The 72,089-nt window shown below is 37.5% G+C and overlaps 1 non-coding gene across 1 annotated transcript; it reads right to left on the minus strand.

Moving 5' to 3' along the window:
- Positions 1-23,922: 23,922 nt before the first annotated feature.
- LOC136389828 (small nucleolar RNA SNORA28) lies at positions 23,923-24,046 on the minus strand. The gene has a single exon (XR_010748393.1). It is a non-coding gene; the product is annotated as a small nucleolar RNA SNORA28 (small nucleolar RNA).
- Positions 24,047-72,089: the final 48,043 nt, after the last annotated feature.

The following is a 72,089-nucleotide window of genomic DNA, read 5'->3' on the forward strand; positions in this document are numbered from 1 at the left end:
TTATCTACTTGGAAATATTTTATGTTGTTTTATTTTGTTAATTTTCAAAATTTTATATACTCTAGCTTTCTTTTATTTCTCACTTATTTATTATCCCCATATTTATTTTCATTCTTTTCTTTTCATTTTTTCCTTTCCTGATCTTATTCCAAATACTGAGTGGAGCAAAAGCAGGCTTACAGTTGTGAGTATGCAAAACAGAGTTTATTTCTGTATTATTATTTATTGGTTTTTGTATTATTTTCCATACGAATAACTGTAAACCTACTTTTGCCTCACCCTTTGTAATAGAAGGCAACAGATATTTGTGATGTAGACAGAACATTAGCATTATATATTATGCAGAGTCTAGTAACTTTCAAGATATTTGTATTGTATTATGTCATCATGTACACTAAATATTTGTGAAGTTTTCTTCCATTAATAATCGAATTTGAATACTTTACTAGGATGAATATAAGTTAAGCTGCTGTAACAAAGAGATTTCAAAACACTGTGTTCAAATACGAAGAAAAGACTTTTCTCTGCCATATAACATTCTAAATTGAGAAGTCTTGCCATCTTTACTACCAGACTTCCACTGTGGCTTCTGGGATTGTGTTTCCCCATGAACAAGCGAAAGATACCTGTTAAGCCTAATTCGGAGGGACCCAAAACATGGAAGACACGAACAAGGTCCATCGATTACACATCAAAGCTTTATTGTCTAGCTTGGCCAACAGAAATCTGAAGGAGAGTGTGCTGGCCCTTTGTTCTACTTAGTTTTTATAGTTTTGTAAGTGGGAAGTACAGAAGCAAAAATTGTAATTAGAGCCTCTTACCACTATTGGTTATAGTCATATGTCCTTTAACATGATAGGTCCATGTGCAATTTGCAAGCCATACATCCTTTTGGGGAAAACAAAATTTACAAGCCAACACAATGGTAGAAAGATGTCTCTTTATATATTAAAAGGCATTCCTATATTATCTAGTGTTCATCTGCTATCTCTCTGTACAGAGTCACACGTGTTAACCACACGTATTTACATAGGAGAGGTAGTTTCAGTGGGGACAAATGTCCACAAATGGCTCATTGCTATGAGAAAAGGTTTATTTTGGCTTTTCTCTTCCTGTACCTGGCTAGCCATTCACCCTTTCCTGTGTGGTGGAATGTCTGGGGATCCATGTTTTCCTCCGCTTTGCATTTACAACACAATGCCAAGGGCCATCCTGGCTATGCCAATCACACAGTACAGAGACTATTCTCACAATTTCTCTGCACACCTTAACCCAAATTAATAAAATGTTCTCCAAGCCTCTTAAAATATTAATATTAATTCTGTAGCCTTTGGTACTTTATAACACCTGCAGGTGAAATGGCTCAGTGGCTCCTCAGTACCCAGAGAGACACCACTGTCTCTAAAGTAATGCTCAGTGTTATTCACAAAGCTTGTTCCTGGCACAGTGTCAGCCTAATGTCCACACAAAGCCACATTTACTTCCAAATAAAGTTAGGAAATGTAGTCACTCATAGGGTTAATGTACATGCAGCAAAAAATTCAGGGAATTTTTTTGCAAAGAGGAAAATAAAGAGAATGTGTATTAAGCGACATTGAACAGTCCCTATCCACTAAAGAATGATCATTCTTGTTCTTTAGAGTTAAATGAAATGACTGCTTGTTTGCTTCTAACACTGAATTACTCAGTGTAGTACTATTTAATATATATGAAGAATGTTAATAAATTATATTTTTTTCTGAAACTGGTTCTATGATGAGAAAAGGGAATTAAGGCTCATTTTTTAAAATTTGTTCCTCTCTTTTTTTTATTGCTATACTCTACAATCTTAAATATAAGCAGTATGATATTCTGAAATAGTATTGAAGTATAAATTTTGAACTCTTTAATAATAAACTAGCATTGACTCAAAGGCAGCCTTAAAATTATTAAGACACTTGTTTTGAGCTTAATTTTTTAACATCGACCTAGAGACGTTACAAGCCTTATCATCACAATTTCATTTGGAAGAATGTACTGTTAAAATATGGTTTTGTTAATGTTATGAAAGGTATTAGTAAATATGTTTGATTAATAATAACTGGCAAACAAAAATAAAAGGTAAGATATATACATATAAAACCACCAAAATTTTAAGTTTCTAAAGAATATTATTAGATCTTTATTTTTATTCATAATTATTTTTCATCTACATGATATACTTTCCCCAAAGTGATCATATTTCAAATGTCAGTGTTTTGAATATTTTGCAATATAGATTTATTAGTACAATGGCTCACTTTCCATTTTTTTCATTTAGATTATTTAAATCTCTAATATTAGATTTACAAAAGAAACTATAGAGATGCATAAAATGTTTATTCCTATTCAGTCATAACAGATGGTGACAGTTGTAAAACAAATAGGTTTTTCCATGATGAATAAAAAACACATTGTTTAAAATTTTTACTCAGTAAAACTTTTTTGACATTCTGAAACATCAGACATGACTCATATATAATTACCAAAAAAATCCTGAAAAATTTTAAAACTAGTTCCTTTTAAAGTTTTTAAAGTTGTCTTTCATGTCTATATTGCCCCAAATCACCAACCCATGCCATGACTATAATTAATATCAATGTACCTAAAAGTTATTTTTATGAGGAAAACATTTGAAAATATGTAACATTAGTAAAGTGTATGGTGTGTCTTATGGAACTCACCTCAATAATAAATAAAGTTAAAAATAAGGCATTTTTTCTAATTATTTTATTTTTTAAAACAGAAAAATGAAAAGAAAATGATAGTGGTCTTATTATTGGAGGTGCTGGAAGGATTTAAATTTTTTTATTTATTTTTAATACAAACAGAGCATCCCTTATGATACCTCATAATTTCCAAACTGAAAATGGGTAATTTCAAATTCTCAGGCATTTTATTATTTAGTTTGTTTTTTTTAAAGTGGACCAAACCAAAATCTAATAAGTTTAGTAGTGCCCATTGTACTGAGAAAAAGATGATTTAATCATAATCTTGAAACCTCGACGAAAGGAGAATTGTAATTCAGAAGTTACCATCTGTTATGACACTAACTGGTCAATTCAGGAATAATATAATATTAGTTTGAAACTAGGGAAAGTTATTCATTGACTTTATAACACCATTCATATGCCACTTAAAATCATGGCTACTGATTTTATTTAGGAAAATCCTGATCTAAATTTATGTATGGAAATTTAATAATTGCAACTCAAAAATCACACACTTAAAAATACAAAACTTTAAACCTCAAATGGTGCATGTTGTATTTTCTACTTGCCTAACAGACTTTGCAATCTTATTAACTAATTCAGAGATACACAGTAGTACAAGGGGAGGAACTGGTTACTTTTATAACATAATCAGTAAGTATATTTACTAATAGGAGATGGTATAAACAAGAGGGAGGGGAGAGAGGAATATGAAATATAATTATTCCCGGAGGAAAAGTGAAAAACAACTATTATAAGGCAAGGTTTATAACTTTGTTTCATCTATTCATCCTGCAACCACATGCTGAGTTGATATTTATCCCCCATCAGGAACAAAACCAAGTGCAGCACTGAGTTACAGAGTTAGACCAGATTCTTCATCAAAAAACGTGCTGTTGACCCAGGCAGGTGCTATGGTTACAGCTGGGGAGCAGAGATTGCCTCTAACGTGAGGGAGAGAGCCGCACTGGCAGACCACCATGTTTCCCTCCTGTTGGACAGAGTAGCGAACCGAAGAGAATGGAAAGGAAAACACTAAAAACCTGGAACTTGTAGGTCTTGGCGACCGATTGGGTCTAGGATTGGAGGAAAGAAATAGGTCAGTATGATTTTAAATGTTCCTTTTTACAACTGAAGAGATGTTGTTAAATGTTAAGATTGGATAGTGTCCTGTTAAATATGAATCAGAAATGGAAGAAGAGCTTGGTTGTCTCTTGCCCTGGCCTCTGCCTGCCTGTCTTATATTGTACATCATGTTTTCGTGTCATTCTTCACGTCCAGTCTCCCTTTGATACTGATGCTGAATTTAACCTCTTCAACGACAATATCAATCATGCTGCAGTTTAGCTAACAGACCCATTAACCTATCCAGAAGGCCTAAACTATGCTGATTTCCAAGACCCTCACTTACCTGGTCTCATGCTATATATTTTTTATTTTTATTTTTTGCTTTGCTTTCTAATAGATTTTCAACTTAGTTCTTCTGATTAAATTGAAAACAAAATCTCTCATAGCAAAACCCCTCTGGTAAGAGGTGAGCAAGGAAGCAAAGGATAATGGAAAGCTATTGGTCTCCTCATCATATATCTGGTGACCGGCAGTACAGGTACCACAGGCAGACAGTGGATTGAAGAAATGGAGTGCCCGTTAAAAGAAGAGATATATATGCATGTAACACAGGCGAACTGTAATCAGGGAAGGCAGAGTGCATGTCCTTGGTTTGCCTGGAAAGCCCCCATGCAGTCAAGTCTACTCTCTTCCTACACTCATTGTATTTCTCCGTGGATAAGATGCTCCCATGTTTAAGATGCAGATTAATTTTGGGGCCCGAAATTTGAAAAAAGTAATGTATTACATAAAGTTATTGAACTCAAGTGTTATTTATCATAAAATTCATACAACTCCTTATCCGCGCGAAAAAGCGGGATATGCAAGTAAAAAACTGACAACCACTGTACAAGACGCATCCAGTTTTTAGACCCCCAATTTTTTGACAAAAGGTGCATCTAAGACATGGGAGAACATGGTATTTGTGACTAACACATTTCATTAAGTCTGATGTGCTCCACTATTTCTTCCATTTTAAAACTTGGAGTTTATTCTATACTGAGCAAGAAATGTTTAATAAAGGTCATGTCTGAAACTATTGATAACATTATACTGAGAAAAATAAGTAAATCAGAAAAAACTAAGAACTATATGATTCCATACATAGATGGGACATAAAAATGAGACTCAGAGACATAGACAAGAGTGTGGGGGTTATGGGGTGGGGGGGGGGGAGGAGAAGGAGGGGGTTAGGGGAGGGGAGGGGCACAAAGAAAACCAGTTAGAAGGTGACAGAAGACAATTGGACTTTGGGTGATGGGAATGCAGCATAATCAAATGTCAAAATAACCTAGAGATGTTTTCTCTGAACATATGTACCCTGATTTATCAATGTCACCCCATTAAAATTAATTTTAAAAAAAGTTTTGTATTAAAGAAATTTTTAAATATATATCTACATCTATTGATCAATTTATTAATCTATCCATTGAGAGAAAACATTTTTCTTCTGCCCTTATCAAGTTCATGGGCAGTCTTGCTTTGGCTAGAGCTCTGGCCAGTTCTTGCCACGTCTGGTTTAATTTGAATCTCATCAATCATATTAATTTATCTTTAATATTTCAGTATGTTTCTATAAATATATAATAAACACTCATTCTGAAACATAATATTGCTATTTTTATACTCAAATGATTAGGAATAATTATATTGTCATAATATAGCCAGTTAGTGTTCAAATTCCCCAAAGATCTCAAATTTCTTTTATCGTACATTTGTTAGAATTCAGATGCAATTACATTACAATTGGTTTAAATGAAATTTCTCTTATACTTCCCAGGTCCTCTTTTCCAAAAATTTTTTTTTCTTTAGAAGTTTATTGGAGAAAGAGACCAGGCTATTTTTCCTGTCAATTTCCTAGAGTACGTAATTTGCTAAAAGGATGCCTTTGGAATTGGTTAACTTTTATGCTATGTCTTATATATTCTATAACTTAGTAGTTGGATACACAAGCTTAATCAGATTGTGATTTTGAGTTTGGTAATAAAACATTGTTAGGCAGCACTGTTCATTTCATCCTAAGGGAAAACCAGTGAGTTCTAGAAAGTAGAATGAAGCCACCACAAGTTGGTTTCCCTCTTATAAATTATGAGATTGCCCTGGATCTGTTTATTTGTGCCTTATTCAAAATGTGGAACTTCTATTTTGTTTTATTGAAAACTGATTGAAATACAGTAAATTATGTTAATTTGCTAGAAAATTGTGAAACATAAGTCATCAGAAAACTGTTCATTCTTTAGTTCATCTATTTGCTTTTTAAGTTAATTTCTTCATTAGCTATCAAAAATATCTTTAGAATGTTAGACATATTTAAAAATCTTTCTGATTTTTATTGTAATACTTTCAAATTCTATGAGAGGACTGTAGAAGTCTGTATAATCTAGGGCAGTATTTTTCAATCAGTGCTGCGGCACACTAGTGTGCCATGGGACATGGTCAGGTGTGCCGTGGGGAAATTAAACATGGGTCCCCAAAACTATGGCCCTTGGGCCGTATTTATCCGGCCTGCCGTCAGCTGCCTCCATCCGAACATAAACATTCCCCTCACAATCACTCCAGCTATCAGCGACAGGAAGAGTGGAGGCACAGGGAACGCTCACTGACCAATCACCTTCTAGGATTCATCCCGACCACTAGCGATGAACCAATAGTAGGCCGCCTCTCATCCACACCCAGGAAGGTCCCCACTAGGGCTGCTGTACACTTGTCATTGTGTGGCGGCGAGTAGTTGAAGCTGCTGCTGCTACTCCTCCTCATGGTCCTGATTTCTAATCCTGGTCAGGACTGGAGGTAAATGTTGCCACAACTAGATGATGCCTCAGCCTCAGCTGGTTATGTCTATCCTGATGGTGTATATAGATATTTGACCTTTTTCTTTTTAAAAGAGGCCCCCACAGAGGGTGATATACAATGCATCACAATGTTATCTATATTGCATATGGCCTCCTGAAGGGTCATCTTCTTAAAGAGCTCAAATCTCTATATATACCATCAAAACAGACAGACCCAAGGCCCCTGCACCCAGCTGACCATGGGATTTGAACCCACAACCTCAGGGAGAACTCTAGTATTTATCAGAATCCTTACCTAAAAAGCAAACTTCTCAATTTGACAGTAGAGATGCTTTGAGGACTTATGATGTTACACAAGTACCCAACATCTTTTAAAATTGATTTTTTCCAGTCTCTATATACAGAGAGTATTTGCCAAATTGATTTGAACCCACAACCTTGATGAAAGCTCCAGAGTCTATTAGAGGGACCATATATATGAGGATACATGGGACTGTATATGAGGGGATGTTACGTGGGACTGTATTTATAAGGGGATGGTACGGGGGACTGTATATATGAGGGGGTTATCCTTTTTTATTTAATTTTTTTTAATAAATGTAGTTTATTTAAAGAACCTCTGGGCCCTGGCTGGTTGGCTCAGTGGTAGAGCGTCGGCCTGGCGTGCAGAAGTCCTGCTTTCGATTCCCGGCCAGGGCACACAGGAGAAGCGCCCATCTGCTTCTCCACCCCTCCCCCTCTCCTTCCTCTCTGTCTCTCACTTCCCCTCCCGCAGCCGAGGCTCCATTGGAGCAAAGGTGGCCCGGGCGCTCGGGATGGCTCCTTGGCCTCTGCCCCAGGCGCTAGAGTGGCTCTGGTCGCAACAGAGCGACGCCCCAGAGGGGCAGAGCATCGCCCCCTGGTGGGCATACCGGGTGGATCCCAGTCGGGCGCATGTGGGAGTCTGTCTGCTTGTCTCTCCCCATTTCTAGCTTCAGAAAAATACAAAAAAATAAAAAAATAAAAAAATAAAGGACCTCTGCCAGGCATATTTCACTCTTGGGACAGTTTGGGATCTCAGCAAGACGAGCAAGTGACAGCGATGGAGAAGTTTTTGAGAAGGGAAAATGCAAATGCAGAACAGGGCCCTGGACAAAATTCTGACCCAGATGAAGGCCCTAGTATGAGTGCTCGACAAAGGAAAAAAGACAAGACGGTGAGCTCGAGGCAATACAGCAAAAGCTATCTTTCATTTGGATTTACTTTCACCAGGGATGAGACAGCACCGACTCTGCTGTGCTTGGTGTGTGTTGAGAAGCTTAATAGCGCCATGGTGCCAAGCAAGCTTAAATGCCATCTCCAAACGAAACACCCTTCCGTTCAAAACAAGCCGATGGACTATTTTGTACACTTACGTACAAACAATGAGAAACGGACTTTTCTGAGAAAAACCACAAAGGTAAATGAGAGAGCCCTCAAAGCTAGCTACCTTGTTGCTGAACTCGTAGCTAAATCAAAAAAGTCCCACACTGTGGCAGAAACATTAATACTGTCAGCTTGTAAAGCCATTGTAAATGAGATGCTTGGCCCTACCGCGGCCAAAGAGATAGCTAAAGTGCCTCTCTCAGATAACACAATTGCCAGACGTATTGATGACATGTCTGTGAACATTGAAACTGTTGTTTTGGAAAAGGTGCGCATCAGTAAGAAATTTGCCTTGCAACTTGATGAGTGGACGGATATTAGTGGACATTGTCAGCTCTTGGCCAACGTGCGTTTTGTGGATGGAGAAGCCATTAGAGAAAACTTCCTATTTTGCAAGACACTGCCAGAAAAATCAACAGGAGAGGAAATATTTCAGGTCACGCCGGAATATCTTGATAAAAGTGGGCTTACATGGGAAAACTGCACAGGTGTCTGCACTGATGGAGCCCCATCCATGGTCAGGTGCATCAAAGGCTTCGTAAGTAGGGTCAAAGAAAGAAACCCAGATGTTATTGTTATGCACTGTTTTTTGCACCATGAGGCCCTCATTGCAAAGACCTTACCAGCAGATCTAGCTCCTGTGTTGGATGACGTTGTGAGCATAGTGAACTTTGTGAAGACGCGACCTTTGAGATGTCGCTTATTTGCGTCTTTGTGTAAAGAAATGGGAGCGGAACATAAAATCTTATTGCTCCACACGGAGGTCCGGTGGCTGTCGAGTGGCAAAGTGCTGGCCCGTGTGTATGAGTTGCGAGACAAACTAGAGATCTGATTACTCAAAGCTGCTTGCAAGTGATGAGTGGTGCGCAAAGCTGGCATACCTGGCTGATGTATTTCATTATCTGAATTAACTGAACACATGAATGCAAGGCCGAAATGAAAACCTGCTTACAAGCACTGATAAAATGAATGGATTCCGTTTAAAGGTGCAGTTCTGGCAACAACATGTGCAGCGTTGCAACCTTGAGATGTTCCCGCTGACCGAGAAACAGCATGATGGCAACACTGCTGCAATGTGCGAGGTGATTGGCAGACATTTGAAAACTCTTGAGAAGACGTTGTCATTTTATTTCTCTTCAGCCTTCACAGAATGCCTTGACTTGGTTAGGGACCCATACAGCTCAGTATCCATTGCTGGAAAGGACATGACTTTAAAGGAGCAAGAGGAACTCATTGAACTGAAATAAGATCGTGGTTTGAAGCTAAAGTTTGCTGATCTTCCTTTGGACAGTTTTTGGTTATCTGTTGCCAAGGAGTTCCCCATTCTGGCCAACAAAGCTATTTTGACATTGCTCCCGTTTTCAACCACATATCTATGTGAGCTGAGCTTCTCAAGCTTGACTGCAATAAAAACTAAAAACAGAGAGAGACTGAGAACTGTTGAGGAAGGGCTTCATGTGTGTCTTTCTACCATTCCTGCCAGGATATCCCTTTTGTGTTCATCGAAACAGGCCCAGGTTTCACACTAAGTGAGTATAAATACATTTAGAAACTATATTATTAACTATATGTATAATATGTACTGTGCTAGAGTGTCATTTTGTGTTATTTTGGTAGGTGGTGTGCCCCAGGATTTTGTAAATGTAAAAAATGTGCCGCACTTCAAAAGAGGTTGAAACTCACTGTGTTAGAGCATATTGACAATGAAGGAAATAACAATGGGGAAATGAGAGCCTGAGAGAAAAGCAGTCGGGAAGGATGTGATGTGAAGCACTGAACACGCCTCATACATTGTTCATTAATAACAGCCTCACAGCCAAAACTGTGTGTTTTCAACCACTGAATATCCAATATTTCAAATACGTGAAGTCTATGTATCATTTGCTTATATATGTAACTAAAGGCATCTCTGGTAGAGTAAATTGCATAGGGGTACAATGCCACTGATCATTCACAGATGTGAGAAGATTCTTGTTTACCGTCACAGTACCCTATAAACTGTACAACTGTTGGCCATCAGAGGTGGCAGTAATCAAAACTTTGTCCTTGATGAGATTTTTGCTAGCTTCTCAGGCCAACTGGACCACACTCTAACTTGCTCCTGCCTGATCCAATAAATTTTACTTTAAAATGCTGGTGCATTATGATAAAAATGAACTTTCTATTTAATGACGTGTTCTTAAACTCATTATTTTATTTAATTCATGAATATTTTGACTTAAAAGTAGGAGCATTATACACAATAACTTGGAGAATTTGGATCAGTCTCTACCGAAAATTCCAGATTGTGTTGGTTGGCTTTCTTAGCCCTTTAAATAGTAGCAAAGGAGTATTTCAGTAAGACATTTCCTTTCATAGAGTGCAGTGGATAATTCCAAGTAAAATATTTGATCAAAAGTCTCTGCTAGGAAGATCAATCCTTTTACTAGACATTACCACCTACAGCCATATGCAACAAGTTAGTCTTTGCCAAAAGGATGTTTACAGTAACTGTGGCATAAGTTACATGTACTATTCTGAAACAATGGGGTTGTTTAAAAGCATAAATCAGTGAAACAAATCAAACAAAGTGTTTTGGAGATATGTAGACATAGTATAGACATAGCCAAAGAATGAGGTCAATATGTGGTTACATTGCCTTCATGATAAAATATTTAATGTTGCTCTATACAATCTACTTCAAAGGACTATAAACGTATGCTTTATGCTAGTTATTAAAACAAACAGTAAATTAGGTTCTAGTTGTTTCTTATCTCCTAATCTAATTTCCAAAACAAGTTTGAATTTCTTCATTTCCATGGCTTAAAAGGAACTTATCTCTGGGGAGCTGTAGCTTGAAATGTCTGAAAGAAAAGTCTGTGTGGATATGAAACAAAATAAGATGAAAAAAAAAGTACTATGCTGATGTCTGTTTTCTGAATAAAATCTTCAGGTATCGACATGCTGCTAACAAAAAGTAAATACAACTAAATCCTCAAAGTCATCCTTTAGAAAGAAAAAAAACTCAAATTATTTAGAAAGTGCAAAGTGAAGCTGTTTTGGTCTAAGTTAAGAGGTCTGAGCCAGAGAACACTGTTTCAGAAGAAATTGTTTCTATTAACATAGAGAATACTTTGTTTTCTTTAGATTATTTTCCATTAAATAAGCAAAAATATACAAAAAACAGTTTGCAGCATTTCTCCTTGTTAGATTCCAGAGTCACAGATAAGAAAATAGTTTCCACAGCTCTTTTACAATTATCTTTTTGTAGAGGAAAATGACAAATGCACATTTTTATTTGCAGAATTTCCAACTTACGTTTGAAAAGTTAGTTTTAAAAATCTACTTCTCACAGACATATAAACATTTGTTTCTTTTGTATGTTCTTGGTAATAGTTGGATATTTTTCAAAAAACAGCAGTCAATGAACATCATCATTTTCAATAATGAAATATTTAATGATTTAAATTTAAATGTTAATATTATAGTTGATTTTTTTTACTAGACTAATAAGAAATATAAGGTTTTTATCCTAATGTTGTAATTGATGGTATGTATATTCCTGGTAAAGAAAACAAGTTTAACTATATGCAAGTTTTATAAAGAACCTTTCTTAAAGAATGGCAAGTGCCACACAAATTTGAGATTCTACTATATTAAGTGTATGATTATATCATTACATGAAGAATAAGGTCTCATTAAAAAACAATTCTGCACTTTCTGTATTTTTTCTATAGTCATTAAAGTTTTAGGTAGTAGGGTATTGCATATTCAGCACTCAGAGGACATGTGCTTGGGGAAGATTCAGCAAGAGTCCAGAGGAAGTGACCTGAGTTGGTATCATGAGCCAGGACATGATGAAGAATGTTTTGTCAATTATCTCTGCTTTGAAACAACTGCTCAGGTCAGAAATATGAATCCTGAGATTAATACAGTAATTCATGTGGATTGTAGGATATGTGTGCTTATACATTAGCATATGTTACTGTTTGCTTTTATTTAATAAATGTTACATGCCCTATAGAACATAATGGAAATGTAGAAAAATAAACAAACACAAATATCATTCTGCTTCATCTGGTAACATATTTCTTTCCAAAATTATTTCTATTTATCATTTTAAATATTTCTTTTTAAATGTTAGTACAAAGTTATTACAATTTGATTTCCAGGTTTTATTTTCATTCTTTGTTTTGGAATTGTTTCGGTTTACAGAACAGTTCCAAAGGTAGTAGACAGTATCTGTCCCACAGACCCTGTACTAAGCTTCCTCTTGTTAGCATCTTAACTAACCATTTGCTACATTTGTTAAGACTAAGAGATCACCAATGATGCATTACTAGTAACTGAAATACAAACTACTCAGATTTCACTAGTTCTTTCACTCGTATCTTCTTACTGTTCCTGGATACAGCATAGGAGACAACATTTAATTGAACCAGAAAAAGTAAAACAAAATAAATTTAGCGTTCTTCTTTTATTAAAACCTAACATTATATTGTATTGCTTTTGTATATGTTATGTTTAAATGAGGACAAATATGTCTGCTAAGAGGAAAGGGTGCTAATTGTAGGGCCAAAAGGGACTCTTAGGAAGACAGTGGTTGCTATAGACATCTATAATAAACTCAGTGAAAAAGCTGACCTCTATTAAGAACTGAGTTGAACATTCAAAAAGGAATTGTTTCTGTCCAATCTAAGAGGACATGGAAAAGCTGTCAGCCTCAAGGGAAGGATAAGAGAGGTCCAGGAATGTTAACACACTATAGGAACATTGCAAATTAAGCTGAAGAGGAGAAAGAGCAACCTTGTACCCATTTGGGGATGAACAGAATGAAGAAGGAAAAAAGACTAAGAAAGAAACGGATGTTTTCTATTCAGGAGTTTAGTTTATGTATACTCCAAGATTCTCATCCATAAACACTTAGAAATGAGACGAGGAAGTAAGTTGCACTACGGTAACAAAATTAATTCAATGCACCTCTAAGTGCAATCCTATTTCAAACCCCACATCATGGATCCTAAACCTCTTTTCTCAAGTTTATGTTTCATAGAAAACTACCTCTTTTCATCAAAGTTTTCCACTTTGGTGAGATTAAGACAGTTCAAGATGGAAAACCCAGAGAGAAAACGATCTATTTCTCCTCCTAATCAAAGGGATAAACATAAACTGTAACTGCCCAGCAGAATTACTGTTCGACTTGACATTTGAAACACGTTAGAATAAAATCAGTCAAGATGATTGTGTTTGTGTGTTTGTTTGTTTGACCACATTTTTGTAGCATTCATCACAGACAAAAAAGTACACAAACCATAAATGTGCAGCTAAATGAATTATCACAGAGTAAGCACCACTGTAACCAAAAACAGGGCAAGAAACAGAATATCAGCCATGTTCCCTAAGGTTCATGTGTGCCATTTCCCCATCAATAATCTCATTTCTCCCCAAAGTAAATTGCTATCTTGACTTCTATACAATAATTTGCTTGTTTTGGAATTAATATACTTGGAATCATTCAAAAATATATAAATATATACTTCTGTGCCTTGTTTCTTTTTTTTCAGTATTATGATTATGATAGACAATGATGCTGTTGCACTAGCCAAAATAAAGTTATCTGCATTACTCTACAGGATTAATGTTTCGCCAGTATCCCTCTACTTCTTCTTCCATTCTTCTAGTCTGACTATCTGGACAATCTCCATTTTCAACTATTAAAGCAATACTGCTATCTCTATCCCACATGTGGTTTGGTTATACTTGTGTATGAATTTCTCTTAGTTTATACTTACTGGTGGGATTTTTTTTCTTTTCTTTTTTAACACTCTAACTACCTTCAGCTTATTAGAAAATGCCAAACACTTTTCAGGAGAGAATGTACCCATTTATTCTCTCACAAGCAATGTATAAAAATTCTTGCCACTGGTACTGTGAATCCTTATAATTTTCTTTCCCTGTGGTAGTGCACCCATGTTATTAAGCTTTTACCATGCCTTTTCAGAATGAGTGATGACATTGAGCAAATTTATGTATGTTTCGTGACCAACTGTATATGATTTTGGTAAAATGCTGTAAGTAAGTTATTGAAATATCTTCCAACACATTCAGGCTCTCTCTTCAATTTTTTTTTTTAGCAATTTCTTTTGATGCAGTACATTTTATCAAACTTTTCCTTTAAGTTAGGTTTTTCTGTGTTGTCTTTATGAAAACTGTCCTAAATCCAAGGTCATGAATGCATTCTCTTACATTAATATCTAGAAACTTTTTAATTTTGCTGTTTATATTTAAATACACAAGACCACTTAGAACTTATGTGTTCCTGTGTGTGTGATATTGTTTTCCCCCCTTTTGGTTCTGCTTATGCATATCCAAACACTTGATCATCATTTATTAATGGCAACTTTTCCCTTGGTGCTCTGAAGTAACGTTTTTGTGGTAAATCAATTGTACATATGAGTGATTTGTTGAAATATTTGAATATTCTGTGGCAGTACTACAGTGTCCTAATTTAATGCAGTTTCATAATATTTTGTGTTATCTATCACACCAAGTTTTTTCCTTCATCATTTTTCTTTTGTGGTGTTCATAATTATTACACCTATGCATGTTCACAAAAATTGACTATGTTCTGTCAGTTACCAAAAAAGAGACGTGCTGGTATTTTGATGGGATTATATTGAATCTATGAATCAACTATGGAATGGGAATAATATTGACCTTTCATACCCTTTTATATGCATAGTGTCCCTTGTTATTTCAATTGTTTTAAAATATATTTCTTAATAATATGTTATGGTATTTTGTATAAATTTATTAGATTTAATAACAGTTGTTTTATTATTAAGAACATTTTAGGTGATCTGATTGATGTAAGAACATGTGTTTTATGATAGTCTCATTATTGGGAAGACTCAAAAGAGTAAAGAAATACGAATGAGACCAAGTTACATGGGTGTGAAGAAAATTAATTCAATATTAAGCCAAAGATTTTTCATAAAATGGTTAGAAACCAATTTAGAGCATATAATTTAGTCAAAATTTCATTTGTTAACAGCAAAGGATGAAAAAAGAATGGTTTCTAAAGAACCACTTAGCAAATAGTAAACTAGATCAAGAAAATAAGCAGCAATTTTTGGAACCAAGACCACATTACAAGGACAAGTTATCACTGAAACGTTCCTTCCATAAAGTCCTCGGGGCTCTCCACTCCCTGTCACTCTGCCTTTCCTCATTTTGAAGTAGAATGAATTGCAAGCTTGGGACACTAGGGAGCATCTGAAATCGCCTCTCCTTTGTACCTGGTCTTGTTGACTTACATACTTCTAGTTCTTTCCATTTGGTTGATGATTTCTCATTTAACTCATAATGTCTATTTATAATTTATGTAATTAGGGATTTCCATTCTGGTTAAAATTATTCAGAAAACACTGATATTTTGTAGGTCATATAAAAATAAATTAAATATAGAAAGACTATGGAAAATATGAAGAATGAAAAAATGTAGACTCTACCACTGAAATTGCTCATTTAGCAGAGTTAGACAGCACTAAATAATTTAAGAATTATTAATAACAAGAACAAATGCTCCTTAATCATTAGTATTGAGCATTTAATGCGCCTAGTCCTCAGAAATTTCATATAAGTCTGAGATTAAAAACTAAGGACCATTATTTTTTTTTAAGTTCTTTTGAAAATCCCTTTTGGAATTTATAAGATCAGACTTTACAGTAGCACTGGTAGTTACTTGCAGTTAATAAATTATTACAAACACATAGTCCATAAGTTTTAGACAAAGCTGCCAACTTCTCTAGATACTAGAGAAGTCTATCAATTACTGCACTGCCTTCTCTGAGGCCTAGATGTTACAATCTCTAACATTAAAGTTAATTCCAAAGGTTATATGTGCTTTAGACAACAAACATTTTTTTTTTTTTTTGTATTTTTCTGAAGCTGGAAACGGGGAGAGACAGACAGACTCCAGCATGCGCCCAACCGGAATCCACCCGGCACGCCCACCAGGGGGCGACGCTCTCCCACCAGGGCGCTCTTTTGCGACCAGAGCCACACAAGCGCCTGGGGCAGAGGCCAAGGAGCCATCCTCAGTGTCCAGGCCATCTTTGCTCCAATGGAGCCTCGCTGTGGGAGGGAAAGAGAGAGACAGAGAGGAAGGAGAGGGGGAGGGGTGGAGAAGCAGATGGGCACTTCTCCTGTGTGCCCTGGCCGGGAATCGAACCCGGGACTTCTGCACGCCAGGCCGACGCTCTACCACTGAGCCAACCGGCCAGGGCCAACAAACATTAATTTTAATAAATGCAAAATAAATAGTAGATAACTGTGATGTTGAAATTCATGAGGAATGGAATATATTAATCTTGAAATGTTTTTAAACAAATAATTAACAGATACTCAATTTATAATAGGCATCTTATTAAATTGTCATATATATCATATATATATATATTTCTAAACTGTAATAAGAGAAAAGAAATGACCTGTATGAGTAGCAATTACAAACATTTGAAAAACGTGAGCTTAGTACATTAAAGAGTGTACAGATATGTGCTCTAGAGTTGGACACCTGAAACCTGTATTATTTCATTAACCAGTCTCTCTAAGAAACTCAACAAAAAGAAAAAAAAGAAAAAATATTTTTATCAAAGTCGAGAAATGACATATGACTGGATACATGTAAGTTTGGCTTACTAAAAACTTATACATATTTATCCCGTAAAACTAAGGTTGATTGAATGAAAATATTGTCTATTATGTCGAGCCTGGTTTGTTCTACTGTTAACAGTGGCCACAATAGATTCTACATTAAAGAAGTGCCATAAATGTGGTTATATGATAGAATATAAGTTTCATTAGTTTACTTTTCTCCAAATAATCTCTCTGTGTTCTTTTGTTTATTGAGGTATCATTATACACAAAAACTAGACATATTAATTCATTTAATTCCATAGCAGCTGCACCATTTTACATTTCTATCAATGGTGTATATAAGAGTTTCAATTTCTCCACATCTTTGCCAGTATTTATGTGTGTATATGCATTATACATTATATCATTATATATGTGTGTGTAAAATAATATATATATTATATACAAAGACAGAATACACACTACACACACACACACACACACACACAATCATATAACCAACCTAAGAGATGTGAGGTGCTTTCAGATTACAATTTGATTTTAGGTCATATCTCATTTAGTTATGATTTTGAATTTGATGATTAGTGATGTTGAACAGTTTTTCATATGCCTGTTGGCCACCTATATGTCTTTGGAGAGAGATCTATTCAAGTCCTTAGTTCATTTTATTAATTGGGTTATTTCTTTTCTTTTTTGCTACTGAATTGTTGGAATTTCTATATATTTTGAATATTAACCTCTTAACAAATATATGATTTGTAAATATCTTCTCCCAGTCCAGCAATCTCTTTTACATTATGTTCCTTCCTTTGTTTATAGAAGCTTTTTAGTCTTATGTAGTCACATTAATCTATTTTTGCTTTTGTTGCTTGTAGTATTGGTGCCGTATTCATGAAAGCAACATGTGAGACCAATGTCAAGAATTTTTTCCTGTATGTTTGCTTCCATGAGTTTTATAGTTTCATGCTTTATATATAAGTCTTTACCCCATTTTGAAATGACTTTTGTTTGGTGTAACATAGGAGGGCCAGTTTAATCCTCTGCCACATGGTTATCAGCTTCCCAGCGCCGTTGGTTCACAGAACAACCCTCTGCCATGTGAATCCTTGCACCTTGTAAAGTTGGTTGATGTTTTATGTGTGGTTGTATATCTGGACTCTATATTTTATTTTACTGGGCCTGAATGACTGCCTTTATGCCCATGTCGTACTGTTTTAATTACTGTAGTTTTGTCATACATCTTGAAAACAAAATTTCTATGAAATTTTTATTTTATCTTAACAATTTATCCATGGATCTCTTGAAGACAGAAATTTCTCAGTTCTGTCTTTATTGTTGCCATATTGTTGAGAGGTGTAATCTTTAATGGCAAAATTCTGGAGTCATTCAGATAAAAATTTGTTTTTATAGTTCTTTACTTACTAGCTGTGGGACACTGAAGAGGCACTGAGCATCCCTGTGCTCAGTTTCTTCAAGTAAATATTGGATATACTCATAATTCCTACTTACAGATTGTTCTAGCATACTCATTCTAATGGACACAGAGATCAGTGTGTTTATAAACCTCAAACTGTAAAAAATGAAGTAAATCAAATAGGCTACCTATCATATATAAAATAATTTCACCTAATTTATTAAAATAATGTTATTTTTTAAAATATTTTTCCTTTTATAAATATAATCTGATAATTGCCCATGTGTATACACAGCTGGTATGGCAAAGGTTGCTAATTATCAAGCCATATGTAGTCCTTATATATTAAGAAAAATTTTCAACTTGGCACATGATTTCACAAAGTATATAAAACTTTATTTGCCACCTCTTTGAAGGTAGTTGTTGTTCAAGGAATAATCTCTGAGCAATGAAGTGTGAACAGAAGTCATAAGGCATCTATTCAAATTTCAGTCATACCTTTCAAAGATAGGGCCCTGTCATGACCTCCTCTTGTCTCTGTAGACATGGTGACATATGCCCATGGGTGTCTCATGGTTCTGACACAATCATTATAGTATCTACTCTCTCTCTCTCAAAGAATTAAGATAATTTTATATTTTTATTTAATTTATTTATTGTCTTTAAATTACTCAGTTGTTTTGAAGAATAAACTATATATTAATACTCATAAATGTTAGTCATTTTTTATTGGCAGTTTACTTCTTCCCAAAAGCCTTCCTAGATTACCTCAGCTTGCACTGATTTCCCTTTTATTTGAAGTTGTATGTGTTTATATTAAATATATAGCATCTGGTATTTTAACTCAACCTTCCATTTGATTGATATAGCACTGTTAATAAAGGCATAGTCCTAATAGGGAATAAATTGCATACCACATATATGTGTATTTCTTTGGCTTAATATATAAAAGATCTCAGCATTTAGTTATTCTTCTTGGATTAAATCAAATAACTAAAACTCTATTAAGGCTAAATATACACTAGAAAAATCACTACATCTTCATCAGAAAGTCGTACAGTAGGGTAAAATGATGAGATACACTATTTATAGTTTTCGTTTGATGCAGTGATATTTATCGGGAAGCTAAACCTTTCCCCCTTCTATGTATTTTTTAATTCAATTAATAAATGTAGAGTGGTGGTATAAGTAAATCTTGTAATGTGAGAAATCCAGTATCAGTGCTTCGTCATCCGTGAGCCAACTTTGGACTTTACTAATTATATTAGGATAGAATGTAAAATATAAAAATAAATTATATGCATCAGAAAGAAAAGTGAAGTTTCCATGAATATTAATAAAACTTAAACAAAATTATAGAAAACAGATTATGATATCATCAAAGAGAAAATAAATTTCTACTGTATACCCTTATTCATGTGTGATATGCAATACCCTATAAGACAGCAGTTGTCTCTCATTAGTACCTTACAGGAATAGTGTTAGATAAAGAAAATAACTATTTACATAATTTCAAAAGGCATAAGAATCACATATATTGGCTTCTTAAATTAGATATAAATCATTTAATAATGTTATGGAATAAATGTGCACTTAAATAAAAAGAAATAAGAAATTTTTGTTAAACTGCAGAATAATTATTTCATTCTCTGGCAGTTAAAAACAATTTATATAAATGTTTAAACCACAATGAACCATGGTCTAATAGCACATTGAGTTCTTATTTGTATGTAAGATCTAATGCTTACCATTTGTGGTTTATTTTCTCTGCCTGTGGTCTTACCTCAGGAAAAAAGGTGATTGAGATCTAAATACAATAACTATTTTTATAGTTAAGATTCACACACTGCCCAGGTCATGAATGAAAATATGTCACCATATATCGGTCTTAATAAACTTTCAAAGCCCTGTTATGAAGCCCCAACCATTAACATTTTAATCTTTTGCCAAATCAATATAGTGGACTATTTTTTCAGATAACACAGAAATGACATTTGAGTGCCAGAAGTAAAATTTCTGGGAATACATTTTCATCCGGAGAAAATGACTATTAACTGAAGCTTTAGGACTTTTACCATGTGAAAATCAGTTTTACAGTAAGCAACAGACAGAAAAGGGTATATTGGAGATATTTCATTCAGACCAGAGGCAACAATAGGCAGCAAAAAGAATTTCAAACATTTGCCACCTTACAATAATTTATGGTCCAATTAAGACAGGTTTAAATATCCTTAATGTGATTGAGAGTTATCTGTGAGTGGAGAACTATTTACATAAAAGCTCTGGAGAAAATGCATTGCCAAGATAATCAGATTTTGGTCTATGGAAAAAATAATGCCCATAATTCCAGTTACATATGACATGGCAAATTCCTATAACATATAAATCACCCACTCTTCTAAAAAAATAAAGAAACAGCAATATAGGAATAGCATATCTTGCCATTTCAGTAATTAAAGATACTTTAATGTTTGTTAAAAAAAACCCTTTCCCATCTTTTCCTTTCTGATTTTTTTTGAAGATTCTAATATAGTAACATTACTCTAATGAAATCTTCAATAAAACAATGTGATAATAATTGCAGTTTAAGAGCTGCAGACATCAACGACTTCCACTGCTATAGGTAAGAGTATCTCTTTTTCATAGCAAATCTTTTCAAGTAGATGCTTAAAGGAGTAAAGCAAAACAACTTTGTGTAAATTGTGCTTTATAAGAAAAGATGTAGAACTGGGTATGAATGCAGGTAATTTAGTGGAAACACTATCACTAATAGTCTGGCTTGCCAGAGTTCTCTAATCTCCAGAACCTGTGTTTACTGCCTTTTTCCAAAGCAACTTGAATGGATTTCTAAAACCATGTCTTCAGTCACATTGCTCTTATTAAATGGAAACTTTAACATTCAGCTTCTCCTGGTTCCATTTAGCAGAAAACCTCTTTTGCATACTCCCACAACTTTTCTTTATTGATAGATCCTTTCTAAAACTTTATTGTGTCAATGCCTCTGAATTTAGAGTCAAGGGGAGAAATTTAAAAGATTAAAATGCACATTTTGACCTTAAATTTTCCACCTTATTTAGGTACATTGCTGGTATTACACCTATTACACATCTCCAGACTTCTCAGAATGAATAACATTTTATCACAGGAAGAGAGTGCATTATGACATCAAGGATTTTCTCAATGCATATATTCAAAATAATACTTTCATAAAAATTTCACTTATCCAATGAATATTGGATGCTTACTCTCCGCCAGGAATTGGAATTATATAGATCCAAGATACAGAAGTCTTAGGTTATTTCTGTATAATCTGTTTTGTGGTCTATGCCTTGAGAAATGTTGCATATATAAATTACAACTTTGTTTTCTGAGGTGTAGTAATTTTACTACAATGGACTAATTTTTAAAAAAAAATAATGAAAAATAAATAATAAATGGTGATGATAAATATATCCTGAATGTCTCTGATTCAAAACCACACACATACTACTACCCTTTCATACATATGAAACTCACTTAAAATGAGAGACATGAATAAAAACTGTTATGTAAGTTAAGCACACAAACGGAAATAAAACTGAATTTGATGGAGAATTTTTCATTAACGTACAAAAAAATGCAGGCATATAAAAAATGTAGATCATGACTTAGAAGTAAATAATCTATCCAGAAAACACTTCCAATGTTTCTTTTGTGAATGGACCTTAAAACAGAACGTTACGCGTACTGGGTGGCACAAGAGAACTAAGAAACTAATCCCTAAAGCAGCATGGGGGTTAATTTCAAGGTTTGTAAATGAACAGTTGACACCACTCACTGTTCACCCCAAACTTAACCATCGTTCTTAACCAGCAACAAGTACCAGCTCCTCAGGACCCCAGTCCCTCAGGAAAATCACGGAGTTTCTGGGGAGCACTAGGGTTTCCAATGTGGACTTGATGTTCTAGAGTCGCCAGGGGTAGTCAACCTTTTTATACCCACCACCCACTTTTGTATCTCTGTTAGTAGTAAAATTTTCTAACCGCCCACTGGTTCCACAGTCATGGTGACTTATAAAGTAGGGAAGTAACTTTACTTTATAAAATTTATAAAGCAGACTTACAGCAAGTTAAAGCATATAATAATAATTACTTACCAAGTACTTTATATTGGATTTTTGCTGTTTTGCAGAATAAATCTTTATAAAACAACTTTCTAGTTAAATCTATCCTTTTATTTATACTTTGGTTGCTCCATTACCACCCACCATGAAAGCTGGAATGTCCACTAGTGGGCAGTAGGGACCAGGTTGACTATCACTGTGACTAAAACATCTACATTTTGCTACTTTTGAGTTTAATATAAGTAATTTCAGTTTCATTTTCATCTGAAATGAAGACTACCAGTCCAAGGACCTAACCCAGAAAAAGTCACAGTTCACAGTCAGCTTTTCTGTGACATTAGTCACAAATACAGATGCCAATCAATGACCACCACAACTGAGAGAAAAGCTGCAAGACTGTTGAGCAAGTTACCAAAATATGAATTCAGAGGGAACACAAGTAATTCCAAAAACAGAAAATATGTTCACAAATAACATTTATTGATAATGTCAGAGAAATGTGGAATGCTACCAAATTTATTATAGCCCCCCCCCAAACACACACACATAGACATGCAAAACGCGTTAAAGCTAAAAATAATTCCCACTGGAAGTTACTGGGGCCAAGGACAGATCAGGGCCAGAGACCATATTATCCATTTTAATACTGTGGGTACTATTTAACTTTTCTCATATGAAAGCATTCATTTGACTTAGAATAAAGTAATTTATAATACCCCTTTCAGAAATTCTTAACAAGTTTCAAATTATTCTTCATAGTCATTGAAATCATTGCAATGGAGCAGTTATTTTAGATTTATAATGAATACCGCCCTGCTGGTTATTCAACATCTCCAAACTGGATATCTCAGAGGCAGGTATGATCATCATGTTCTACTCTACCCCCTCTCCCCAAACCTGGTCCTGTCCAGAGCTCTGTGTCACATAGAACACCTCCACCATCTACTCTGTGTCCAAATGGGAAACCAGAAGCCTAGGCGACATCCTCAGCATCCTCTTGCACAGTCAATCCATCACCAGGTAACATCTCCATTCCCACAATGATGCATCCATCTGATATCTACATCTTAGCAAAAGCCACAGTTCTTTCTCACTCAAGGTGACTATTATCATGGCCTCCTACTGGGTTTATTAGCATTCTCTTTCTCATACTTCCCCCTAAGGCATTCCCCTTGCAGCCAACATCATCTTTTCAGACTACAAAATGCTTACTTAGGTCATTTATCTCTCTAACCACCTAGAAGACATTGCCGTGGTCCCTGAAATAAAGCCTCACCCCTTGGACCGGTGGACCGGACCCACAAAATGCTTTCTCCCCTGACTCACTGCTCGGCCTCCTCTCCAAAGTCTGGCTCTCAGGCTCCACCATTGAGACACAAAGAAGGCCCTTCTGGTTCCCATGGACTCACCTGCCTCTTAGCCTTGAGGACGCTGCACACCAGTCTCATTGGGAAGCTCTGCCCTCCTCCCCACCCAGTTCATACTCTCACACCTCTCGGACTTAGAGCTGGTATTGGGTCTTTCCCATTTGCTCTGACAGCCAGGATGCTCGTAGTTCCCGGCTTCTACTCACTCATGGGGTGATGGTTTCATTATTATCCCTTTAATCCACCATTCCACCAGCTTCACCAAAGGACAGATCATGTAAAATCTGTTCCTCACTTCATTCCTAGTGTTTCAAGTGTGTTGTTTTTATTTTATTTATTTATTTATTTTTATTTTATTTTTTTTAACATTGTCTAAGTCTATATAAAGGTTTGTCTCATGGAGGAGAGAGTACCCGAATAGGTTAGACTTTGTTAGTATAGCAAGCTCAAATTGTGTCAGACAGTTTTGCATCTGCCACAGAGTGTTGTTTGCAGTTGAGTGTGTTGTTTTTAATAAGTGCTGAAGAAATATTATTGAATAGGTTATATATATATAGGAAGCACTTGATTAGATATTCAAGAAGGCACGCACACACAAAAAATATAACTGGCCATGGTGTCTGCTGTCAATTTTCTTCATTGATGATATGATAATTACCTACTTCAACATTTTCTGAGATGATGATCTAAAGTTTTATTTTTATAATATGATGTTGTCGTTTATGCTTTTTTTTTCCCTGAGAACATTTCTAACCAGGCATTCAATTTATTAGAATTGAGCATAAATTCGTTTTCTTTGTTTTTATGGTTATGATTTTACATCTTTGTCTTTCCTCTTTTCTGTCAAATTGTAGAAGAAAATTGTCTATCATTTTAGTTAAGAGAATTTTGCTGATTATATCTATCACCAATTATGTGTTTTATTCTGCATCTCACTTCTCTCTTTTCTATTTTTTTAAAATAAAGATTGTGTGCACTAAGGTGTGCAGGCAATGATTTGACAATCAGATAGAGAAATGATTAGTACAATCAAATTAATAGTACCTTCTCTTAACATGGTTACCGTTTTCTGTGTGTATGATGACAGAACCTAAAGTCTACTTTCTTTCCAAATCTCTAGTATTCAACAGAGAATGATGAACATCAACTGCCATGAAGTATACTAGATCTCTAGATGTATTTATCTGACATAACTTCACCTCTTCATAATCTCTTTTGAAAAAGAAAAGTTTTTTTATATCAATATGATGGATGTATCAATCTTTTCTTCTTTTTTATTGTTTGTAGTGTTTTGTGCCCTGTCCGAGAGAACTGTGCAGTCCCCAAGCCACAATATTTTGTTTCATTCTAAAAACTTTATTGTATTACCATTTTCATTTAGAGAAATAATCCATTTGGTAATAGATACTTTGTGTATGGCGTTAATTGGTGAATGTTTACGTACACAGAACTTTTTCTAGAATAAGTGTATGATTTTACGTGACCATAAAGAATGTTTCACAGTTCCAATTGCTCCATGTCCTTGAAAATTGGTTATATTGTCAACCTTTAAGTTTTAGTTATTTCAGGGATCATGTAATGGCATTATATTATGATTTTAAGTTGCATTTGTCCAATGAATAATATAATTAAACATATTTCCAAGTACTTATTTTTCTATGTAAAGTAACATACTTTGTCAAGTATCCATTTAAATATTTGCTCATTTTATTTTGGGGCAGTTTTATTTTTACTGTTAAATTATCAGTGTTCTTTATATATCCTAGATAGAGGTCCTTTGTCAGATATATTTTTGTGAATATTTCCTTGATATCTTGTCTATTACAAAAAAGTCTTTGTTGATGACCAGGTTTTTTTGGTATGATATGTATGCATTTTTAGTATTATGCCTACTTTATTATTTTTATGACAATTGTTTAAATTTTTGTCTTAGAAACATTATCTACTCCCAAGGTAATCAATATTCCCTTATATGCTGCTGTTCATGAAAATTTATAAATTTTCTGATTATGTCTAGTTCTCAATCCAAATCATGTACTTTTTAATGATGTAAAATAGTGATTGATGAACTTTTTGTTTTTATAGACTCTCCAGGGACTTTTTGTAAAACTCCTTTATAATATTGAGACACTTCATTTTATTACAAGCATGATGAGACTTTTTAACATAAATGGGTGTTGAATGAAAGTGCTAAAAAATGCTTTCTCTATATCTATCAAAATAATTATATATTTTTTTCTCTTGTAGTCAATTAAAAAAATTCCACAAGTTGATTTCTGAATGATAAACTATTTCTAAAATAAAACCCACTCGGCCATGATGCAATTTCTTGTCTTCTGTTGCTAGATTCTCCCTATTAATATATATTTTATTAAGAAGTGTTTTTTTTTTTTTTTTTTGCATTTTTCTGAAGCTGGAAACGGGGAGAGATAGTCAAACAGACTTCCGCATGCGCCTGACCGGGATCCACCCAGCACGCCCACCAGGGGGCGATGCTCTGCCCCTCCGGGGCATCACTCTGTCGCACCAGAGCCACTCCAGCGCCTGGGGCAGAGGCCAGGGAGCCATCCTCAGCGCCCGGGCCATCCTTGCTCCAATGGAGCCTTGCTGTGGGAGGGGAAGAGAGAGACAGAGAGGAAGGAGAGGGGGAGGGGTGGAGAAGCAGATGGGCACTTCTCCTGTGTGCCCTGGCCGGGAATCCAACTCGGGACCCCTGCAAGCCAGGCTGACGCTCTACCACTGAGCCAACCAGCCAGGGCTTTATTAAGAAGTTGTATGTATCTGCTCATGAAAAATATTGGTCTGTAAATTTCTTTTTTGTAATGTTTTTATCACGTTTGAATATCATAGTTTTGCTGGTTTCATAAAATGAGTTAGAAAATATTCTCTCCTCTTTTTTCTGGAAGTGTTTGTATAAGATTCCTGTCATTTTCCCTTAAATATTTGGTAGAATTCATGAGTAAAAACAGATGAGATCATTTATGCCTCTTTCTTTATATTTTCCCTATTAAACTTTTTGAATACCTAAGTCTGTTTTAACATGTCCTTTCCAAAGAACACAACACACCCAGTGGTTTAATTTTTAATATAGCAATATTCAGATTTTCTATTTCTTCTCATGCTTGCTATTTAAAAATGAATATTTATCCTGGCCAGGGCACACAGGAGAACCGCCCATCTGCTTCTCCACCCCTCCCCCTCTCCTTCCTCTCTGTCTCTCTCTTCCCCTCCCACAGCCAAGGCTCCATTGGAGCAAAAGTTGGCCCAGGTGCTGAGGACGACTCCATGGCCTCTGCCTCAGGCACCAGAATGGCTCTGGTTGCAACAGAGCAGCGCCCCAGATGGGCAGAGCATTGCCCACTTGTGGCCATGCCGGATGGATCCCAGTCGGGCACATGCGGGAGTCTGTCTGACTGCCTCCCATTTCCAACTTCAGAAAAATACAAAAAAAAAAAAAAAAATATTTATCAGAATGTGTCATTTTCACCTGTTTTCAGATTTTCTTACTGTTGTTAATATCCATAAAATCCCTTCATAGAATCTGTAGTAATATTGTATTTTTATTAATTTTATTCTCTCTTGATATGTCAATCTTCCTAGATGTCTATCAATTTGAATTTTTAGTCAATAATCAATTTTTTTATTTTGCTCATTTTATTCTTTGTTATTTCTCTTTATCAATGTTTTTGATATATACACTTGTCTTAATTATTTTTCATGTAACTTCATTAGATTGAATATACTTTATTTCTTGATTCTATAAAAGGAATAATCAGTTTATAATCAGGCTATATGTTTCTCCACAAGCACAGCTGCAGCTTCAGACTACAAAATTTTGATCTGCTCTACTTTTGTTAACATTCACATTTAAATATTTTCTAATTTTTTTTTCATTTATTATTTTTCCTAACATTTACTTAGGGGTTTATACCTTTCCAAATAGTTAGGCCTTCTAAAAGTTTCTAGTTCATTCTACTCTCTCTAGTCAGAAAAAAAAAGTTAAATAATTTCAATCCTTTGAAATTTGTTCACAGTTTAGTTAACTGAAAGCATATGATCAAAGTTGTTAGAGGTTTTACGTGTATGAGAAGAATCCGGGTTCTGTCATGGTGGGGTGTCATAGAATAACACAGCTGTTAGATCAGATGTGTTATCTTTGCCTTGTAGACCTCAATGCATGCACAGAACATCTCCAAGTCTTCCCTAACTTTCAACCTCCCATTGAACTATTAATAATAAGGGCACTGAAAAGCAGCACTCAGTTGTGGTTACTGACATTCTTTCTCACTTAATTTTTAAACCAGGGGTCCCCAAACTTTTTACACAGGGGGCCAGTTCACTGTCCCTCAGACCGTTGGAGAGCCGGACTATAAAAAAACTATGAACAAATCCCTATGCACACTACACATATCTTATTTTAAAGTAAAAAAACAAAATGGGAACGAATACAATATTTAAAATAGAGAACAAGTAAATTTAAATCAACAAACTGACCAGTATTTCAATGGGAACTATGCTCCTCTCACTGACCACCAATGAAAGAGGTGCCCCTTCCGGGTGTGCGGCGGGGGCTGGATAAATGGCCTCAGGAGGCCGCATGCAGCCCGCGGACCGTAGTTTGGGGACCCCTGTTTTAAACTGACAATTTTTGGCTTTGAATTATTACTGGCTCTGCTTATAGTTAGAGTACATATTGATAAGTAAAGGTTTCTATCTGATATCTTCCTATTTTGGTCAACACGGTGATACATTTAAAATACTTAAACAATATTTTATTCATTTTCTTTTTATTGTTGTAATCAAGGGAGTGGATAAAAATGCCTGTTTTTTCACGTAGCCAGAGAGAGCTTTCTGTTGGTCTAATTACTAACTTTTCAATAGGCTTCCTTTAGGAGGCAGCATTAACTTTTTTTTGACAAATAACACACTGTCTGACCACAGAAGTTACCCAGGACTACAGAAAGCTTCAGACCATGTTTGGAGTCCTACTAATTTCTTAGGGAGTCTCAATCATATAGTCTATGCACTCATTCCAAAGAACAAATTCTCCACAACCCCCATGCTTTCAGATGACCAAGACACTAGCTTAAATTAAAAAGGTCAGTGCCACATCTTCTTTATCCAGTCATCTATTAAAGGGCTTTTTGGTTGTTTCCATGTCTTGGACACTGTGAACAATGCTGCAATGAACATGTGGCTACATATGTCTTTACATATCAATGTCTCTGAGTTTTGGGGGTATACACCCAGTAGAGGGATTGCTGGGTCATAAGGTAGTTCTATTTTCAGTTTTTTGAGGAACCACCATACTTCCTTCCATAACAGTTGTACTACTTTACATTCCCACCAACAGTGAATGAGGGTTCCTTTTTTCTCCACAGCCTCTCCAACACTTGCTATTACCTGTCTTATTGATAATAGCTAATCTAACAGGTGTGAGGTGGTATCTCATTGTAGTTTTGATTTGCATTTCTCTAATAACTAATGAAGATGAGCATCTTTTCATATATCTGTTGGCCATTTGTATTTCTTCCTGGGAGAAGTGTCTGTTCATGTTCACTTCTGCCACGGACCAGCACGGCTCCTAATAACGGTGCGGAATTAAGGAAACACACTTGTCATAACAAAAACGATGGGACCGGGAGGACTCTTCAAACTGCCTGGCAGTATCTGAGTGCCTCATAGCCCCATTTAGCTTTATTATATAGACATATGCAAATCAAGGACCCCTGATACAAAGTTGCACATCAAAGGCTAAGACAGGAACTCTCCCAAGGCAAAAACAGGATACATTAGTGAAATTTACAAACATCTGAAACCAAGAGTCAGAGGAAGGGCATGTATATTGCTTCCAGCAACCCAAGGAAGCAAATGGAGTGGGTGCAAATACTCAGCATCAAAGCCAAATATGGAGATGGAGGGGGGAGAACTTAGCCTTTTGCTAAGCTTTGAAATCTACAATGGCTCTTTGCCATTTACGGTCCACAACACTCTTCTTATTTTTTATTGGACTGTTTGTTTGTTTATTGTTGAGTTTTATCAGTTCTTTGTATATTTTGGATATTAGGCCTTTATCTGAGCTATTGGTTGAAAATATCATTTCCCATTTAGTTGACTGTCTGTTTATTTTGTTGTCAGTTTCTCCTGCTGAGCAAAAACTTCTTAGTATGATGTAGTCCCATTCATTTATCTTTGCCTTCACTTCTCTTGCCTTTGGAGTCAAATTCATAAAATTCTTTAAAACTAAGGTCCATGAGTTTAGTACCTCTGTTTTCTTTTATGTACTTTATTGTTTCAGGTCTTATATTTAAGTCTTTGATCCATTTTGAATTAATTTTATTACAAGGGGCACAAATACACTATGGAATACTACTCAGACATAAGAAATAATGACATCGGATCATTTACAACAAAATAGTTGGATCTTGATAACATTATATGGAGTGAGATAAGTAAATCAGAAAAAACTAAGAACTGCATGATTCCATACATAGGTGGGACATAAAAACGAGACTAAGAGACATGGACAACAGTGTGGTGGTTAGTGGAAGGGGCGGTAGGATGGGAGGGGGAGAGGAAATGGAGAAGGGGAAGGGGAGGGGGAGAGGCATAAAGAAAACCAGATAGGCCCTGGCCGGTTGGCTCAGCTGTAGAGCGTCGGCCTGGTGTGCGGGGGACCCGGGTTCGATTCCCGGCCAGGGCACATAGGAGAAGTGCCCATTTGCTTCTCCACCCCCCCTCCTTCCTCTCTGTCTCTCTCTTCCCCTCCCGCAGCCAAGGCTCCATTGGAGCAAAGATGGCCCGGTTGCTGGGGATGGCTCCTTGGCCTCTGCCCCAGGCGCTAGAGTGGCTCTGGTCGCGGCAGAGTGATGCCCCGGAGGGGCAGAGCATTGCCCCTGGTGGGCAGAGCGTCGCACCTGGTGGGCATGCTGGGTGGATCAGATAGAAGGTGACAGAGGACAATCTGATTGTGGGTGATGGGTATGCAACATAATTGAAAGACAAGATAACCTGGAGATGTTTTCTTTGAACATATGTACCCTGATTTATTGATGTCACCCCATTAAAATTAATAAAAATATATAAATTAAAAAAAGGTCAGTGAATCCTAGCTTTTTTTTTAATATATAAATTTTTATTTTAATGGGATGACATCAATAAATCAGGGTACATATATTCAAAGAAAACATATCCAGGTTATCTTGTCATTTAGTTCTGTTGCATACATCACCCAAAGAGAGATCATCCTCCGTCACCCTCTATCAGTTTTCTTTGTACCCCTCCCCCTCTCCCTCCTTTCCTCCCCCCACCCCCCGTAACCACCTACTCCTGTCCATGTCTCTTAGTCTCGCTTTTATGTCCCACCAATGTATGGAATCCTGCAGTTCTTGTTTTTTTCTGATTCACTTATTTCACTCGGCATAATGTTATCAAGATTCCACCATTCTGCTGTAAGTGATCCGATGTCATCATTTCTTCTAGCTGAATAGTATACCATGGTGTATATGTGCCCCATCTTCTTTATCCAGTCTTCTATTTTTTTTTTTACAATGATTAAAAGCCTTTAAGCAAACTCTTGGCCAATACAGCAAGAATCCATAAAAGAGTAGTGTCCTTAACATGTTCACCAAGTCCAAGTTGGCCCCATCACCATGCCAAATCCCTGAAAAATGCAACCCAAGCACAGTTCAGTCTGTTAGGAGCTGTCACAGGGAGCAGGAATCCAGGAAAAGTCCACACAGGAAAAGTCCGCATGGCACTGGAATTGTTGTCACCATTCTATACTTTGCAGCTCATGTCCAAGTCCCAATGACCACTGCTTCTAGCTGGTAATGATTCAGGTAGACTGGAAAAGCCATTTGCAGCATGCATGGATATGGAGTTCTGTTCTCCTCTGCCTGGAGAGAAGAGACCAGGTTGCTTTTCCCTGGAGCTCTGTGACTGTGGCATGGTAAAGACAACCTTGGGATACACTAAGCTGGGTGGCAAAGGTAGATTCATAGTAGAAGTTGGCAAAAGGGGGAAAGAGAGCTCTAAATCAGGAGTAGGTCCCAGTCTGAAATATGAATGGGGCATTGAGGTAGGAGGGATAAAGGAAACACTATATATTAAGCAAAGCAGCAGAAAATGGGACTATCAACACCCACAACAGAGATCTTTGAGGGAAGAATAAAAAACCTGACTATTTAGGCAAAACATAGTTAACTGGCCCTTGTGCAAATGAGATCAGTTTACCTGCTTCTTGGAAGAAATACCGTAGGCTTGTCCATAGTGTCGTAGATGGGGCCGACGGCCCTGGGGACCTTCAGCCTTCAGTGGCAAACCCCAGCTTTCTGGGCAAGGTTAGGTCATAGGTGGCTGGAGCAGGGCTGGAAGAGACTGAACCCTCCCTTAGAGGAGCGACGGGGAAGCCTACCTTCCAGTGTCCCTGTTTCCTCACAGCAGAGGCGTGTGAGCCTGGCAGGCTTTAGCTCAATGACCTTCCTTTCCACTATTGAAGAAGGACCCAGATGGCATCCTATGAGACTCCTTTGGGGCGTTGGAGCCCTTAAGGGTGTATCCTAAAAGCTGGTAGTTCCCCTGATCTCTATTGAGCTTTTTCTGCCTCTAGGTATCTTAAAAGCCATGCTCAGAAGATTTTGCTGAGGGGTTTGAGGATCCCCATCCACCTATATAAATCTTTTCCATATATCTGGAGTTATTTGGAAAAAGACAAAACAGTGTTATTAGCTGGATCTAATAAAGAAGGTAGTAGTTTGCAGGCGAAAAAGTTTTGGTGTCTCCTGCTCATTAGCATTCAAAAGAAATGTAAAAAAATTTTTTTAAGTAAAAAGCATGATATGGTAGACCCATAGGAGTTCCAGGATATGACTACCCCCTTTTAATTTTCTTTTTTTAAATTGACCTTAAAATGTTTGCTGAGTACACTTTAATAATACCTTAACTTTAAAGATTGTAAGCATGACAAAATACAGTAAATGCTTTTGCTCCATATGCAGGAGCATTTTCAGTTTAGCCAGTTTAGGAAATCCAATAATAGAACCATGCATACAGACTATGAGCTTTAACATGCTTAGCAGCCTCTCCTGTTCTGACAGAGGTTACTATAGATCCGGAATATGTATCCACTGTAATGTGGACATATGACTGTTTGCCAAATGAAGGTATATGAGTAACATCCATCTGCCAAAGTTATCCTGGTAGCGGTCCTTGAAGGTTTATGCCAAATGAAGGGGCAGTATAGGACCCCTTGGACAGGATTTCCCAATCTGCCGTGCTGCTTCCTGAGAAAGTTGAAACTGTTTACACCAGGCTGCAGCGTTCTGGTGATGAATAGTATGAGACTGATTGCTTGGTCTCTCATGGTTGCTCTATATAATTTTCTTTTGGGTAGCTGGATCAACAAGGGCATTCCTAGGCCCTGGCTGGTTGGCTCAGTGGTAGAGCATTGGCCTGGTGTGCAGGATTCCCGGGTTCGATTCCTTGCCAGAGCACACAGGAGAAGCGCCCATCTACTTCTCCACCCCTCCCCCTCTCCTTCCTCTCTGTCTCTCTCTTCCCCTCCCGCAGCCAAGGCTCCACCAGAGCAAAGCCACCCGGGCACTAAGGATGGCCCCATGGCCTCTGCCTCAGTTGCTAGAATGGCTCTGGTTGCAACAGACCAACACCTCAGATGGGCAGAGCAATCCCCCCTGGTAGGCATGCCAGGTGGATCCCGGTCAGGCGCATGCGGGAGTCTGTCTGACTGCCTCCCCATTTCCATCTTCAGAAAAATACAAAAAATAAATAAATAAAAGAAAAAATAGAACAAAAAAAAAGAAAAAAAGGGCATTCCTTTGTGCTAAAGCTCCAGGGAGCATGGAGTGAGCTTGAGTATGTCCTATGAAACATGGAGCTCTATGTTCACATATAAGTCTTTGAAGAAGGAGGAACTGCTGAAATAGTTCATCAGCATTTGTCCCTAAGACAGCAGTCTGTATAGTGGAAACATCATAAGTAAATATTTGCTGTCTGTCTATAGATTAAAGGGGGATATGGCAAATGCTGAAAAGCCATGCTCTTTGTGCCCCTCTGCTCCCCCAACCCCTCCCTATCCTCCCCCCACCCTGTAACCCAACACTGTTGTCCATGTCTCTGAGTCTCATCTTTATGTCCCACCTATGTATGGAATCATATAGTTCTTAGTTTTTTCTGATTTACTTCTTTCGCTCACTATAATGTTATCAAGGCCCATCCTTGTTGTTGTAAAAGATCTTATGTCATCATTTCTTATGACTGAGTAGTATTCCATAGTATATATATACCAAAGCTTTTTCATCCACTCGTCCTCTGACAGACACTTGGGCTGTTTCCAGATCTTTGCTATTGTGAACAATGCTGCCATAAACATGGAGGTGCATTTCTTCTTTTCAAACAGTGCTATGGTGTTCTTGGAGTATATTCCTAACAGTGGTATAGCTGGGTCAAAAGGCAGTTCGATTTTTAATTTCTTGAGGAATCTCCATACTGTTTTCCACAGTGGCTGCACCAGCCTGCATTCCCACCAGCAGTGCAGGAGGGTTCCCTTTTCTCCACATCCTCGCCAGCACTTATTCTGTGTTGTTCTATTGATGAGCGCCATTCTGACTGGTGTGAGGTGATATCTCATTGTGGTTTTAATTTGCATTTCTCTAATCATTAGTGATGTTGAACATTTTTTCATATGCCTATTGGCTATCTGTGTGTCCTCTTTGGAGAAGTGTCTATTCATTTCTTTTGCCCATTTTTGGATTGGATTGTTTGTCTTCCTGGTATTAAGTTTTACAAGTTCTTTATAAATTTTGGTTATTAACCCCTTATCATATGCAACATCAAATATATTCTCCCATAGTGTAGGTTGTCTTTTTATTCTGTTCTTATTGTCTTTAGCTGTGCAAAAGCTTTTTAGTTTGATATAGTCCCATTTGTTTATCCTGTCTTTTATTTCACTTGCCTGTGGAGACAAATCAGCAAATATATTGCTGCGAGAGATGTCAGAGAGCTTACTGTCTATGTTTTCTTCTAAGATGCTTATGGTTTCACGGCTTGCATTTAAGTCTTTTATCCATTTTGAGTTTATTTTTGCGAGTGGTGTAAGTTGGTGGTCTAGTTTCATTTTTTTCCAGGTAGCTGTCCAATTTTCCCAACACCATTTGTTGAAGAGGCTGTCTTTACTCCATTGTATTTCCTTACCTCCTTTGTCAAATATCAGTTGTCCATAGAGCTGTGGGTTTATTTATGGGTTCTCTGTTCTGTGCCACTGATCTATGTGCCTGTTCTTATGCCAGTGCCATGGTATTTTGAGTACAATGGCCTTATAATATAACTTGATATCCGGAAGTGTGATCCCTCCCACTTTATTCTTCCTTTTCAAGATTGCTGAGGCTATTCGTGTTCTCTTTTGGTTCCATATAAATTTTAGGAATATGTGTTCTATATCTTTTAAGTAAGTCATTGGTATTTTAATTGGTATTGCATTGAATTTATAAATTGCTTTGGGTAATATAGACATTTTAATGATGTTTATTCTTCCTAACCATGAGCACGGTATATGCCTCCACTTATTCGTATCTTCCCTGATTTCTTTTATCAATGTTTTATAATTTTCTGAGTACAAGTCTTTAATCTCCTTGGTTAGATTTATTCCTAGGTACTTTATTTTTTTGGTTGCAATGGTAAATGGGATTGATTCCTTGATTTCTCTTTCTGACAGTTCATTATTAGTGTATAAAAATGCTTCTGATTTCTGAGTATTGATTTTATATTCTACCACCTTGCCGAATTCATTTATCAGGTCTAGTAGTTTTTTGACTGAGACTTTAGGGTTTTCTATATACAATATCATATCATCTGCAAATAATGATACTTTTACTTCTTTTTTTCCAATTTGGATGCCTTTTATTTCTTTTTCTTGTCTGATTGCTGTGGCTAGGACTTCCAAAATTATGCTGAATAAGAGTGGTGAAAGGGGGCACCCCTGCCTTGTTTCCTGATCTTAAGGGGATTGCTTTTAATTTTTTTCCCATTGAGTATGATGTTGGCTGTGGGTTTGTCATGGATGGCCTTTATCATATTGAGGTATGTTCCCTGTATTCCCACTTTGCTGAGAGTTTTGATCATGAATGGGTGCTGGACTTTATCAAATGCTTTTTCTGCATCTATTGAAATTATCATGTGGTTTTTCTCTTTTCTTTTGTTTATGTGTTGAATCACATTGATTGATTTGCGAATATTGTACCAGCCTTGCCTCCCCAGAATAAATTCCACTTGATCATGGTGTATGATTTTTTTCATATATTGCTGGATCCGATTTACTAATACTTTGTTGAGGATTTTTGCATCTAAGTTCATCAGGAATATTGGCCTATAATTTTCTTTCTTTGTGTTGTCTTTGCCTGGTTTTGGAATCAGAATTATGCTTGCCTCATAAAAGGAGTTTGGAAGTCTTCCTTCCTCTTGAATTTTTTGAAATATCTTGAGAAGGATAGGAGTTAGTTCTTTGAATATTTGGTAGAATTCACATGTGAAGACATCAAGCCCAGGACGTTTCTATTTTGGGAGTTTTTTGATAGGTGTTTCAACCTCATTTGTTGTAATTGGTTTGTTTAGGTTTTCTGATTCTTCGAGATTGATTTTTGGAAGATTATATGATTCAAGGAATTTGTCCATTTCATCTAGGTTGTCTAGTTTTTTGGCATACAGTTCTTCATAGTATTTTCTTACAATATTTTGTATTTTTGTTGTGTCAGTTGTTATTTCTCCACTCTAGTTTTTAATTTTATTTATTTGAGTCCTCTCTCTTTTTCTTAGTGAGTCTTGTTAAAGGTTCATCAATCTTGTTTACCTTTTCAAAGAACCAGCTCCTGGTTTCATTGATCCTCTGTATTTTTCTTTAGCCTCTATGTCATTTATTTCTGCTCTGATCTTTATTATTTCCTTCCTTCTACTAGCTCTGGGCTTTACTTGCTGTTCTTTTTCTAGTTCTTTTAGATGCAGGGTTAAGTTGTTTCTTTGAGCTTTTTCTAGCTTGTTGAGGCATGCCTGTAATGCTATAAACTTCCCTCTCAGGACTGCTTTTGCTGTGTCCCATAAATTTTGAGTTGATGTATGCTCATTATCGTTTGTTTCTAGGAATTTTAAATTTCTTCTTTGATCTCAATGTTAACCCATTCGTTATTTAATAACATGTTATTTAGTTTCCAAGTGTTTGAATGTTTTTCAATTTTTCTATTGTGGTTGATTTCTAGTTTAATGCCATTGTGATCAGAGAAAGTGCTCGATATGATTTCAATCTTTTTATATTTGTTGAGACCACTTTTGTGCCCTAACATGTGGTCTATTCAGGAGAATGTACCATGAGCACTTGAAAAGAATGTATATTCTGCTGTTTTAGGGTGAAAGGTTCTGAAGATATCTATTAAATCAAGTTGGTCTAATATGTCCTTTAAGTCTGCTGTTTCTTTGTTAATTTTCTTTCTTGAGGATCTATCTAATGATGTTAATGGGGTATTGAAATCCCCTACTAATATAGTATTGCTGTTGATCTTGCCCTTTAAGTCCATCAAAGTCTGCTTTATATATTTAGGTGCTCCTATATTAGGTGCATAGATATTTATAATGGTTATATCTTCCTTTTGGATTGCTCCCTTTATCGTTATGTAGTGACCTTCTTTATCTCTAACTATGGTCTTTGTTTTAAAGTCCATTTTGTTTGATATAAGTATTGCTACCCCAGCTTTTTTTTCATTTCCATTTGCATGAAATATTTTTTTCCATCCTTTTATCTTCAGTCTATGTGCATCTTTTGATTTAAGGTGTGTCTCTTGTAGACTCATATGTATGGGTCCTGTTTTCTTATCCACGCAGCTACCCTATGTCTCTTGATCGGATCATTTAATCCATTAACATTTAAGGTTATTACTGATATGTAATTGTTTATTGCCATTTTTTTCTTTAAAACTGTATTTCTCTTTTGCTATATTCTTTTTTTCCTTTGATCTGTTTACAACAGGTCCCTTAGCATTTCTTGCAGCCTTGGTTTGGTTGCAGTGAATTCCTTGAGTTTTTTTTTTTTGTCTGTAAAGCTTTTTATTTCTCCTTCAATTTTAAATGATAGCCTTGCTGGATAAAGTAGTCTTGGGTGCAGGTTCTTGTTCTGGATTACTATGAATATTTCTTGCCATTCCCTTCTGGCCTCAAGTGTTTCTTTTGAGAAGTCAGAAGTCATCCTTATGGGGGCTCCTTTGTAGGTGATAGTCTTTTTTTCTCTAGCAGCTTTTAATATTTTCTCTTTATCATTTAGCTTTGGTATTTTAATTATGATGTGTCTTGGCGTTGGTTTCTTTGGGTTTCTCCTTAATGGAATTCTCTGTGCTTCCTGAACATGTGAAATGTTTTCCTGCCTTCATTGGGGGAAAATTTCCACTATGATATGTTTGAACAAATTCTCTATCCCTTGTTCTTTCTCTTCTTCTTCAGGAACCCCTATGATGAGGATGTTATTTCTCTTCATGTTGTCACAGAGCTCTCTTAGAGTTTCCTAAGACTTTTTGAGTCTCTTTTCTTTTTTCTGCTCTGCTTCCATGCCTTTATTTATCGTGTCCTCTATCTCGTTGATTCAATTCTCTGCTTCATCCATCCTGCTTTTAATTCCTTCCATTGTATTCTTTATTTCAGATATTGTATTTGTCATTTCTGTCTGATTCTTTTTTATTATTTCAATGTCCTTTTTTATATTTGTTATCTCTTTATTTAGGTTTTCGTAATGGCCATCTATGGTTGTTCTAATATCTTTGTGCATCCTAACAATCATTATTTTAAACTCTGCATCTGGTAATTTGGTTATATCTGATTCACTTAGGTCCTTTTCTGGGGATTTCTCTTGGTTTATTTGTGTTGTATTTCTCTGCCTTTGCATTTTCTCTTCACGAGAGTGACTGTGATCACGCGCTTGGGTGCACAAGTGTTGGTGGCCTTGGCTTTTGCCCCGCCCCCGTGTGTGACATTATGCTTGGTCCTGAGGGCACTGGCAAGCACCTTTGCTCAGCTGCAGGTCTCCGCCTGTTTCCGGGCTTTAGCCCTGCCCTTGCAGGAGGAGCCTGCTCAAGGATCAGCTGCTAGCCTTGGCTCTACCACCGGGCAGGACTGCGTGCCCAAGCTCAGATCAGTACTGGAACTCTGCCTCTTCTGGTCTTTTGGCTCCACCCCTGCAGGAGGAGCCAGCTACCAAGTCAGACCGCAAGCCTGGGTTGCACTGGTGGGGCAAGGCTGTGCTCCTCTGTCCTTGCTCAGGGACTGGTCTCCACCCTTTCCGGGGTTCCCGCCCTTCTCCCAAAGGCTGCATTACAGGCTGCCAGCAGCTGAGCTTGACTGCTTTTGCACGCCCCCTTCTCCCCAGCCGGGCAAGATTGAGCTCACACCTGAGCCCAGTAGTGGCCAGCTAGCTTCCACCCCTGCCAGCAGAACCGAGCTTTTGTCTCCCGCTGCTGCCTGCCCTCCGGTGCTCTCTCATCCACGTGGGTGGGGGCGTTGCAGCTCGGACCCTAAGACTCACTACTGTAGACCCGAAAGCTCCCTCCTTCTATGCGATTCTGCTCTGAGTGCCATGGGGGAGATTGTTTGACTGCTCTCCTGCTTCCCTTTGCTGGTATTGCTGTTTCTGTGGGAAATATTCACTTCAGCTTTGGGGAGTGACTCGTCCCAGGGGTTAGGGTCGCTATCTCCCATAATGTTTCTCCCTGTGCCTCCTAGATTACAATCTCTTCCTGTTACTCTGGTCCTCTCCTCTCTCCTCCTGTCCCCAGGAGCCCTGAATGAGTGGTTGTGAGAGAGATGTTCTGCGCGGTCCCTTTAAGAAGGATCCTGGGTCTGAGAAATCAGACTCTTTCTCACAAACAGTATCCTGACTTGTTTCCAGCTAAATCCTGTCCTTACCCCTCTTCTGGGCTCTGGGGCTGCAGGCTGGGGCTTTGTTCCTGGGGCTCAGGACCCTTTCCCCTCTGTTAAACTCACTTCCCACCACGTGAGTCTCACCCTGCTCCTGTTCAATCTGGGGAGCTGGGCAGCCCTCTCCCCATTTCCACATTTCTTCTTTTCCTACCAGTCTCAGTGTGTCTTCTTCAGTGTTCCTTGGTTGATGAGTCCTCTTAGTTTAGTCTAAAGTTGGTTTTTCCAGATGATCGTTCTTAAAATTAGTTTTTAATTCACTTTGGTTCTGTGAGGTAGTTGTTGGTATGTCTGCCTACTCCAGCGCCATCTTGTCTCTCCAATCCTAGCTTTGTGACTGTGTGTGTGTGTGTGTGTTTGAAAGGACATAGCCTTTATTTATTCTCCTTCAGCTACCTGCGATCTGTCCTGAAAAGCTAGTTACCATCCACTATCCCCCACTCCACCCCTGTGCTATGAACTCTAGACTTCTGTAGTTGTTTAGTCTCTCCCTCCCTGCTATCTCTGTATTGTGTCCTGGTACCCAGGGAAAAGTCTGTGGTTCATACTCATGCCTAGGTTATGGTTCTAAGTCACATGTATACCCAAGAAAACTGGGGTAGTGAGCATACTTTTGGAAAACTTTGTTCTGCCAAAGATAGAGCAAGCTACACGTGTTCTCTCTCTCTGAACTGTCCCTTGATCAAGTCTGCTTTGATGAGTGGGCAGCTCTTGTCTGTATCTTATGGTTGGATTGTGAAGTTATTCCTTTTCCTTTAGATTGGTTTCAGGAAAGAAATAACAGAGAAATGCTATTGCTCATCTTTTTAGAAACATAAAAACACAGAACACTTTTAAGCAATGCAACTAAACTTTCTCCATGACTAAAGAGGAAAATATAACTTCTGTTTTCGGAAGGAAAACATGAGTGAGTGACAAGGAGAGAGAGATGGAGAGGAGAAGAAGAAAAGAGAAGGGAAGAGACAGAGATGCTGCTTTGGGCACACACTTATGCAGCCAGAGGATCTAATTGTGTTTCACTTGTGAATTATGAATTTTCACTTAACTATTATTGAAATATTGAAGCATACATATATTAAGAATTAAACATGAATGAATTTGGTCAATTACTAAAAGTATGAGAACATAAAATAAGTCTGTAGATAAGAAGATGTAACATAGGGCTGTGTTTTCCATGTATTCCGATTCTTTAAAAGCATTCCTTTCGGGGATGTTTGATGTGACAAATTATATTAACAAAATAAGGCCACCATGTTCTTTCAGAGACTGGCAAATGGAGACTCAAATCAAACTGGCATGAATCTGAAACCCACATGAAAGTTCTCCAAACCAGTGACCATATCGAAAATTGAATTAATGGATTTTCACCACCTGAGCTAACACAGATGGCCCATGTGGCATGTTGAGAAGCTCCATCTGTGTGACGCACGGACCCCTCCAAACGTTAGGCAACAAGATATGTTCATTAAGGGCGTTCCAGGGAACGCCCGACAGAAGCCCATGGCAATTGTCTTTCCCATACAAAAATCTGGGTTGAGATGTACGCAGGAAATCTAGGACATTTACACAGCAGACTTAGAAACAACATTTTCCTGGCCAACCTGCTCTTGACTGATTCCAAGGCTCTATGGCAACCAACATGTGGAAATGCACTGGGCACTCGGGGCAGAAGAGACACACAGGTATGGCACAAAGTAATCAGCTACACATGGATGCTTCACGTGGCAGTACAAACTCTTTTTCTGTCTTACTTTAAAGGATGTAAAATATGATTTAAAATGGATTTCAGGAAAATATAATGCTTAAGCTATCAAAAGTAGAGTAAAAATAAGAAACAACAAAAGTAAAATTAAAACTAGTAACTGAGGAAAGATAGTATATATATGCCATGATACCCTGTACGTAAATACCTAACAGTTGCGGTGAAATTAAACTTCTTAAAAAAGTCTGAGGCTGATGTTTTGCCTCCAGGTGGGACCTTGGTTGATCTCTACATCCCTCAAGCAGACACCAGAGCAGAGAGGGAGGATGGGGCTGGCAGGAGGTCACAGACCTCAAGGAGGAGAGCATTAGAAATGCCCCGACTGGGACATGAGGTGCTCAAGGCAAGTTTCCCTTGGTACAGAGGGCAGTGAACATCCCGGTGACATGAGTTTCACTCTATTGAGAGATAATTCACTGCCAATCTACATCCACTCACACATGAATACAAAGTACCACACTATCCTAAACACTCTTTCTCTAAGACGTCTTTCTCCAGATGGTTTGGCCCTACCTTGCCCCAGGTACTTACCAAGGTTAATAGCACTTTTCCGTCTTGCTCAGGATTTTGTCTCTAAAAACAAAAAAATGAGACTTATATTCTGCTCATTGAAATTTGTTAATCCATTCTTTTCGTTTAACAACAAAATGCCAGTTGAAGCACTGTGTTTTGCCATATGTCACTTGCCTCGGATTCCTGCTCATATTATAATGAGGTTGAGGGGAGGGAAGGTTATACCCAACTTGTTATATGGAGCATAGAGTTCTTAGAAAGCCAATTACAAAAGAACCTATTTACTAAGTAGAAACAGACTCACTCAATGTCACTCTATGGTGACCAATAAATATTTGTTGCATGACATTTGAGTTGCAGGAACAAGTTTTTCTACCCTTAATCAAGTGTGGCTGAGCCTATTCTTAACCGTGGTTGGAAATGACGTCCAAGTCATGGTGGAGCAGAGAGTCCCCGTCCCTCCCTTACAAAGACATGCAGACAGGAAGAGTCTTGGTACAGGTCGGCAGGACTTGAGCCAACTGTAGTGACCTCGGAATTGGAATTGACCTTAGAGTTGCTTACTCTTTGGAAATCCATGGTTTCACTGAAGGCACAGGTTGCTGCACTCGAAACAAAATGTATGTTTCTTGTGGCCAGGATCACTCCTCAGCCTTATACATTTCTTTATGTGGTTTACGTTCCCATTTTGAGAAAACACTCTCCAAATATTTGAGTCAATCATGTTCTTAGGACCTGTCCTGGTTGCAGAATACAGGTGTCTCCTCCCCCGCCCCCTTTGAAACCTACCAACCTTTCTCCTTTGGGTCTTAATAAATATAATCATCTAATTTTGCCCTTTTATTTCAAATACTTATCTTTCCCTTTTGCACAAATTATCTGCTATTGTGATACCAGCTTTGGATATGACTCAAGTCTATCAATCCTCCCCCAGAGAAACATAGCCCAGACTTGGAAGGCTAGGCTGAATAAACTTAAGATAACATGCTTTCTTTAGATTCCACAAACAAGAACAAAAGACAATCATTGTTCTGGTTAATTTTCCAGTAGCACAATTAACCACTGTTTCTTCGACTCCACTGGTTGGTTTTTATTCCTTAGTTTTCCTTCACCCTCACTGCCCCTCACCTCTAGCATAGCATCTTTTCCTGTCAGGCAGTCTGCTAGCTGCCTCTTGAATCTACCCACTTATCTCTATCTCTCAGGGAACTCTCCTAGGATAAAACATCTCATCTCTCACCAGGACTACTGCAGGAGATCTAGCCATCTCTACTCTTGCCCCGCTCAAATTTCCTCTTCAGAGAGCAAGATGATATTAAAACACAATCTTGATTAAGCCCACATCCCAACCTTTCCACACACTCTTTGTTCCAAGACTTTGACTGGCTTCTCATCTCTCTGAAAATCAAGTCCAACAGATAGCTTATAACATCCTGGAGGGCCCAGCCCTTCTCTAATGCTGCAACTAATTTTACACCAAACAGCGCCTCACTCCCTGCATTCAAAAGTCTTACTGTCATGTACTCTCTCCTTGCCCGAAGTCCTGTGCCTGCCAGCCTTCCGGCGATCCACCCTACAGTGCCCTGAGCTCTTCCTCCGAGGGCCAGTTCCCAACTCACCCACATACCTCCTGTGCCTTATTAAGAGCTCAGCTCACTCAAGACTTCATAGACAGCCTCCTGACATTTTATTTTTGCAATTAAATACTCCTTATCACAACCACTCCTCCACAGATGATATTGGCATCAATTAAAAAATTATTTCTGATATGTTGGTTGATATCTGTCTCCAGACAGACTCTAATCTCTATGAACATGGGCTCTGTAGTTTTTTGTTTATGTTATAGCTACACTATAAAATTTAGTTTCTGACATTTTGTAGGTGGTGAGTCAACATTTGTTCAAGGAAATAAGACCACTAGGCAGAGGAACGTAGCTATGTGAGTGATTACTTTCAGTAACAGTTGTATTTTTTTTCTTTTTGTGGGGATGGTGTGTAGGGTGGTTTGAAATAAGGAAAAAGGAAAACAAGTATTCACACATTATAGGGGAAATTCTACAGGCTATTGTTAAAACAGGCTTCTCAGAAAATAGAAAATAAACCTAATGCTAACATACTTTATCTGTGTATATTAAATATATTGTGGTTAAAACAAAAATAAATAAGACATTGGTGAATTCTGTTAAAAAAAAAGTTAAGACTCACCAGGTGGTGGCACAGTGGATAAAACATCAGATTGGGATGCAGAGGACCCAGGTTAGAAACCCTGAGGTCGCTGGCTTGAGAATAAGCTTATGTGGTTTGAGCACAGCTACCAGCTTGAACCCAAGATCACTGGCTTGAGCAAGGGGTCACTCAGTCTGCCGTAGCCCCCTGGTCAAGGTACTCACGAGAAAGCAATCAATGAATAAGGAGCTGCAACAAAGAATTGATGCTTCTCATCTCTCTCCCTTCCTGCCTGTCCCTATCTGTCCCTCTCTCTGTCTCTGTCACACACACACACACACACACACACACACACACACACACACACACACAGAGTTAATGTTACTTAGGTCATTTTCCACTAAGTAAGGTAAGAACTCATATTTCTAGGCTCCTATCTCCCCCATTCACTGTTGAGAATAAATACACTAATTAAGAATCAGCTCTTGTTCCCCAGGTAGTGACACTGGAAGACAGAGACCTTGGGAGAGAATAAGACCCTATTTTGACTAACTTTAACTTAAAACAACTGTGCACTAAATAAGTTTAGAATCATACTCAAGCTTGAGCCTTTCATATCAGTATGTGATTGCCACACTGTTCTAGTTATACTCTGACACCCTCAATTTAATGTGGAAACAATAGCCAAGCCTCAGTTTCATAAAAAGCCACTGACAAAGAAGTCATTCATAACACCCGATGCCACAGTAACGGAGGTGGATGCTGGCAGCTCATAGGTTAGAGCAGTAGTCCCCAACCTTTTTTGGGCCACAGACTGGTTTAATATCAGAAAATATTTTCATGGACCGGCCTTTAGGGTGGGACAGATAAATGTATCATGTGACTGAGACAACCATCAAGAGTGAGTCTTAGATGGATGTAACACAAGGCATCTGGTCATTTTTTAAAAATAAAACATCATTCAGACTTAAATATAAATAAAATGGAAATAATGTAAGTTATTTATTCTTTCTCTGCGGACCGATACCAAATGGCCCACGGACCAGGGGTTGGGGACCACTGGGTTAGAGCATTGCCCAGATATGCCAATATTGTGGGTTCAGTACGCAGTCAGGGCACATACAGGGAATACCTGAGGAATGCATGGATTAGTGGAACAACAAACTAATGTTTCTCTCTCTCTCTCTCTCTTCTTCTCTTTCTTTGTAAAATCAATTAAAAATTTTAAATTAAAACAGAAAGGAGAAGGAAGCTGACACCATGCCTATATTCTGATATAGGACACTGGGTTTGATTACTGGGGCTGATAATTAGTAATAATCCCTCTTCTGTTCAGAAAATGACAGGAAATATGTTCAATTCCCTTTATGTTAGTGCACAAGTGGTTTGATTCATATGGGCAACTCAGGGTATTGGTATTAAATGGTGTTTAGGTGAGCAAGGTCTAGAGTCAGACAACCTGGGCTGAAATAATGGCTCTTCCTCTGACTAGGTCATCTGGAGCAGTCTAGGCATCCTTAATAATCCTCAGTTTGCTTCTACAAATGGGTAAGACTGCATTTCCTTTCTCATATGGAGTTTAAATAAGAAAAATAAATGTTGATTGCTTAGTATAATGCTTGGCACAGAGTATATATTTAAGAAATTATAACTACTGTGTACTATTAATAATCATACTACTAATATAATTGGGTTAATCTATAAACCATTTACAACACCAGAATAAGTCTAATTTTAAACAATAGGTTTCTGTTATATTTATGAGTAGTTTTCTATAAAAAAGATGGATTTTACAGGATAAACTAAAATTAAATCAAACACTTAACTTAAATTAAATTGGCAGTTCTTTAAATAGCTTACCTATAAATCTAACTCATTCATGTATAATAGTTTCCAAATATCCTGTTTAGCAAAATGAGTCATGTTTTTGGAAGTTATAAATATTTAGAATAGGAAATATTGAAAGGTTGACTAAAATATAAAAATGCCAGGAAACTCTGCCTTATCAAACCTTATTTTAAATATTGTTGATAAAATCCTAGCCTGCATGGATTAAATTATTTTTGAATACTATAGTTTTCCACAGTTTTTATTTTATTGTTAGTTTTTTCAATCCAATAAAGGAAAAGGGCTTTAAACAAAAAAGGATTGATTTTGCCTGACCTATGGAGCACAGTGGATGGCGTGTCAACCTGGAACACTGAGGTCACCAGTTTGAAACCCTGGGCTTGCCTGGTCAAGGCACTTATGGAAGTTGATGCTTCCTGCTCCTCTCCCTTTCTCTCTCTCTCTCTCTCTCTCTCTCTCTCCCCCCTTCTCTCCTCTCTCTAAATATGAATAAATAAAGTTTAAAAACATTTTCAAAAAAGCATTAATTTTATTCTTTTATAAAATGTAAGAATGAAATTTAAAATAAAAAATTAGTTTTATACACTCATGGGAATATGTATTTTTTAATACACATCACATTTTCAATTACTACCTCAGTGTTAGTCTCCTTGATATATCATAAGATCCTCTAAGGTAGGGTTATGGGTATCTCAATCAACAACATAGAATGGGTGACCAAAATTATGTGTTGAATAAATAAACACATGATAAATTAATGAATTAACTAGCACATGATCTTTTCTTAGCTTATCTGGTCATTTGTATTTATTTGGCAAACTTTATTGCCAATTGCAGGACATGGTGACTCGCAATGGAAGATGCGGTGATCCTAAGGTAGATTATATTGGTTGGTCAGGCCTAATTTAATCTGATTCTGCCTTTCCAGGCAGAATTTCCTAACTGAAACTCATCCATTGGCACTTGAATCACAGTACAATGTAGAATTCACTGCAAATGAATGGTGAGGCAGACGGGTACGGTAACTTAAGCCCATGTTTTGATTTGAGACTGATTTGCAGCAGGTCATGAAAAAATCTAAAAAACCTTATGTAGTGAAAATAATTATAACTTGCTGGTTCTTAAGTGCTGGAAATATTGTTAGTTCTGTATTTTTATTCCTAAAAATAATTTCTTGACTTTTATTTAATGGGGGAAAAATATAAAAATTGGAATGTCAAATTTCTCCATTTCCATATAAGCATTAATTAGTGAGTGAATACCAATCTGAGACAAGAAAAATAATTCAAACTTCATTTTCAGCAAAACTAGAAAACATGACCTTTTAAACTAGATTATTTAAAAGGGCTGGGGAAAGCACGCAAGTTCACGTAAGCATCATCCTGGAGAAGGAAAAACAGATGAGAGCAGAGGCTAATGGGAGAAGGCGTCAACATTCAAACAGATTTCTGAAATTCAGGGCTCACCCCTGAGATTCAAAAAGGATGAAAAATGGGGCAAATGGGTGATGTCAGATACCCCTCTGACCCTCTGACAGGTTTTAGAGATTCAAAAACATCAGAGGTAGCAGAAAAAATAAAAAATTATTCACACAGCAATATTTGCAAGAAGCTTCTTTGTGACAGCTAAGAAAAAAAACACAACTACCTTACACCTGAGATAGAACTATATTAAAATATATTCATAAATAAAATACATAAAAGTAAAAATTGGTCTCAAGACACCAAAATTTGTTTTAACTAGAAATAAAAAAGAGAGAAAGAAAGCACAGAACTTAGAAGTACATAAAGTAAAAAAAAATAGGAATGAGGAGAAATATTTATTATCAGAATTAGAACACTAATTAGAACAATATATAAATGTATTAATATAACTAAGTAAAAGTCTGTAGGAAGAAAATTCCTAGGGCAAAAATGGAAAAACCAAGAAAGTCTTAATGAGCTACGGGAAGGTATAAAACAAAACCTAGTGGAACTCAGAAAGATTTTCTTAAAAATCACAGTTCTCTGACATATCACCTATTCTGGACCAACAACTATATTACTGTTTTTAGAAACTGGTTCTATGACAAGAGCCAGCATTTTATTTCTCTCTTGAACATTTAAATGTGTAGCTTCAACATTACAAATGCACAAATAATTCTAAGAATTCTAATGTGATTGCTCTCTGCTTGTAGAAATTAGACTAATAATCATAGATGTTACCATGTCAGTACTATGTGCGTAGACTCTGGGCATTTTGTAAATTCTCAACACATCAAACAAAACCATATGAAATATAAATATATAAAGCATATCATAAACCCCATTTTAATGAGCTTTATTTATAAAACTTTAGGGATTTATAGAACCACTCTTTTCTTTTAATGAGTTGGGAGAACTACGATTTCACTGTACTCATGATGAAAATAAGGGCAAACCAATCAGATAAGGACAAAAGTAGAGGTCTTCTTGAGTTTGTCTCTCAGATCCATGCCATCTAATTCGAATAGATTTAAGAGTCATTTGAACTCAAGTCAAGATGAAAAGTAGAATTTATCTAGTACTGGCCTTCTTATTCTAAATGCAGAGACCTATCAGTGTCTGTCTCTTGGCTACCCTCTTTGTAATAAATGTAGGCATGATGTATAATGAAAACCAGCTGAGCAGTTTAAGGTACAGATGCCTTCTTTTCTTCTTATTCCAACTAAGATTGGTTTTACCCTTCATAATCTCTCACAGCTGCCAAAAATTCATTTTATCTTTGCATGAGGTGAGGTTTCCATTAACAACTATTAGAGTAGCAGAGGTCAGATGTCCAGTGTCAGATGTGCTACTAAAAAGAAGTAGTAAGCAAAGAGAGAGTCTATCAAGAGGAGATAAATATCACTTCAGAAACGTTGGAGCTTACAAATGTGCTCTGTTCTTCTGTGTTTTCCTTGCATTTATTGTTGGTAAGATAATTCTGTTAAAAAAAAAAAGAAAGGAGAATTCACATGAGAACTCATCGGTTATGGTGAATAAAGAGAGATGAACGAGTTAGAGCTTGCCTCACAAAATGTTGTCAATCAGAAAGCTGCTATCTTCAGGTTCCATCAGTAATGACGCTAACTCTGAATATGAACAGTGTTGGTCATTTCAATACTTGGCCATGTTGGCAGATTTTCTGGTGCAACTCATAACACATACATCAAAGAAAATGAAAATAACCTTCTTTTTTACTGACTAAAAAGCTAAAGTGTGTGAGTAAAAAAATAGGTCCTAGTGTATATACCTATATTAAGCAACAATCATCCATAAGAGTATGAATACACATGCAACCATTACACTATTTCATTCATTCATTTTTTTCTTCCATTTATACAGTATACTTCATTTCATCTAGTCATTTATATTTTTTGAGTGATTACTATGTATCATACCTATCCAAATAGAATTTCTGGGGAGAGGTCCCAGATTATATTTAGAATTGAATCCCAGTTGATCATGATGGCAGACAGATTTTTTTATATAAATTTTTATTAATGTTAATGGGTGCATCAATAAATTAGGGTACATATATTCAGAGAAAACATGTACAGAATATCTTGTCATTCAATTATGTTGCATACCCATCACCCAAAGTCAGATTGTCCCCCGTCACCTTTTATCTAGTTTTCTTTGTGCCCCTCCCCCTCCCCCTCTCCTCCTTCCCCCCTGCGCCCCCCCTCCCCCCATCCCTGGTAACCACCACACTCTTGTCCATGTCTCTTAGTCTCGTTTTTATGTGCCACCAATGTATGGAATCATGTAGTTCTTGTTTTTTTTCTGATTTACTAATTTCACTCCGTATAATGTTGTCAAGATCCCACCATTTTGTTGTAAATGATCTGATGTCATCATTTCTTATGGCTGAGTAGTATTCCATAATGTATATGTGCCACATCTTCTTTATCCAGTCTTCTATTGAAGGGCTTTTTGGTTGTTTCCATGTCTTGGCCACTGTGAACAATGCTGCAATGAACGTGGGGCTACATGTATCTTTACGTATCAATGTTTCTGAGTTTTTGGGGTATATACCCAGTAGAGGGATTGCTGGGTCATAAGGTAGTTCTATTTTCAGTTTTTTGAGGAACCACCATACTTTCTTCCATAATGGTTGTACTACTTTACATTCCCACCAACAGTGAATGAGGGTTCCTTTTTCTCCACAGCCTCTCCAGCATTTGCTATTACCTGTCTTGTTGATAATAGCTAATCTAACAGGTGTGAGGTGGTATCACGTTGTAGTTTTGATTTGCATTTCTCTAATAACTAATGAAAATGAGCATCTCTTCATATATCTGTTGGCTATTTGTATTTCTTCCTGGGAGAAGTGTCTGTTCATGTCCTCTTCCCATTTTTTTATTGGATTTTTTATTTGTTTGTTGTTGAGTTTTATGAGTTCTTTGTATATTTTGGATATTAGGCCCTTATTTGAGCTGTTGTTTGAAAATATCATTTCCCATTTAGTTGGCTCTTTATTTTGTTGTCAGTTTTTCTTGCTGAGCAAAAACTTTTTAGTTTGATATAGTCCCATTCATTTATCTTTGCTTTCACTTCTCTTGCCTTTGGAATTCATAAAATGCTCTTTAAAACCCAGGTCCATGAGTTGAGTACCTATGTCTTCTTCTATGTACTTTATTGTTTCAGGTCTTTGATCCATTTTGAATTAATTTTCGTACAAGGGGACAAGCTGTAGTCGAGTTTCATTCTTTTGCATGTGGCTTTCCAGTTTTCCCAGCACCATTTGTTGAAGAGGCTTTCTTTTCTCCATTGTGTGTTGTTGGCCCCTTTATCAAAAATCATTTGACCACATATGTGTGGTTTTATTTCTGGACTTTCTATTCTGTTCCATTGGTCTGAGTGTTTATTTTTCTGCCAATAGCATGCTGTTTTGATTGTCGTGGCCCTATAATATAGTTTGAAGTCAGGTATTGTAATGCCCCCAGCTTCATTCTTTTTCCTTAGGATTGCTTTGACTAATTGGGGTTTTTTATGGTTCCATATAAATCTGATGATTTTTTGTTCCATTTCTTTAAAGAATGTCATAGGAATTTTGATGGGAATTGCATTAAATTTATATATTGCTTTGGGTAATATGGCCATTTTAATTATATTTATTCTTCCTATCCATGAACAAGGAATATTTTTCCATCTCATTGTATCTTTTTCGATTTCCCTTAACAATGCTTTGTAGTTTTTGTTATATAGGTCCTTTACATTCTTTGTTATGTTTATTCCTAGGTATTTTATTTTTTTGTTGCAATCATGAGGGGATTATTTTTTTGAGTTCATTTTCTAATATTTCATTATTGGCATATAGAAAGGCTATGGACTTTTGTATGTTAATTTTGTATCCTGCAACCTTACTGTATTGGTTTATTGTTTCTAGTAATCTTTTTGTGGAGTCTTTGGGGTTTTCGATGTATAGGATCATATCATCTGCAAAAAGTGATACCTTTACTTCTTCTTTTCTGATATGGATGCCTTTTATTTCTTTCTCTTGTCTGATTGCTCTGGCCAGAACTTCTAGACTATGTTAAATAAGAGTGGAGAGAGTGGACAACCCTGTCTTGTTCCTGATTTAAGGTGGAAAGTCCTCAGTTTTATGCCATTTAATATGATGTTGGCTGATGGTTTATCATATATGGCCTTTATCATATTGAGATGTTTTCCTTCTATACCCATTTTGTTGAGTGTCTTAAAAATAAAGTTGTGTTGTATTTTATCGAATGCCTTTTCTGCATCTATTGATAAGATCATATGGTTTTTGTTCTTTGTTTTGTTGATATGGTGTATTACGTTAACCGTTTTACGCATGTTGAACCATCCTTGAGATTCTGGGATGAATCCCACTTGATCATGATGTATTATTTTTTTAATATGTTGTTGTATTTGATTTGCTAGTATTTTGTTTAGTATTTTAGCATCTGTATTCATTAGAGATATTGGGCTGTAGTTTTCTTTTTTTGTGCCATCCTTGCCAGGTTTCGGTATGAGGGTTATGTTGGCCTCATAAAATGTGTTTGGAAGTATTGCTTCTTCTTCAATTTTTTGGAAGACTTTCAATAGAATAGGAACCAAGTCTTCTTTGAATGTTTGATAGAATTCACTAGTATAGCTGTCTGGGCCTGGACTTTTATTTTTGGGGGAGGTTTTTAATGTTTTTTTCTATTTCTTCTCTACTAATAGGTCTGTTTAGGCTTTCTGCTTCTTCTTGACTCAGTCTAGGAAGGTTGTATTGTTCTAGGAATTTATCCATTTCTTCTAGGTTGTTGAATTTAGTGGCATAAAGTTTTTCATACTATTCTACAATAATTCTTTGTATATCTTCGATGTTCGTGGTGATTCCTCCTCTTTCATTTTGAATTTTGTTTATATGAGTTCTTTCTCTTTTTTCCTTGGTCAGTCTTGCCAAGGGTTTGTCAATTTTGTTGATCTTTTCCAATAACCAGCTCCTTGTTCTATTAATTTTTTCTATAGTTTTTCTGTTCTCTATTTCATTTATTTCTGCTCTGATTTTTATTATCTCCTTTCTTCGGCTGGTTTTGGGTTGTCTTTGTTTTTCTGTTTCCAGTTCCTTAAGGTGTGAAGTTAAGTGGTTCACTTGGGCTCTCTCTTGTTTGTTCATATAGGCCTGAAGTGATATGAACTTCCCTCTTATCACTGCTTTTCTACATCCCAAAGATTCTGATATGTTGTATTGTCATTTTCATTTGTCTGTATATATATTTTGATCTCTGTGCTTATTTCTTTATTGACCCATTCACTTTTTAAATGTATGTTGTTTAGTTTCCACATTTTTGTGGGTTTTTTTCCTCTTTTTTGCAGTTAAATTCTACTTTCAAGGCTTTATGATCAGAAATTATGCTTGGTACAATTTCAATATTTCTGAATTTGCTGATGTTATTTTTATGGCCCAACATATGGTAAATTCTTGAGAATGTTCAATGTACACTAAAGAAAAATGTATACTCTGTCGCTTTGGGATGAAGTGGGTGGACAGATTTTAAAAGCAATAATCTTAAAAGCATGGCTCAAACTTTAATCATGGCAAGGTCAGTATAGCGTGTTTTATAACAGGACTGAAGAAAATCGGCACTGCGAACCCAAAGGATCTAACTCGGGCTGTGGGGCCCTATAAACATTCACTATAGGATCTGCATGGATTACTTCCCAATGATATTTCAAGGCCATGTCAATCTCAATGTATTCATAAGTGAACTATTTACTTATTTAGGCTGAAACGTACCCCTCCTTCTATATTTCCTATCATGGACAACCTGCAAATAAACAATGGTGAATCACTGATCATCAGGGGACTGATTTTTACCTGCAGAGAGAGAGAGGCTCCCAGGAAGCTCTCTCCTTTCCCTAATGGTCACTCCAGAAGGTGAAGTGTAAGCAAGAATTCTGCAGTTTTCCACTTCCAACCCTATTCACTTTTTAGTTTCTGGAAATTCACAAAAATATCAGATATGTTGAGAGAAAAACCCTTCTTTACCACATATAAATCAAAGTCAGTATATGGGCTCTGTCTACCATGATGAAATAGTTGGCTATCTAACCATGTTCTGTTTTCTAGGCATTGAGTACAACCAAAGTATAACCCAACATAACTCAAGTTATAAAAGCTTTCCTTGTTTTACGGTTTTATGCAAAAATCTATGTTATAGAAAAGTTTGCATTGTAGCAAATCATGCTTTTTTATTGGAACTTTGGTATAAAATTTACTATCTTATCATGAGAGAATATCTTATGAAACAGAAAGTGAACTATTGGTATAAGATAAACATGGTAATCTTTACCTTTATACTTGCATACTTGAAATTATATTAAATTAAAATGCTGTGTAGTATTTTAGATTTTTTCCATGTCTTACCATCTTCTGTAATCAATACTTAATCTCTTGCTTTTCTCTAGGCCAAATGAGTATGTATTCCAAAAAGTACTACTTGCTTTCAGGTGTGTGAATATAACTTTGAATAAGACATAATAATTCACACTTTTTCTAAAGTATAAGCAAAAAACCATGTCTATCAAGGCGAGATAAAATCAGTTCTTACTGATCTTATAAAACAATGGCTACCTGACCTGATACTATGTGGCGAAGTATAGACAGAAAGCACGTGGTTTCATAGGCAGACAAAACTGAATTTAATTACTCTTTTGGGTACTAGTGTTCTCTATAGCCTATAACATTATCGTTAAGTTGCTAAAGTCATGGTATGAATACAGAATCATTAGCATTTTAAAGGTAAGTATTTTTGATTCAATGATTATTAGATAAATTTCCTTATTTTTCTGCAAAATAATATACCCCTAATTAATGATAATCTAAATTAATATGTCTGTGTTTTATAAAAAGAAATTAATGTTTATACTTAACATTACATATGGCACTGATTCAGTTATGAAGCAAATTTGCTTTAACAATTATTATTGTATATTAAATATTATTTCCTCTTGCCTTAATTAATACTATATAGTTTATATAATAGCTATTACATAAGTAATTAAAATAAAAGTGAAATGACAGGCCCTGGCCGGTTGGCTCAGTGGTAGAGCGTCGGCCTGGCGTGCAGAAGTCCTGGGTTCGATTCCCGGCCAGGGCACACAGGAGAAGCGCCCATCTGCTTCTCCACCCCTCCCCCTCTCTTTCCTCTCTGTCTCTCTCTTCCCCTCCCGCAGCGAGGCTCCATTGGAGCAAAGATGGCCCGGGCGCTGGGGATGGCTCCTTGGCTTCTGCCTCAGGCGCTGGAGTGGCTCTGGTCGCAACAGAGCAACGCCCCGGAGGGGCAGAGCATTGCCCCCTGGTGGGCAGAGCGTCGTCCCCTGGTGGGCGTGCCGGGTGGATCCCGGTCCGGCGTATGCGGGAGTCTGTCTGACTGTCTCTCCCCGTTTCCAGCTTCAGAAAAATACAAAAAAAAAAAAAAAGTGAAATGACATACTCACTAATTGCCTAGTCTTTGGGAAATTATATTTCTTCAGTCATACTACTTTTGATTGCTTTGGGCTACCTCATCTTAAACCCTTAAACTCATATTTTAATGAGGTGAGAAAATGCAGACCAGCTCAAAGGGAATATTCAGTGAGATGCTTGGATTAAGATCATGTTTCTCCAAATATTTATTTGAAACTTCTATCAAATATTAATATGCCACACATTTATCAGTTAGCTAAGTTTAGCTCTCCACAATGCATACTCTGCAATTTCACATGTTATATGAACTTTGTTTTATTTTACTTTCAATTAATGTGACTCAATTTTGAGAAAAGTTAAGATTACCAGGATATTTGGACAGTCTGATTTGCGATTCCAATATTCAAAAGAAAAATAATATAAAATACCCAATTAAATATGATCATTAATTTCATGATTTGAATAAGTTAATATCATAATTATCAATTAATATACTTTTTTTTTTGTATTTTTCTGAAGCTGGAAATGGGGAGAGACAGTCAGACAGACTCCCGCATGCGCCCGACCGGGATCCACCTGGCACGCCCACCAGGGGCGATGCTCTGCCCACCAGGGGGCGAAGCTCTGCCCATCCTGGGCATCGCTATGTTGTGACCAGAGCCACTCTAGCGCCTGGGGCAGAGGCCGAGGAGCCATCCCCAGCGCAGGGGCCATCTTTGCTCCAGTGGAGCCTCGGCTGCGGGAGGGGAAGAGAGAGACAGAGAGGAAGGAGAGGGGGAGGGGTGGAGAAGCAGATGGGCGCCTCTCCTGTGTGCCCTAGTTGGGAATCGAACCCGGGACCTCTGCACGCCAGGCCAATGCTCTACCACTGAGCCAACCGGCCAGGGCCAATTAATATACTTATTACTGAAAGTAAAATAAAATCCTGTCCCACCTAGAATGAGCAATAAAGGCAATATACAATCTCACAGGACAAGAAGCCTCAGCAGTTGGTTACCTGGGGTGGTTTATTCAGCAATCTCATATCATCAGGGAGGCAGCTTCTTTGAGTCTCTTCACACTGCCATTCCGAGCACATGGCCTTGGCCTCAGGTCACTGTACCTCCTCTCAGGGCAACTTCCATCATTCCAGAAGTCATGTGGCCAAGGCATGACCCTCTACCTCATGTGAAAGGACTCTATATTCCTAATTAGGAGCATGCAGTCTCTCTCAGAATCTCCCCTGGGGCCATTACTTCATCATACCTAGACCTCCAAGTGAATCACTGACGTGGTAAATGGAATGGCGTGATCGGCATAGTGATAGGGATTTAAGTCTAAGTCATGTGGGAGGGGCTGGGCACCTACAAATACGGAGGTGAGTCTCCCTGGGTATGTTGGCAAATGGCTCCCAGGTAGGCAACAGCCCATCCCCTCCAGCAAGAAGGAAGCTCGGTTTCTCCCAATCTGCCCCTCATTGAATCATATGATGAATTGTAATCTAACACCTCTTCTAATGCTTGATTATTATTTCAAATATCCTAAGAAGTAGTCATATCAGAAGTATAAAAGATTTCTCCTGTGTGAAACAGCCTGAACCGAATGTGTACCTCTCTCTACCCAGAACACAAAGGACAGAAATTCACATCTCCAACAGGACCATGGGCAATGAAGCAAGGCTAGGTCCCCAAAGGAAGGATCTGGGGCAAACAAGCAGAAAATATCCACTTTCGTCTCTTTATGTTTTCACTGTTTCCTTCATGAATACTTAGGAAGCTTTATATTTACTATGTACAGATAACGGATGATGTTCTAGAGATGAAAGCTAATAAAAAAAACTGACAATGACAATGCTATCAAGTTAATTATGACAATCAAATTTTAAAAAATAGATGAACAATTATAAAAGGACAGTGAGATACGTGCCCTGGCAGATAAGCAAGGTTCCCTGTGGAGACACATAGGAGGAGCAGGCAAATTAGGCATAGGTTTCAGATCAAAGAGAACTTCCACCTGCCAGAAAGGGCCTGCCTGTGAGGAACAATCAAGTCTTAAAAAAGAACTAAGTGAAATGATGGTGGTCCAGGACAATAAACTATGGAAAGTGAGGGAGAGTAGGCTGCAGAGCCCTGAGTAGAGATAGCAAAAAGTTGTGCATAAAAGATATGTAGTTGGCCCTGGCCAGTTCATACAGTGGTAACAGCATCAACCCAGTGTGTGGAAGTCCTGCGTTTGATTCCAGGTCAGGGCACACAGGGGAAGTGTCCACCTGCTTCTCTACCCCTCTCTCTCCCCTTCTCTCTTTCTCTCTCTTTTTTCCTTGTCTTCTCACAGCCATGGCTCAATTGGTTCGAGCAATTTGGCTCCTGGTGCTGAGGATGGCTCCATGGCCTCACCTCAGGTGCTAAAATAGCTTGGTTGCTGAGCAAAGAAGCAGTGACACCAGATGGGCAGAGCATTGCCCTGTAGGGGGCTTACCAGTTGGATCCCAGGTCGGGTGCATGCAAGAGTCTGTCTCTCTGCCTCCTTACCTCTCACTTAATAATAATAATAATAATAATAATAATAAATAAAAAAATATGTAGTGGGGTCAAATCATGAATATCCTTCCCTAGTATATCAAAGAGTTTGAAATAGAGACTGGAAGGAATTAGGAAGTCATTAAAGGATTCTGAGTAGGAAAATGACACAGTTATATTTGCAATTTAAAGCTCATTCTGGCTCAAACGTAGAAGATAAATTGTGGCTGGAAACGAATGAAAGACAGGGAGGTTGAGTAACAGGCTGTTTAAACTAATGCTAACAGGGAATTAGATCTGTGAGGAGGGGACGTGGCAGAGAGTGAGGTTTAAAAGGAAGAGGCAAATCGGAAAAATAGTTAAAGATAAAAATGACATTTGGTGACAAAATTTTGTGGGGGAAAATATTCAAAATGAGCACTGAAGGGGGCCTCCCGACTGTGATTTGGGAAATCGCCTCAGGAGCATGGCCATCCAGGAGATGAGGATATGCAGGAGGAGGAGCTGGGGAGCCGGACATGGCACAGCCCTACGCTCAGGTCCCCAATGCTCCAGGCGCAGCCCTGCGCTCAGCTAGGCGATGCGCCTGCAGTTTGGCTTCTAGCACTGCATGTTTCCTCTCTTCTTTCTACTAACTATTGGAATGACAATTCCCTCTCCCTGTCCAATCTGAAATGCAACTTACTAGTGGAAACATCGTGAAATCTCTCACCACATTCTCCACTGGACTTGCTGGTCCCTATCATGTCCCTAGCCCTGGTGTGACATGCACACAGCCTGTGGCCTGTGCTCACCTGGACAAGCAAACTGCGAGCTTCTTATCTACGTACCACTTTTATATTCATGTCTGAAACTCCCCAGAGCCTGGCTGAAAAGTAGACTTGTGTATAATAAGCCCTCAATAAATGTTTTTTTGAATTGAGCCAAAAAAATAGTATTCTTCATTGAATTCCTTTAAAATGAAAACAATAGATACTTTTGGTCCCACCGTTGAGTTGAAGGTAAGGTCATTTCTTGTCAGCAGGCTAGGACTGACTTTAATTAAACTTTTTATACCATTCATCTGCTGCTGGGTAACATGTCTTTTAAAACACAGGAAACATTAATCTGTAGATAAATAGTATAAAATCTTTTTACAATATTTTTTCTCAGTTACAAGGAGATTATAGAGTAACCACAATATTTCTGCTGCATTCTAGAAGCATAGAAGAATGCACACTATCAATAGACACCTACAGTGAGAGTAATAATGTACATATGGTGCATTATAACATCCTTATGCTCATTTCAAAAACTGAGAAAACAAAAAAGAAAAAACTAAAGAGTGAGAATGTTATGACTTGAACAATACGGCCGTTCACGTTAAGTCAGGTCTCTCAAGGGTGGATTTCACATGTGGGGAACATAAGTGTGGAAGCATTATGTGTTTCACTGTGTGGTAACTCCTTCTCCTCCTTCATTTGGTTCACCCGAGACATTGCACTGTGGATGTCCCATACCTCTCTGCCGGTCCAAGCGACGGGAAGGAGGTAAGGCAGGCGATAGGGTGACCCAGCAGCAACCTGCCCCAGAGCAGAGGAAATGGGACAGCACAGCTCCTATCATGACCTGCAGTGGAAGCATGCATTGCCCAGTATTGATAGAATTATTCTGAAACCCAGTTCTAAGAACTATCAGAAAACGCCAAAGGCAGAAGAGCTAAACTTGCAACAAGCCTGGAATGGTGTTGGAGCCTGAGAGTGATCAATTGGCTGCAGTGCATCTTCAACCCCCCTTTGGCAGACAGCAGAGGTGGTAGAGACATCCTGGCAAGTCAAATGTGCCATGGAAACTGTACAGTGAGTATTCTAACTCTTCATCTTCTTGCTCTCAGCTGCCTGGTCATGCTCATCTGGGAAAAACTTTCCTGTTCTCTGTCTTAGTGAGAATAGGGCTGATATGTTTGTACTGTATGACGTGGTCTTGATTTAAGCTTTTGCAGATAATTTCCAGGCCTGACAATGCAGAGGTCTCCACATTTAAGGTCATTGAGGACCATAGCACTCAAGATCACTGAGCCCTTCCTTTTTCTTAAAAAATTCTCCTCCTGCCATCCAAAGTTGTGAAATTCTTCTTTGTAATAACCTGGACCCTTGGCTAAAGAATCTTCCACATGTGCACCTTTTATACCCTTCTTAAGGATTTAGCTTTGTATACAAACTAAATCCTTGATCCCACTACTTGAATTTTTCAAAGAGCCCTGGCCACATAGCTCAGTGGATAGTGTCAATCCAACGCACCAGGGGTCGGAGTCACAGGTCCGCCTCTCCGCCCCTCCCCCCAGTCAGTGCACATAGGAGAAGCAATCAATGAGTACAATGAGTATACAATCTGATGGAACTAAGTGCAACAAGTTGATGCTTATGTCTCTCTCTCTCTTTCAATTCGATGAAAAATAGAAAAAAAATAGAAATTAATAAAAAAAATTCACAGGAAGATCAATCTTAAATTTTGTATACCTACCTGTATCTTTTAGCTCTCTCTCCGCCCCAACCACATTATCCGGTCACAACCACATTATCTTCTTCATCTCCCTCAACTCAACCATCTGCGCATATCCTGTGCTGACCCTCAACTCAACCATCTGCGCATGTCCTGTGCTGACCCTCCACATACACCTGACTCATCCCTACCTCTCCATCCGCTCGCTCCCCACTCACATACACATCGTCACTACTTCCTCTCAGACCACCTGAAGAGCCTCCCACCAGCCTCCAATCTTCGTACCTACAAAGGTACCCATCTATGCATGTTCCTCCTCACAACAAAAGTCGAATTTTAAAATCATAAATGACGTATAGTCTCCCTCTGTTTAAAATCTTTGGTTTCTTTCCATCTCTTTTCACCATCCCATTTCATCACATGTTCTCAGAAACCTTCTGCTTGCTTGTTGAGTGCCTAGCTCACTGGGCTTGGACCAGTTCTTAGGACATTCCAAACCATTTTTGGCCCAGAGATTTTTTTATTATTATTATTTTATTTATTCATTTTTAGAGAGGAGAGAGAGGGGGGGAGAGAGAGAGAGAGAGAGAGAGAGAGAAGGGGGAAAAGCTGGAAGCATCAACTCCCATATGTGCCTTGACCAGGCAAGCCCAAGGTTTCAAACTGACGACCTCAGCATTTCCAGGTCGACGCTTTATCCACTGCACCACCACAGGTCAGGCTTGGCCCAGAGATTTTGAATATGCTTTTTCACACATTCTTTTCCCTGCCTGGAATGTGCTCTCCCCACCCCAACCCGCATTCTTTTCTTTGCTAACTTCTCCTCATTCTACGGAGTTGTCCTTCAAATGCCATTTCCTCAGAGACAGCTTCTCGGGAGTGAGCGAGGGAAGTTAATGCCACTTTCCACTAGTATTTCCTCTCGGAACACTATTTCACTTCATATAAGTAACGTAATACGTTCATTTGTGCATTTGTTTATGCTCAGTCTCTTCTGCTAAGTTGCAGACTCTGTCATGATGGGGGTGTCTGCTCATCTCTCAGAACCTTGCTCTGGTCCTTGATCATTGTAGCAGACCAATAATCACATGTAGAATATGGCCTCATTATATGGCCCTTTTGATATGTCCAAGAGTTATCAATTTCTTCAATGACTTCATAAAATACTAGAATTAAAATGATAAATCACAGCACACTGTTTGAGAATTGTTGTAAATTGTGTTATTTTTGCTTAACTACTTGTATTTTCTTTTATGCATTACTGATTGGTGGAAATAATTTGGTTTTGTTTCCTTGCTTAATGTTTAATCTTCATGTGCTTTCAGTCAGGCATCACAAATTATACTGTGTGCCCCAGAAAAAAAAATTTTTTTTGAAAGCAAGATATTTATCAGGATGCTGTTAATTATACACGAATCACTTGATGTGTTGGGTCAATAGAAGACACAGGAGACTCACCTAGTGGTATCTGCAGCTCTCTTTTGTGATAGGCAAAGGGTGCGGGACACCACCAAGTCTACATGCTGGGAAGGCCCCAGAAATCTCAGGTGCAGGAGTCTCCCACCGGCGGGCAGCTCCAAAGGGCTGTCTACAGTATTGCCATCCAGCCTGCAAACAGACTAGCAGAAGACCTCAGTGCTGGGAAGCCCAGATTTTCTTCATGCTGAGGATCTCTTTGGTGAGCTAATGACGTGGGCATATTCTATCTATGTCACCAGCTCTCAGTGTTGAACTCCCATATTCTATCTATGTCACCAGCTCTCAGTGTTGAACTCGTCCCACCCCAAGGCTCCATGGAAACCAGATACTTATCATAAATTTTACTATTACTGCTAAACAATGTTGACAGCCCAGGGATTGTTTGTTCCATACTTTTATGATTTGGCCCAGAGTCAAGCATGCGATCCGTCCAGGCCAGCTGGACACCCACATTGTGCGAGTGAGAATGGAACTTCGAAAATGAATAATGGTGCATAAAATCTTCCATACAACATGGCATTTAAATGTAACACTGACAGGAGGAAAGGACTACAGTCTTTGTTTATGATGCAGAAGTGGGTATTGGACATGAACAGGTAAAGGTGTCCGTTACTCAGAATCAAATAGGCAGCAAAGAGGAGAACTGGGAATTAGAAGTTATCAGATGTCCAGTCCAGTTTTTTTGTATTTTTTATTCTATTCAACCAAAACTGTTCAAGCAACCTACTTTCTTAATATTCCTCTGTGATACCTTTAAAATAGTTGATAAAATTGCATACTGCCTATCATACACATTTACATTCCCTATTCAACCTTCTTTCATCTACCCGTGGTGCCTTGTGACAGTTTATCCTGGACATTCTCAAAATTCTAAACATTTCCTATTTATTTTATATGTAAAATGTGAATAATGAATTTCAGGCCCTCCATCCACTCCTGACCTTCACATCTCCTCGAGCCTTATTATCTTACATGTTTTGTTATTCCCTTGAAGAGTAATTTGGGAGGAGTTGAAAGAGTGCGTTGAGTTGCCTCATCTAATAATCTCCGTCCCGAAGAACAGATTCAATGTATATCACATTGCACAAATAAATTGAGCCAGGTTTAAAGCTTGCAAAAGCTACTTGCAGTGAGTGCATGTGCAAACGTGTATGTGTGCATGCTTCCAATTATTTCCTTGATTTCTCTTATTCGAGAGTCTTCACTCCAGAGCGGGCATTTGCAAAGCCGTACACTCAGTTCTTAGCATGGAGGGCTTTCTGAGCTCCCCTCTGATTACTTTGCCTCAGAGAAATCAGGACTAAACCTTTGCATCTCGTTTAATCTAGCTCTAGCTTGGTCATGATCTATTTTCTCCTCTAGCATCTCAGCGAGATGGTAGAATAGAACATTATTTCATTTGCTTATTTTCTTTGAATGGAACATGAAACGTCACCAACAGGTAGGTATGGCACAGGAAGTAGAGTTAGAAGCCAAGAGTTTCAGTCCTTCCTCTTACTGTATTTATTCACTTATTAATTCACTTATATAAAGTAAGCAAAAAGAATGATCTACTTGGGAGAATTATTTGAGGAACTTTGGTTGTGCAAGTAGAAGAATTTTTTTTAATTTTTTTTTTTTGTAAACTAAATTACACTGCTAACTTTTAGTTACATTTTAGTTATAAATGTTTTCCCTTTTCATAAAATAGACCAGCTCCATTATGAGATGATAGACTAAGTGCTTCATTTTTCTTCTCCCTTCTAGTAACCAAGTAAAAAGATGGTAAAGAAATGCACATTAAAATAAATCCTTAACAAGTTGAGAAACTATGTAACAAAGAAATGCCTTTTTGTTCTGGTACCTTTAACTGCAGCTTTTTTTCTGTTTATTCTATGCCCCAAGAAGTCTACAGCTGGCCCTGCGTACAGACGATGCCAGGAAATCATTCTCCGTCCCTGCTACTGAGGGCAAGTCCCTGGCAGTGGCAGAGAAGACAGTGGGAGGCAGATTGGGTTTTATACAACTGCCAAGAATTATCAACCAGCCACGGGCTGTTCACATCAGACTACCCAGAATGAGAGTAAATTTTCATGTTCAACAAACCAGTTAGCAGAGGTTCTGTTAGTCACAGCCTGACCTATTACAAGCCCTGCCTTGAAGTAAAAGAGTTTTAAAAGCAGTAGATCTCATTATCATGCATTTGTATTACAGACCCTTCTATAGTTAAGACATAAAATAAGATCTTCTTTAGTAGAAAAATGGTCACAAAGATGACTGAATAGATTCATAATGGCTCAAGTGACTAATGTCTGTTTATTTCTTGATTTACAAAATGTAAATGGTCCTCAACAAAATTATATACCTGAATAGAGATGCTTGAATGAGAGGCAATTAGCATTGTCTTCATCAGAGACGTATCTTCTGTTTGTATTATTTGAATATATTTATAACATAGGGAAAAATTATTATGAGGAGACATCTAAGGTGCAGTGCTGATGTTAAAAGGAAAATCTTCTAATGAGAGATAGGCAGGAGAGCATCTTGTGATACGTGTAAAGCAGAGGGGAATATCTGTTAGTTTGTGGTAAAAAATTATGCTGTGGGGATAACTGCTTACAAGTTAGAAGCCCTGCAGAATCAAGCACTTCGGAAGCATGAGAGTTGTACATTGTACGATCGATGAGGTACTACAGGAAGATAAAAGGAACAGAATGTCTAGACTAAGCAAATGAGCACCAGAATGATATATAGATGTGATGGTCTTTAGTCAGAGCACATCTGCTCATCCTTAAGCATGTACTTGCTCTGACGTAGGTACAGTAGTGGGCAAAAGTAGGTTTATAGTTGCAAGTACGCAAACAGTTTATTCTCTATTACTATTTATTAATAATTGTATTATTTATTTGTACCGCAACTGTAAACCTACTTTTGCCTACCCCTGTATTGAATGTTTTCTCTACGGCCTACGCCCTTTACGGGTAGATTACTAACTGACCTTGGAATGTGAAGTAAGGGCACATGGAAACTGAAAGGTTTAGAAAAGTTCAAATATCGATCTGGAAGTAAATTTTAAACTAATAGCTAAATATTGTGGCTATTATATTCACAAGGAAAAGCTCTTCCATTGAAATAAAGCAAATAATCACAACACAGAATGTGGTAGAGGTGCATAGAGGTCACTCCCCTGACCTTTTAAAGGGGAACTGTAGTGACCTTAGACTTATGAAGATATCTCTCAAGTACCATGGAAAACAGTTTAAAGGAGAAATGAGAATTAATTAGACCACTGAACAAGAAAATTCAGTATCCCAGATGAAAGATGCTAGGGTAGCTGGCAGGAGTGCAATAGCAGGGAACTTGAGGGAATTTATGTAACAGAATATGATCAAAAAGGAATTTGTTTAGGGAGCTTGATATATTTGTATATTGAATACTATAGCCCCTCCCCTGGAAATATATTGTGAATACCACTGTATACTGATAAACATTGCTCATTAAGAAATTTTAAAAAAAATTAATAAGACAACAAGGAGCCCTTCAGCTTCTCAATGTCAATTTCTTCTTTTCTTAGAATAATTCTTTGTAAATGTCATTTGGGCTCTTGGATAAAAGTCAGTTGCCCAAAATGGAAATATAAGTACAAGTCTTTGTTCATGAGTCAGGCTTTTATTTTGTCATTTAGGGAATGAAAATAAAATCTGAAAATTATAGGGATGACATCAGAGTAATGGCGCAGTAGGAAGTGATAACCGATAAATCTCCCCCAAAACTCAACAAGATCTTCAACCAGAAACAGAAAAACCTATTCTTGGAGCCTCCAGATGTTTCGCAATACACTTATGGTTGAGCGAAAAATTGGCTAAATATATAATCAAACCCTGAAGGAAATAGGTAGTAAGAAATGCTCCGCCTTCCTCACTAACCTAAATAGGGCTGCTTTCACTGGGAACTGAGAGTATAGAAACTAAGGTGGGCAAAGGGGGTGAATAGATCCAGGCCGAGGCACAAACAGCCGAACCAGGCTGTGGCACGGAGATCCAAGCCGAGGAAAAACTGTTCCTGTGGCAACCCAGGCAATACAAGCTAACACCCGCCGCCAAACCCAGACAAAGAAAGACAAGTGGGGCAGCCATTTTCCCTGATCTCCTGGTCGGCGCGCACAGATAGTGGGTGAGAGATTCCTTCAAAAGCCCCGGGAGTGGGCGCCCGTGATATCCCACAGAGGGGCAGAGTCAGGGGCCTTTGTGTGGGCCAAAAGTGGAATCTCAGGCTGCCCCAGCGCCCTGAAAAAGCCGTGCATGGGGAGGGAGCGAGAGCCAATTCCAATGCTGAAACTTTTCTGTGTGGGTGGGGGTTTCACTCAGAGGGAGAAGCGGCCGCCTGATATCCTGGTCTGTGCGCGCAGATAGTGAGCGAGAGATTCTTCCAAGTACCTCGGCAGTGGGCGCCCATGTTATCCCACAGAGGGGCAGAGTCAGGGGCCTTTGTGTGGGCCAAAAGAGGAATTTCCAGGCCGCCCCAGTGCCCTGAAAAAGCCGCACATGGGGAGGGAGTGAGAGCCAATTCCAATGCTGGAACTTTTCCGTGCAGGCGTGGGTTTCACTCAGAGTGTGAGACTGCCGGCCTGTTATCCTGGTCTGTGCACAGATAGTGAGAGAGAGTTTCCTACAAGCGCCCCGGGAGTGGGCGCCTGCCCATGATACTAAAAAGAGTGGCAGAGCCAGAGGTCTTTGAGTGGGTGGAAGCCCCGCCTGATTATGATAGCAGCTCTGACTGACTGAGCCTTACCCAGAGCCCTGTGCTGAGTGGGAATAGAGTGGGGAGTTGCCAGCTCTTTTAGCATCTTACTATCCAGGCAGAGGCAGCAGAAAACCCATAGCTGGATTATCAGGCTACTAATTGAGGAAGGAAAGACTAGGAGAGAGGCTCCAGGAACACGAACACTCTCACTGTTGGAGCCTATAAATGCTAATGAGCCTTGACTGCCAACGAGATTGAAGCACAATACATGACATCGCCATAGACACTTATCAACTACAAACCTCTACCTGAGCTTGCCAAAGGGGCAGAACCCGGGGTACAGAGTCACCGACCAGGAAGAGGGAGAGAAAAGAAAAAGCAAGGAGATAACCTCTCAAAATCAAGAATAATCTGCAGACTTTATAACTTATCCCATTTTATTCTATTTGTTTATTTGTTTCTCTTATCTTCATTCTTGATTTATTTTTCCTCCTCCAATTTGGTTGTTTAACTCTCTGCTGGTCTTACTCTCTCCTCTCCTTGAACTACACTACCCATAAGTGTTACATCTCCCATTATCTTTTCTTTCCTCTTCCTTTCTCTCCATGACGGTTGCACTCCAAAACCGATAACTCTCTCTCTCTCTCTCTCTCCTCTTTTTTATTTTTCTTCTTTTAGTGGTACCCTCTTTTTTTTTTTCTCTCTCTCTCTCTTTCTTTTCCCCCTCTATATTAGTTTCTTCCTTTCTCCTTTACGTCTCCTCTCATTCAAACCTCAAGAACAAACAAATTATCTTATCTGGGACTCAAACTTATGTTTGTGGCATTTTGGGAGGTTTTTACTTCACCTTTTAAACTCACTAGCAGTACTTCCATCCCTGGATCTCCATTTTATCTAGTTCTTGTTCCACTAAATACAATAGTAATTTTTTAATTTGTCCCCCCATTTTCCTGTTTCCCTCTTATTCCTCTCATCATAACTCTTAGTCAACCAACACCTAAAAGCAAATCATTGTATTCTTGATCCAAATTTTTTCCTTCTTTGCTTTTTGTGGGTCCATACCCCCTTTTTTTTCCTTTTTCTTTTTTTTTTTTTTTTTTTTTTTTTTTGCCCCTTTATTACTTCTCCCCAATTCAGGCCCTCCATTACAGGTATTGTTTGTTCTTTCAATATTTAGTACAATATAATTCACAGTTCACCACAAGATTTTCTCAAGAAAGAGGGGAGAGGAGAGGAGAAGAAAAAAGGAGGGGGGAATAATTTCCTTCTTTAAAATTTTTATTATATTTTATTTTTTTTATTTCATTATTAATTTTTTAAAAAAAAACTTTTCAATTTTTTTTAATTTTTATTCTTTATTAAATCTCATTAATACTACCAACAAAACCACCCTCAGATTCCATTAAGGAAGAGAAAATAGAATATCATGGATACAAAAGAAAGAGAAGTAACAGATAGATGAGGAAAAATCTATGGAGAAAAAAATTTAATATATTGGAAAACTTGGAGTTAAACGACAGGGAATTTAAAATAGAAATCTTAAAAATACTCCGGGATATACAAGAAAACACAGAAAGGCAATTTAGGGAGCTCAGAAAACAACTCAATGAACACAAAGAATATATTTCCAAGGAAATTGAAACTATAAAAACAAATCAAACAGAGATGAAAAACTCAATTCACGAGCTGAAAAACGAGGTAACAAGCTTAGCTAATAGAAGAGGCCAGATAGAATGTAGTATTAGTGAAATGGAAGACAAGCAACTTGAGGCACAACAGAGAGAAGTAAGAGACTCAAAAATTTAAAAAAATGAGATAGCCCTACAGGAATTATCTGACTCCATTAAAAAGAATATCATAAGAATGATAGGTATATCAGAGGGAGAAGAGAGAGAAAATGGAATGGAGAACATACTCAAACAAATAATAGATGAGAACTTCCCAAGCCTGTGGAAAAAACTAAAGCCTCAAATTCAAGAAGCAAACAGAACTCCGAGTTTTTTTAACCCCAACAAACCTACTCCAAGGCATATCGTAATGAAATTGGCACAAACCAACAGCAAAGAAAAAATTCTCAAGGCAGCCAGGGAAAAGAAGAATACAACATATAAAGGAAGGCCCATTAGATTATCATCAGATTTCTCAGCAGAAACTCTACAAGCTAGAAGAGAGTGGACCCCAATATTTAAAGTCCTGAAAGAGAGGAACTTCCAGCCATGAATACTATACCCATCAAAGCTATACTTTAAATATGAAGGAGAAAGGAAAACATTCACAGATACAGAAAAGATGAGGGAATGTATCATCAAAAAACTCCCACTGGAGAATTACTAAAGGAGGTTCTCCAATCAGATACAAAGAACAACAACAAAAAACAAACAAAAAAACAAACAAACAAAAAACAAAGCCACAAGTAAAAGCTCCAAGAAGAACACAATAAAACCAAATTTAAACTGTGACAACAACAAAAAGAAAGGGGGGGAGAGGATAGAGAACAACAGTAGCAAAGGATGATGAAGTGCAAAAGTACTCACAAAATAGTGCACTACAATGAACAGGGTAGAACCCTTTTCATTACTTAAAGGTAACCAGCATTGAAAAAACCACCACAGAAGCACATGATTTAGAAAAGATAGCAACAGAGGAAAGATGTATGGAATACAACCAAATAAAAACAAAAGATAAAAAAACGAAAGAGAAGGATCCAACAAGACACAAAACTAACAGAAAGCAATCTATAAAATGGCAATAGGGAACTCACAAGTGTCAATAATTACACTAAATGGAAATGGATTAAACTCACTAATAAAAAGGCACAGAGTAGCAGAATGGATTAAAAAAGAAAATCCAACTGTATGCTGCCTACAAGAAACTCATCTATGTAACAAGGATAAAAACAAATTCAAAGTGAAAGACTGGAAAACAATACTCTAAGCAAATAACATCCAAAAAAAAGCAGGTGTAGCAATACTCATATCTGATAATGCTGACTACAAGACAGCAAAAGTACTCAGAGACAAAAATGGCCATTTCATATTGGCTAAGGGGACACTGAATCAAGAAGACATAACAATTCTTAATAAATATGCACCAAACCAAGGAGCACCAAAATATATAAGACAGCTACTTATTGACCTTAAAACAAAAACTGACAAAAATACAATCATACTTGGAGACCTCAATACACGCTGACGGCTCTAGATCAGTCATCCAAACAGAGAATCAACAAAGACATAGTGGCCTTAAACAAAACACTAGAGCACCTGGATATGATAGACATCTACAGAACATTTCATCCCAAAGTGACTGAGTATACATTTTTCTCCAGTGTACATGGATCATTCTCAAGAATTGACCATATGTTGGGCCACAAAAACAACAACAGCAAATTCAGAAAAATCGAAGTTGTACCAAGAATATTTTCTGATCATAAAGCCTTGACACTAGAATTCAACGGCAAAAAAAGAGGAAAAAAATCCCACAAAAATGTGGAAACTAAACAACATACTTTAAAAAAATGAATGGGTCAGAGAAGAAATAAGTGCAGAGATCAAAAGATATATACAGACAAATGAAAATGACAATACAACATACCAGAATCTATGGGATGCAGCAAAAGCAGTGATAAGAGGGAAGTTCATATCAATTCAGGTATATATGAACAAACAAGAGAGAGCCGAAGTGAACCACTTAACTTTACACCTTAAGGAACTGGAAAAAGAAGAACAAAGACAACCCAAAACCAGCCAAAGAAAGGAGGTAATAAAAATCAGAGCAGAAATAAATGAAATAGAGAACAGAAAAACTATAGAAAAAATTAATAGAACAAGGAGCTGGTTCTTTGAAAAGATCAACAAAATTGACAAACCCTTGGCAAGACTGACCAAGGAAAAAAGAGAAAGAACTCATATAAACAAAATCCAAAATGAAAGAGGAGAAATCACCACGGACACCATAGATATACAAAGAATTATTGTAGAATAGTATGAAAAACTTTATGCCAGTAAATTCAACAACCTAGAAGAAATGGATAAATTCCTAGAACAATACAACCTTCCTAGACTGAGTCAAGAAGAAGCAGAAAGCCTAAACAGACCTATTAGTAGAGAAGAAATAGAAAAAAACATTAAAAACCTCCCCCAAAATAAAAGTCCAGGCCCTGACGGCTATACCGGCTAATTCTATCAAACATTCAAAGAAGACTTGGTTCCTATTCTATTGAAAGTCTTCCAAAAAATTGAAGAAGAAGCAATACTTCCAAACACATTTTATGAGGCCAACATAACCCTCATACCGAAACCTGGCAAGGATGGCACAAAAAAAGAAAACTACAGACCAATATCTCTAATGAATACAGATGCTAAAATACTAAACAAAATACTAGCAAATCAAATACAACAACATATTAAAAAAATAATACATCATGATCAAGTGGGATTCATCCCAGAATCTCAAGGATGGTTCAACATGCGTAAAACGGTTAATGAAATACACCATATCAACAATACAAAGAACAATAACCACATGATCATATCAATAGACGTAAAAAAGGCTTTTCATAAAATGCAACACAATTTTATGTTTAAGGCTCTCAACAAAATGAGTATAGAAAGAAAATATCTCAACATGATAAAGGCCATATATGATAAACCATCAGCTAACATCATATTAAATGGCACAAAACTGAAGGCTTTCCCCCTTAAATCAGGAAGAAGATAGGGTTGTCCACTCTCTCCACTCTTATTTAATGGGGTGCTAGAGGTTCTAGCTAGAGCAATCAGACAAGACAAAGAAATAAAAGCATCCATATCAGAAAAGAAGAAGTAAAGGTATCACTTTTTGCAGATGATATGTTCCTATACATCGAAAACCCCAAAGAATACACAAAAAGACTAGTAGAAACAATAAGCCAATACAGTAAGGTCGCAGGATACAAAATTAACCTACAGAAGTCCACAGCCTTTCTATATGCCAACAATGAAACATTTGAGACCGAACTCAAAAGAATAATCCCTTTCACGATTGCAACAACAAAAAAAATACTTAGGAACAAACATAACAAAGAATGTAAAGGACTTATATAATGAAAACTATAAACCATTGTTAAGGGAAATCAAAAAAGATATAATGAGATGGAAGAATATTCCTTGTTCTTGGTTAGGAAGAATAAATTTAATGAAGATGGCCATATTACTCAAAGCAATATACAAATTTAATGCAATTCCCATCAAAATTCCAATGACATTTTTTAAAGAAATGGAGCAAAAAATCATCAGATTTATATGGAAGTATAAAAAACCCCGAATAGCCAAAGCAATCCTAAAGAAAAAGAATGAAGCTGGGGGCATTACAATACCTGACTTCAAACTATATTATAGGGCCACGACAATCAAAACAGCATGCTATTGGCAGAAAAAAGACACTCAGACCAATGGAACAGAATAGAAAGTCCAGAAATAAAACCACATATATATATAGTCAAATAATTTTTGATAAAGGGGCCAACAACACACAATGGAGAAAAGAAAGCCTCTTCAGTAAATGGTGCTGGGAAAACTGGAAAGCCACATGCAAAAGAATGAAACTGGACTACAGTTTGTCCCCCTGTACTAAAATTTACTCAAAATGGATCAAAGATCTAAACATAAGACCTGAAACAATAAAGTACATAGAAGAAGACATAGGTACTAAACTCATGGATCTCGGTTTTAAAGAGCATTTTATGAATTTGACTCCAAAGGCAAGAGAAGTGAAGGCAAAAGTTAATGAATGGGACTACATCAGACTAAGAAGTTTTTGCTCAGCAAGAGAAACTGATAAGAAAATAGACAACCAATTAAATGGGAAATGATATTTTCAAACAACAGCTCAGATAAGGGCCTAATATCCAAAATATACAAAGAACTCATAAAACTCATCAACAAACAAACAAACAAACAGTCCAATAAAAAAATGGGAAAAGGACATGAACAAACACTTCTCCCAGGAAGAAATACAAATGGCCAACAGATATATGAAAAGATGCTCAGCTTCATTAGTTACTAGAGAAATGCAAATCAAAATTGCAATGAGATACCACCTCACACCTGTTAGATTAGCTATTATTAGCAAGACAGGTAATAACAAATGTTGGAGAGGCTGTGGAGAAAAAGCAACCCTCATACACTGTTGGTGGGAATG

This window comes from Saccopteryx leptura, chromosome 1, assembly GCF_036850995.1.
Source record: "Saccopteryx leptura isolate mSacLep1 chromosome 1, mSacLep1_pri_phased_curated, whole genome shotgun sequence".
NCBI classification, from domain to species: Eukaryota; Metazoa; Chordata; class Mammalia; order Chiroptera; family Emballonuridae; genus Saccopteryx; species Saccopteryx leptura.